Here is a 72,089-nt window from a genome sequence, read left to right as displayed (position 1 = left end):
AGATTATAAGTTAACTATTCTTCATCCTTTCAAACAGTTAGCCAGGTGTGGAACAGACACTAACAGAGGAAGAAGAAAGAGACTTTGAGTGAATGTGCTTTTTTATTTCTTGGCAGGTTTGTACATTTACAGTGGTTAAAAACATCAAAGGTTCCTTTAGAATCAGATGTACCAGGTGAAGGAATGAGGCATGGGAGGGTCAAATTCTATACCATTCTACGCATGCCAGATCGCCATGTACTCCTCTAGTGCCTCTAAATTTGCCAGCTGGGACATGAAGGCTGACTCTAAGATATATTTCAGCACCTGGGATATGTCTGTTAAGCCCTTGGTGTTTGACTCTACCCATTTCCAGTTTGGAACTTGTGTTCTGCAAGCCTGAGTAGGCAGAACCGAGTAGACAGTGTTTTTTTTTGTTTGTTTGTTTGTTTTTCATTTTTAATCCCCCTACCATGATGTTGAACTTTTAACAGCAAGGTTTTTTAAAACTTACATTGAACTCCTAAAACAGGGACTGTAGGAACCTATCTTCCCTTAATCAATATCTACATAAGGGTGCCTGAAATGGAACATGAAAATATCTTATTATTCTGACTCTCCATTAATTAATTTTCATTTTCTTCCACAGAATTAAAGATGTGCCTTAAGGAAAAGTGGTTGTGTACTTTAGTCCATATTTGTCAATGTCATCACTGTATTTTTCAGATTGAATTCAGATATTTCCCCTCCATAAGTATTTTTGAATAAATAAGCATCTGGGCTGGCTGGCTGGATGGATGACATAGTCTTTCCTATTCTATGATTCTTGTTGTCTGGATTCTATTTTGATACCTGAATTCACCTTTAGGTATCATAAGACATTTTCTTTCTCCTAGAAAATCCTTACTTTTCCTGATAGAAGTATTTTTCCATTAGCATATACATCTGCTGCTAATGACCAAATACACTCAACAACTCTGTTGCTTTTTCCATTCTAGGCTCAATCTTACCTGAGGGATGGGAGCAGGGGAAGGGTAATAGTAATAGAAGACACAGCTATTTTAATATTTTTGCAATATGTTATCTTACTTCATTAGTATTTTCAAATGATTTGCTAACAAAAGAATTCTCTTAAGGGCCCTTAACACCAAGTGTTAAAATATTTGCAAGCTAAATATATCTTTATGCTTCTAAAATAAGTCATTAGTAAAATAGAATTGTGCTATGAAATATAAGTCATATGATGTTCTATTTATTACTAAAAATACATTTTTTTTCAGGGATGTGTTTGACCTATGGAGAAAGCCGTTATAACACACAAGTTACAAACTACAATCCTGGAAGCAAAAGCACTGATTATGGGCTATTTCAGATCAACAGCAAGTGGTGGTGTAATGATGGCAAAACCCCAAGAGCAACTAACGGATGTGGCGTATCCTGCAGTGGTAAGACAAGATAATGTTGAGTGATGGCACAGGCCCCGTTTGGTGGTACCTATAAGGAGAGAGATTTAATACAAATGAAAAGGTCTTGAAGAGTTCATGAGGGACCCAGAAAAACTCCATCTTAACTTCTAAAAATGCTTTATTATCTACCTCATAATTCCTTAAGTAAGAAATTAAACAGCTGGTATCATAGAAGGTTGCTGTTTGCTAACATACAAAAATTTTTGGAATGATTTATCACTTTATGATAACGACTTGTTGATGCTTTGTAAAGAACAATGCTATTCTTCCTACTTACCTTGTTTGGGAAAGATTTAGGGATGATCAGGTTGTGTGTGTGTGTGTGTGTGTTTAATATACACTCCTTTATTGGAAAATGAAAGAATTAGTAGTTAGCCAAAGAGGAGAAATATGTGTGGTCTTTTTAAAAAACTTTTACTTTTGATTATGAAATATTTTAAACATGTGAACAATTTGAAACATTAGTATATCAACATAAATATGTACTTTGACAGTATAATATGCACTTTAGCAGTTGCTAATATTTGTCATGTTTACTTCTTTTATTTATATAGTATCCAGCTGGTGGTTTTTTGCTGGGTGATTTTAAAGTGAATTAGAAACATTATTACACTCCATTTCTAAATTCTTTACTTTGCATCTCTAAAAAAATACACTTCATATTTAATCACTGTCATTCTAACAATTTCATATATGGATTTATTTAATCGGAGTGAAACAAATATTCTATTGAGTTCCTTTTCAAATTGAGATAACATATGCAATATTTAGGGCTTGCCAGGTGGGGCTAGTAGTAAAGAACCTGCCTGCCAATGCAGGAGACATAAGGGTTTGATCCCTGGGTTGGTAAGATCCTCTGGAGGAGGGCAGGGCAACCCACTCCAGTATTCTTGCTTGGATAATCCCCACGGACAGAGGAGCCTGCGGGGCTACAGTCCATGGGGTCTCACAGAGTCGGACACAAGTGAAGCCACTTAGCAAATATGCATGCACATACAGTATTTATTGCATAAAATATTGAGAAGTATTGCAAACTTGATATTGTTTAATTTTTAATATTAAAATTCCTAATAAAGAAGATTAGTTTCTGGATATTCTTTTGTATTCAGTTAATTGTTAGGGTTTAAAAATTATTTTTTATTATATAATAATCTGTGAATAATCATTGAATAAAAATTCTTACTACCCAGAGATTTATGACCGCTGGTAACTTTTGGTATCCATGTCTTCTTTCAGAATATGTATCACTCATTTACATGAATGTAAAGCTGTATTATGCACATTTGTACCCACAAACGTGTAAGCAATGTGCTTCAACAAAAATGAAACGGAACTATATTTACCAGCTTACAATTTGCTCTTTACTGTAAAAAATCATTTTTTTCAAAAAATATTCATCTTTATTATTTTTTCTGGATGAATAGAATTCTACTATATAATTATTCTAAAATTTATCAATCCAACTCTAGTATTAACATATATATCTTGGGTACATATCTTATTATTTTTTTTTGGAATAAATTGTAGAACTGCTGAGCAAAAAACTGCTAGACCGGGTTCTGCTTATTTGTTTTTGTTTAAGTGTTTTTTGTTTTCACAGTGTCCAGTGAAAAGAGAACCTTCTATCATATTTGTTAATAGTTCCAGAGCTTTCAATGACTTTGGCAAAAAAGAAACAAAAAGCTTTATTTCATGTCAAGTGAGATGGAATGGAGAGAGTTTCTCCCAATATTCACAGATAAAGGGACTATTAAAAAATAATTTTAGTTGTACTTTCCTCAGCCTAAGAGAATAAAGCTGGCTGAACCTAAAATTTACATGAAATTTCTGTGAACATTGTCCTCATTTCTCACCACCTCTTTTTCAGCTATGCTGAAAGATGACATCACTCAGGCTGTAGCATGTGCAAAGACGATTCTCAATAGGCAAGGCATTACAGCATGGTATGTTATTTTTTTGTTTGTTTCTGTTTTCCGTTCAGTGTTGTTGAGATATAATTGACACACAGCACTTTGTAAGTTTAAGGTGTACAGCATAATGACTTACGTACATCCCAAAATGATTATCACAGTAAGTATAGTGAACATCCGTGATCTCAATGGAGCCCATTATACAGAGTGAAGTAAGCCAGAAAGATAAAGACCAATACAGTATACTAATGCATATATATGGAATTTAAAAAGATGGTAACAATAACCCTATATGCAAAACAGAAAAAGAGACACAGATGTACAGAACAGACTTTTAGACTCTGTGGGAGAAGGCGAGGGTGGGATGTTCAGAGAGAACAGCACTGAAACAAGTATACTATCAAGGGTGAAACAGGTCACCAGTCCAGGTTGGATGCATGAGACAAGTGCTCAGGGCTGGTGCACTGGAAGACCCAGAGGGATGGGGTGGGGAGGGAGGCGGGAGGCGGGATCGGGAAGGGGAACACATGTAAATCCATGGCTGATTCATGTCAATGTATGGCAAAAACCACTACAATAAAAAATAAAATAAAATAAAAATTAGAGAAACAGAAGAAAAAATTTTGTGTGGGTGATGAAAAGCTTAGGATTTACACTCTAATCTATTTTCATATATAAGATATAGCAGTGTTAATCATATTATCATGTTGTACATTACATCCCCAGTGTTTGTTTATCTTATACCTGGAAGTTTGCAGTACTTTCCACTGCTTTCCTCCAATTTCCTACCCCTCACCCCGCCCACAACACCCCCCTCTGGTAACCACAAATCTCACCTCTTTTTCTATGAGCTGGTTTGTGTTTGAAGTATAATGGACCTGCAACACTATGTAAGTTCCTTTCACAGAGCAAGGTATGCGTTAGGCATTAAAAGGGAGACCTGCGGTCTTCCCTAGTAGTTAAGAGTCTGTGATTTCAATTCAGGAGGTGGGGGTCTGGTACCTGGTTGGGGAACGAAGATACCAGAGGCCATGTGGTGCGGCCAAAAAAAAAGGGTTGGAGGGGGAGTTTTACTCTACTGTTTTACAGTAGTTTTTCCCTACTGTTAGGAGAGAAGTGAGGGAATATTCTCGAAGACCAAGGTATGCTACTGAGAACTGAAAATCTAAAAAATTAGATTTATGCTAAACAGTGTATCACATAGAAATAATCTACTTTAACTGATTCGGAATCGAATTCTTTTACTCCTCAATTTATTTTAAGGGCTTCTAGAATTTTTAAGTTTCTACACACTCTACCAATTCCTTGTCATATCTTGAAATTAATTTTGAAAGTAAGTAAATATGGAACACGCTTTGCAGTTGTGCTGTGGACTACACAAGACTCAACATTTGTGTTCGGCATTCTGTGCTCTAGTGAAGGCTTGGGGGAGATGTGAAGTCCTTGGTGTACGTGTCTCCAGTTAATAAATAGCAACACTTGGATTGGTCTGTAGCCTGTATTTCATGTATTGATAAACAATTTTGTTCTCCCAAAGGATCTGAAATATGTATAACACAATGAAGATATGTTTTAACCGTTTCATCTTTCTCTACAGGGTGGCGTGGAAAAACAAGTGTCGAAACCGAGATCTCACGAGTTTTGTTAAGGGTTGCGGAGTGTAGCTGTGGAGTTTTCTTTCTTCTGCTCATTTGTCTCTTTTTCATATCAAGAAGTAATAGCTGAGCAAAAGGTTATACTACCACTCTTTCAAACAAATAATGCTTTTATATAAGCAGGAGCATATGGTCTTTCTTCTAAGAGGCTTGATGTTTACCTCATGTGTTTATTGTTAATGTTACTACAAAAATGTTACTACAACATTTTTCAGGTCCTTAACAGAACTAATGCTGGTGAATATTTGTCTAAAACCTTAATTATCAAATGTATCTCTAGTACATTAAGTTCTTAATCAAAGAAATAACCCAGACTTAATTTTGAATGATACAAGTACTCCCCAATATTCAACACAAATATTACAAAAGAATATCTTTAAGCAAATTGATCTTGGGCAAAGTCCCACTGTGTAGGCATGTGAATTTTCATCTGTCCAGTCAAAAGGAGATGAATGTCAAATGGCTAAATATGAAAGCAATCTGAATTAAGAATTTTGTTTTCATACAGTGTGGCCTTTGGTTTAAATGTTTTAGTAGAAATGTTGCATTTATACAGCTTTAAAAATAAACTCACAATTTATACATCAACCTATTTTAGCCTTTGTAAAGAACTCACATATGCATCTTGCTGATTCTGGAACATAAAGAAGGATTAGATGAGCCAATGATTTTCCTTAATTTTATTAACTTAGATTCACACTTTATGACAAATTCAGAGGTAGATGAGTTTGCAAGCATTGAGTTAATTGCTATTAAATAGATGTGAAATTATGCAGGCTGTAAAAAAATACAAACATTTTCATTAAAAGCTTTGCAATTCATACCTTGTCTTTCTTTGTTAAGAGCCATGTAATGTGTCTGAAGAAATACATGTGTATATATTTGGGGAAAAAATGATCTGACACTTAGTATTTCCTACATCTTCACCTGTAATGAAACAGCTGAATGTTGCTGCGAGAAATCCATAAGCATGCTGACAGATCTCACTTAATATTTTAAATTAAAAAAATTTTTTTGGTGGTGCCACACAGCTTCTGGGACCTTAGTTCCCCAACCAGGGCTTGAATTCGCACCCTGAACAGTGAAAGCAAAAAGTCCTAATCATAAGGCCACCAAGGAATCCCCCTCACCCTAAATTCATAAACATAAATCTCAAATGGGCACTCAAATCAGCTTGGTCATCATAGTCACTTCTCTGCAGTTCTTCTGTATTGGTGTCCCCACTCTCTAAAATGACTGTCATTATTTGCTTCTCTCATTTCAAAGTCCTAGCATACACGCCCTACTGTTGCAGGAAGGGGGACCCCTTCCAGGGCCCGAAACTGGGCTCTTGTCTAACACTCGGAAATGACTTGTCCGAGGAGACACATGCTGACAAAGCAAGAGATTTTATTGGGAAAGGGCACCCGGGTGGAGAGCAGTAGGTAAGGGAACCCAGGAGAACTGCTCTGCCGCGTGGCTTGCAGTCTTGGGTTTTATGGTGATGGGATTAGTTTCCGGGTGGTCTTTGGCCAATCATTCTAATTCAGAGTCTTTCCTGGTGGCGCACGCATCGCTCAGCCAAGATGGATGCTAGCAAGAGGGATTCTGGGAAGTGGACGGACAGGTAGTGTCTCCTCTCGATCTTTCCCGAACTCTTCCGGCTGGTGGTGGCCTATTAGTTCCGTATTCCTTATCAGGATCTCCTGCCATAAAACAACTCATGCAAATGGTTACTATGGTGCCTGGCCAGGGTGGGCGGTTTCAATCAGTGTGCTTCCCCTAACACTACTACTGGGCTTCAACACACTCAGCTCTCAGTAGATGACCTGGCTTCATGTTACACTGACAGAAGAGAAGCAACTCATAGAAAATTCTCCCTTCATCCCCGCCATAATAGAGCTCACCTCTTTCCCTGGGCCCATCCCCGCGTCGTTCCCATTTACCGCTGGGATGAAGGGCTTCTGCTCCTCCCAGTGGCAACGTCTCAATATGCAGTCTTCATCACACTCTCCCTACTCCAGTCTAGGCTGACGGTTTCCTGCATCCTGAGCTTCTCACTCTTTGCTGGATCATCTCCATCACTGCACAAACTGCCCTGGTAACCTTGCTTCTTACAAAGAACTCTCCGTGAGCTCTACATAACCCTCCAACTACAACATTTTTTATTTTCTTTCACAGCAACACTTCTGGGATGAGTTATTTATATTCACCCACTCCACATCCTCACCTCCGCTTCTCTTTGTGACTCTTCTCAATCTGACTGCTGTCCTCGCTCAGCTGAAAATGTCTCTAACATGACTCCTTCCAGGATGCCTTGGGGCCAGTTTAGTGATCACCTGATTTCTGTTCATCCTCCTTGATCTCTCAGCAGCATTTGACACAATGAACCACTTCCTACTTTTGAAAACTTTTTCTTCCTCATCTTCCCCTCCTTACATCCTGCCACGTTGATGCTTCCTTCACAACCATTCTGGCTGTTTCTCTGCTGAATGATATTTAAGAGTTAGGGTGCCCTAGGGCTCAAGCCTGTAATCATTTGATAGACATACTTCATTTATTCATTTATTTGTCTCTTCTAGTTGAAGTATAACATTAAAAATGAACTTTTCCAACTTTTTGAAGACACTGAAATAATGTCAATTTTCCCCCAAATCTGCAAGTACAGTACAGTCTTTTATGTTTTCTGAACACTTTGAGAATATACAGCCAAAATGGTGCCCAGTGGTTCCGATCCTTCAGTATGTAACTCCTCAAAGCATCATCCAAATGAGGAGGTGCACACTGACAAATTAGGACCACTGAATCATCAGATCCTGTGCAATGTCATCAATTGTCCCCAAAGATTTTCTTAATTAAAAGAATCAAGTGTTTTATTTGGTTGTTATGTTTCTCAGTTTCCTTCAGTCTAGATTCCTTGTTCATCTTTTCCATGACTTTTATGACTTTAACCCTTTTGAAGACCTCAACCACCTATGGTGGAAAATGGCGTACGGCTTTTCCGATATTCTGTGGAGTACATTAGATTATGCACCTTTGGCAGGGATACCACAGAAGTGATTTTGGGTTCTTCCCATTGCATCCTTTCAGGTGACATGCAGTTTTGAAATGTTCTATTACTGATGATGTCCACATTGATCATTTGATTAAGGTGATACCTGCAAGTCACCTCCACTGTGAACTATTTGGGAGATGGTGAGGTACTTTGAGAAATTTTGTTCCTGATCAAAATTTCAATTTTTATATTCACTTATTATATCAGTATGGGTTTCCCCAGTGGCTCAATGGTAAAGAATTCGCCTGCCAATACAGGGGACACATGAGACATGGGTTTGATCTCTGGGTCAAGATGATCCCCTGGTAAAGGAAATGGCTACCCACTCCAGTATTCCTGCCAGTATAATCCCATGGACAGAGGAGCCTCGAGGGCTGCTGTCCATGGGGTCACAAAGAGTCAGACACAACTAAGCGCACATGCAGGCATGCCTACATTATATCAAGATGGACCCCCGGCTTCCCACTTTATTCCAATTATAATGAGTCATAATCCATTCAGTTCAGTTTAGTTCAGACGCTCTGTTAAGTCCGACTCTTAGCTACCCCATAAACCACAGCACGCCAGGCCTCCCTGTCCATCACAAACTCCCAGAGTCTACCCAAACTCATGTCCATCCAGTCGGTGATGCCATCCAGCCATCTCATCCTCTGTCGTCCCCTTCTCTTCCTGCCCCCAATCCCTCCCAGCATCAGGGTCTTTTCTGATGAGTCAGCTCTTTGCATTATGTGGCCAAAGTACTGGAGTTTCAGTTTCAGTATCAGTCCTTTCAATGAGCACCCAGGACTGATCTCCTTCAGGATGGACTGGTTGGATCTCCTTGCAGTCCAAGGGACTCTCAAGACTCTTCTCCAACACCACACTTCAAAAGCATCAGTTCTTCGGTGCTCAGCTTTCTTCACAGTCCAACTCTCACATCCATACACGACCACTGGAAAAACCATAGCCTTGACTAGACGGACCTTTATTGGCAAAGTAATGTCTCTGCCTTTTAATAGTCTATCTAGGTTGGTCATAACTTTCCTTCCAAGGAGTAAGCATCTTTTAATTTCATGGCTGCAGTCACCATCTGCAGTGATTTTGGAGCCCAGAAAAATAAAGTCTGACACTGTTTCCACTGTTTCCCCATCTATTTGCCATGAAGTGATGGGACCAGATGCCATGATCTTAGTTTTCTGAATGTTGAGTTTTAAGCCAACTTTTTCACTCTCCTTTTTTACTTTCATCAAGAGGCTCTTTAGTTCTTCTTCACTTTCTGACATAAGGGTGGTGTCATTTGCATATCTGAGGTTATTGATATTTCTCCCGGCAATCTTGATTCCAGCTTGTACTTCTTCCAGCCCAGCATTTCTCATGATGTACTCTGCACATAAGTTAAATAATCAAGGTGACAATATACAGCGCTGACATACTCCTTTTCCTATCTGGAACCAGTCTGTTGTTCCATGTCCAGTTCTAACTGTTGTTTCCTGACCTGCATACAGACTTCTCAAGAGGCAGGTCAGGTGTTCTGGCATTCCCATCTCTTTCAGAATTTTCCACAGTTTATTGTGATCCACACAGTCAAAGGCTTTGGCATAGTCAATAAAGCAGAATGAAATGTTTTTCTGGAACTCCCTTGCTTTTTCGATGATCCAGAGGATGTTAGAAATTTGATCTCTCGTTCGATGTCTTTTCTAAAACTAGTTTGAACATCTGGAAGTTCCTGGTTCACGTATTGCTGAAGCCTGGCTTGGAGAATTTTGAGCATTACTTTACTGGCATGTGAGACGAGTACAATTGTGTAGTAGTTTGAGCATTCTTTGGCATTGCCTTTCTTTGGGATTGGAATGAAAACTGACCATTTCCAGTCCCGTGGCCTCTGCTGAGTTTTCCAAATGTGCTGGCATATTGAGTGCAGCACTTTCACAGCATCATCTTTTAAGACTTGAAATAGTTCAACTGGAATTCCATCACCTCTACTAGCTTTGCTATAATCCATTGCTGTCATTTATTTTGATGTTCACATTGTTCCTGATTTGGCCAGGAGAGTCTCTGCAAGCTAACTTCTGTGTCATCGTCTGCCAAGGCAGGAAACATAGGGTTTGATCCCTGACCTAGAAAGGTTCCACTTGCTGCAACTAAGCCCATGCACCACAACTATTGAACCTGTGCTCTAGGGCCCGGGACCTGCAACTACTGAAGCCCATACACCCCAGAGCAAGTGCTCCACAACAAGAGAAGCCGCCACAGCAAGGAGCCTGAGCACAACAACTAGAGAGTAGCCCCTGATGTTGCAATTAGAGAAAAACCCTAATAGCAGCAAAGACTCAGCACAGCCCAAAATAAATATATAAAAATTTAAAATATATATATATATTAAAAGGCAAAGACAAAAATAAAATTGGAGACATGTAGAGATGGGCTCAATAAAGGACAGAAATAGTATGGACCTAACAGAAGCACAGGATATTAAGAAGAGGTGGCAAGAATCCACAGAAGCACTGTACAAAGAAGATCTTCACAACCTAGATAGTCACGACGTTGTGATCACTCACCTACAGCCAGACATCCTGGAACGTGAAGTCAAGTGGGCCTTGGGAAGCATCAGTATGAACAAAGCTAGTGGATCAGTAAATCCGTCTGCCACTTCCCTTAATTCCTTAGCTTCTTGGCAGGATTTGACACAGCTATCTATGCCTCCTTTTATAAAATATAGTCCCTTTTTTCTTCTATCTTTCTGGCAGCTGATTTCCAAAGAGTTCAGTCACACTGTCCTCTGTCTGTGATGCTTGCTGGATTGAAACACTTAAGTTATATACTAATTATTTGTGAACTCCATGAGGCCAATAATTGTATCTTATGCACCTTAATGTTGTTAAGCCCTAGTAAACATTTCCAGTAATCTATGTTTGTTGAATAGTGAATAAATGAAAATTGGAAAAGTTAAGAAGACTTGAGGCTCTTTTCCCAAAAGTGGTTGAAATCAGTGAGGTCTGTTAAAGTACTCTGTCATACTGAAATGGAGCAGGACCCAGGACAAGCTGCCACAATTCTGAGAACTGGCCTCAAGGAAATGGAAACAAATCAACCTTAGAACTGAAGATTCACTGTACCTAAAACAACATGACAGTGGTCAGACTAACACATGACCAATTTCAAGATGACTGTCAGAGCCGAGTATGCTGTTTCTGCATATAACCCCCTTCCTCAGCCTATAAAAGCTCTTGTCCACTGACTATGGGGTGTTTTGGGGGGAGTCTCTCTTTGAACAGGCATCCCCTCCCCCCGCCCCCCACCCCCACACCACTCCCACTCCTGTAGCCAGCATTCAAAATAAAGCAACTTTCTTTGACACCACCCTGGCCTCTTTATTGGCTTTTGTGTGGTGAGCAGCGGGATCCAACTTCCAGTTACAATACATTCTTCATACCACAATACAGGATTTTTTGTCCTCTGCACACTCTACTGGATTCTACCTTTCAGAATGTGGTCTCCCTGGTGGTCCAGTGGCTGAGACTAAAGATCCCAATGCAGGGTTCTCAGGTTCGATCCCTAGCCAGGAAACTGGACCCCACATGCTCCAACTAAAGACCCAGCATTCTGCAAGTAAGACCCGCCCTAGCCAAAAAAAATAATGTGATCTCTGGAGCAGAACTTTCCTCTTTGTAATTATTTCTCCAGCTTTCCTATTTCTGCTTCCCCCATTTCTCAAAAAAATTTTAATTCTTTGCTTAAGAGGTTACCCTAAGTAATTTTAAAGCAAAATAAGCTTTCATAAAATAAAATTAAGGACTTCCCTGGTAGTCTAATAGTTCAGAATCTGTGTTTCCACAGCAGGGGGCACAGGTTTGATTCCTGGTCTGGGAAGACAGACCACATGCCACCTAAACACTATGCCTGTCCCCACAGCTACTGAGCATGAGTGCTGCGACTACCGAAGCCCTCCAGACTGAAGCCCGCGCTCTGCAACAGAGAAGTCCCCATAATGGGAAATCCGCACACTGCAATGCACAGTAACCCCCGCTCACCACAACTGGAGAAAGCCTGCATTCGGCAAAGAAGACCAGTGCAAAAGTAAGATAAAGAAATAAATAATTAAAAATGAGAGATTTTCAGAAAGACATAAACCTGTTAGAACTGGAAGAATGAGAGAGAAGACAGGAAAAAAATCTTGAAACTTGGACTAGAAGAGGCAAGTGGTAGAGGGCAGTCCTGGGAGCTGAGCAGTCAAAGCCTAAGTTATCCAGTTCACCTCGCAAGAGCTCCCTGAATCTCAAGAATTTGCGGTTGTAGGGATCTCTGGAAGTAAGGGAAGGGAGGAGGAAGAGAGGAGCTAGAAAAAAAAGACGGGTGGAGATTCTGTTTAAAAACTATTCAGGTTCTACAGACGTAGGGAACAAACACATGGATACCAAGGAGGGACTGAGGTGGGATAAGCTTGGAGACTGGGGTTGGCATATACACTCCCATGCATAAAACAGATAATTATTGAGAGCACACTGTTCCCATAGCAGAAAAAAATAAAGAAAGAAAGAAGTTACAATCTGTTCGTAGGACATATATTTACCTAAAAATACATTCTAATATACACTGAAAGTGAAAATTACTCAGTTGTGTCCAACTCTGTGACCCCATTGGCTGTATAGTCCATGGAATTCTCCAGGCCAGAATACTGGAGGAGGTAACCTTTCACTTCTCCAGGGGATCTTCCCAACCCAGGAATCGAACCCAGGTCTCCCACATTGCAGGCAGATTCTTTACCCGCTGAGTCACAAGGGAATATATATCAGGTGCAGACAAATACTGTTTGATTCCATTTATTGGAGACACCTAGAATACTCAAACTCATAGAGTCAGAAAGTACACGGGTAGATGCCAGGGGCTGGGGGAGGGAGAATGGGGAGTTAGTGTTTAATGGGGACAGAGTTTCAGTCGGAAGGTGAACAGTTTGAGAAATGGATATAATGAGAGTTGCACAATAATATGAATGCACTAAGTGCCACTGAAATGTAGTTAAATGTGGTTACAATAGTGTGCTCTATATTATGTCACTTTACCACAAAAAGTCAGGTCCTTACAGCTGAACAATTACCCTTTATTTACCCGCACGGGATAGAACAGGGGTGAAGCAGAGCCTTTGCATTGAGGGTCACCAGACAGGATTGAGGGAGGAATACCCTACAGAAAATAGGTAGATTAGCCAAACACATGCCTGGTACTAAGACCTTCATCCCCCACTAAACTCTTGAAATACTGGCAACCAGGCCTTTTGATGTGTGTGTGAGCAGAGAGGATGGAGAGGCTGCCCTGGGGAATGTGAGCAGTCTAAGAGGAGAGATCTAAGGGCCTCAGTGAAACTGACTCAACCAACCAGGTCATCCTTCAGTGAAGGACACAGGGTCAAAGCCACATAGGCCCTTGGGACCTCAAATGACTTGTTTAGCTTCCCAATTCTAAATTTAAGTAGATAACCAAAGATTGCCAAATAACAGAGAAATGCCTCTAGTATGAAAAGATATAATTCAAAGTAAAAAAGCAAAATGCAGATAAGAGGAAACATAGAGAAGTCAACTAAAGCCAACAAACCCAAACTGTTATTACTATATCCAGATAAAATAAGAATAGCAAACATGACACAAAACAAGGAAGAAAAGAAAATTCATGGAATGAAAAAGAGCTGTTGGAATTAAAACTATGATAGCAGAAATGAAAAAACTTGGAGAAAGATAAGACTGATGAAATACTAGCTGCATCTAAAGACCTGAGTGGAAGTTTAAACAGGAGACGTAGATAGCAGTGGAGATTAAGAGGTGCAAACTACTATGTACAAAATAAATAAGCTGAGAATCCCTGGCAGTCCAGCAGATAGGATTTCATGCATCTACTGCAGGGAGCAAAGGTTTGGACCCTGGTTGGAAACTAAAATCTTGAAAGCCATGTAGCACAGACAAAATAAATAAATAAGCAAACTACACAACTATATTGGGCAATACAAGGAATATAGCCAATACTTTATAACTACAAATGGAATATAAATTTGTAAGAATTGTAAATTTCTATGTTGTACACTTAAAACTTATATAATATTGTATTTACATCAACTATACTTCAGTAAAGTATTGAAGCCACCTTGAAGTTGGGAGTTGAACTAATGATAGATACAAAGAAAGCGAAGCCAGTTTAAGATCATGCAGTTATTAGCTCTAGGGAAAATAAAATCTTGCATAAGAGAAGAAAATAATTTTATTTATGACTATGTAAAAACTGAGTATTGATCTAATAAAGTATATATAGTTACGTCGGAAGGATAGGTTTTAGGGAAAGTTGCCATGTGTGATGAAGATGCAGGAGGAGGAAATAGAACTTAATCCGTAACTTGCACCATGGGAATCAATATTGTAAAATGGAGAAATCAAGAAGAAGCAATACAAGCCTGATACATAAAAGCATGGGAGTATAAATAAAATTCTTTTTTTTTTTTTGGCCATGCCGCACAGCTTGTGTTATCTCAGTTCCTAGACCAGGGATTGAACCCGGGCCACAGCAGTGAAAGTGCAAAATGCTACTCACTAGGCCAACAGGGCACTATCTAAAGTTCCTAACATTAAGCTAAAAGAGTAGAAAATTCTTGCCTGTGAAGTGGGGGAAACGAGGAGTAACATCTTTCATAACAAACCTGTAGAAACATCTCATTCTGTAAACACTGAGAATTTACAACTTTGTAAAAAATTTTGAGTGGTCTACAATATAATTTGCTGCTTCCCCAGTAGACTTAGTGGTAAAAAATTCACCTGCCGATGAAGGAGACAGAAGTTCGATACCTGACCTGGGGGGATCCCATGTGCTGCGGAGCAGCTAAACCTGTGCACCACGACTACTGTGCTCTGGAGCCCGGGGGTTGCAACTGCTGAAGCCCCAGCCCCCTAGAGCGCCGCAACAAGAGAAGCCACCCCAAGGAGAGACCCATGCACTGCAATTAGAGACAGCCCCTTCTTGCCTCAGCTGCAGAAGAGCCCATACAATGAAGACCCAGCACAGCAAAAAATAAAATGAATAAATAAAATTATTTTTAAAATATAATTTGCATAATAGACATGTATATAACTGAAAAACATTATGTCTATGAATGACTTTAGTCACTCATGATATAACTTTTAAATTCCCTTTAGCAATTTCTATAAAATGTTTTTTAAGTAAGTCTGCTAAATACAAGTGCAAGAGACATGCTCAAGGCTTAGTTATAACTAGTGCTACAAGAAGAGCCCGGTAAAATCATCTGGAATAACACTCTGCATTTCAAATAATATCCTGAGGTGAAATTGAGCAACATCAGAACTGAATGTCTTTTAAACATGATGAAACTTTCACATTGATTTTTATTTCATTCTCAGAATAAGGGTGAAAATTTGGCTTGAGAACTTAATTGTATTAAAATAACAGGTGTAAGTAAAGGCATGACATTTATCAAACACACGAAGCAAAATCTTCAACAACCATTGCTTTCCCTGTTAGGCCAACTTTTGCTACTTGCTGGTTTTGTGTTTAGTCAGCCATTGTTATACGTCTGTCCTGGTGCTTCTTAGATATATCCCATCTGTGCATCTGAGCTGTCACTCTTCAAGCCTCACTCCTCTACCTTGACTCATTCTTCGTACATCTCTGGATATCTTGATATGAATAAACCCTTTATTCATAGCAAAATGGTCCCAAAATCTTGAAGTCAGAGGCTGTACTGTTGGGACCCTCTGCTGTCCTCCCATGGCTGGTCAAATAGATTTGAGATCTGACACTTGGAGCCCCAGAAGCTACTGTATGAGAATCATGTGAGATCAGATAGTAAGAAAACTCTTAGAATCCCCAGGGTGGGGGAATATACTAAATAATCAGAGATATTCATTCCAGCAACTGATTTTTATTGAGCATATATCATGTTATAGGCACTGTTCTAGGTGCTTGGAATACAGGTATAAACAAGAGTAAAACCTTTCTGCCCTCCTTCCTGTAAAAACAGTGGTCCAGCATGTTGTGTCAAAGATATAACACACCAAAGCAGCTGTCCAGATGTGGAAGAAGGGGTGACCCAATGAGAGGTATCAAAGCCTGAGTGCGCAGCATCAAATCCATGGTGTGGCAGTGTTGGGAGATTGGTTACAGTCAAGTTGATCAAATATATGCATGTGCTCACAATACATCTTAAGAATATTAAAGACAATGGGTGCCTAATTTCTCACTGTCATACAAGGGAGTTGGAGAAGGCAATGGCAACCCACTCCAGTACTCTTGCCTGGAAAATCCCATGGATGGAGGAGCCTGGTGGGCTGCAGTCCATGGGGTCGCTAAGAGTCGGACACGACTGAGTGACTTCACTCTCACTTTTCACTTTCATGCATTGGAGAAGGAAATGGCAACCCACTCCAGTGTTCTTGCCTGGAGAATCCCAGGGATGGCGGAGCCTGATGGGCTGCCGTCTATTGGGTCGCACAGAGTCGGACACGACTGAAGCGACTTAGCAGCAGCAGCATACAAGGGAGTTACCAACATGAAAAAGGAAAAAAACTAGAATTAACCTTGTGGTATGAGACTGGAACTGGAGGTATTAGATGAATTCAAGTTAAATGAAAATTATGTAAATTCATATATTCTATAGCTCTTATCATTGATGGGATAGGCAAACAATAACACTCAACTACACAGAGCTGGTTATTTTAAATAAGGGTTCTTGGGAGAAGTGGAAGATTCCCGACTGAAGGATGAAAAGAACAAGATGAGAATTAAAACACTTTACACCAGAAAACAAAAAAGTACCCAGAGAATGATGGGGATGCCGAAGCTAGTGTGTAGCAGCTCTCCTGGCCAAGTCAGGGACAATATGAACATCAAAATAAATGATGGCCATGGATTATGACACTTAATAATTGCAATAAGATAAGAAGCCAGGGGTTCATACTGATATAGTAACTACATGCAAAAATTGACATTTTGATGAGGAAGAAAATTTCTCAAAGTACCTCACCCTCTCCCAAATACCTCACAGTGAAGGTGACTTGCAGACATTACGTTAATCAAATAATCGATGCAAACATCATAAGTAATAGAATATTTCAAAACTGCATGTCACCTGAAAGATACAACAGAGAGAGCACAGTATTACATCTATGGTATCTCTGCCAAAGATGCATAACCTAATTTACTCTAGAGAATATCAGAAAAACCTTAGGCCATTTACACCATAGCTGGTCTGAGGTCTTCAAAAGGGTTAAAGTGATAAAAGTTAAGGAAAAAGTGAAGAAATGATCTTGATTGAAAGAAACTGAAAAACATAGCAACAAATTTAAACGCGTGATCCTGAATGAGACCTTTTAGTTAAGGAAAACTTATGTGACAATTGATAAAGTTGCGTAGATCAGATGATGAAGTGGTCCTAATTTGCCAGTGTTCACCTCCTGATTTGGATGATGTTCTGAGGTTCTGTGAGAGTTGTATATTGAAGGATTCGGAGCCACTGGACACCATATTGGCAGTATATTCTCAAACTGTTCAGAAAACTTAAAAGGCTTTACTGTACTTGCAAATTTTGGGAAAGATTGAGATTATTTTAATGCTTTTAAAGAGTGGGAAAGACTCTTTTCTTTTGAAAGTTATACTGCAGCAAGAAAAGAAAAATAAATGAATAAGTAAAACTGTTCTTTCAGATAGTTTTACAGGTTTGAGTCCTGGGGACTCCCAGAGTTAAAAATCAAAGAGCAGAGGAACAGCCAGCCATGAAGGGCTGAGAAGGAGCCATCAGTGAGGCAGGATGTAAAGGAAGAAAAATTTTTCTAGAAGTAGGAAGTGGTTCACCTGTCAAATGCTGCTGAGAGATCAAGTAGGATGAACAGAAATCAGGTGATCACTAGAACTGGCTTTGAGGCATCCTGGAAGGAGTCATGCTGTAGCAGTTTTCAGCTAAGTGAGGAGAGCAGTCAGATTAAGAAGAGATGAAAAGAGAAAGGGAGGTGAGGTCATGGAGTGGGTGAATATAGATATTTCATCCCGGAAATGCTGCTGTAAAAGGGAGCAAAGAATGATGTACTTGGAGGGTTATGGAGAGTCCATGGAGAGTTCTTTGCAAGATGAAACTTTACTGGGGCAGTCTGTACAGTGATGGGATGATCCAGCAATGAGGAAGAAACACAGGGTGCTGGAAAACCTTAGCTTAAATTGGAGTAGTAGAGGGCTATGTATGATGAAGACTGCATGTAGAAACACTGCCCATGGGAGGAGCAGAGGCCCTACATCCTAGTGATGAAGGGGAAAGAAGGGAAGGAGGGCTCAAGGAGAGATGTGAACACTGTTGTGGTGGCCAGGAGGGGAGAATTTTGTGTGACTTGCTTCTGTCCTGTCAGTGTGAAGTGAGCCCAGGTCGTCTATGGAGAGTAGAGTATGGAACGCTAGTAGCTGGTGGGCTTGCTGGGACTTTGGAAAGAGAGAAGTAAACAGTGACAGTCATTTTGGAGAGTGGGGATGTCAGCACAGAAAATTTGCAAAGAAGTGACCACCAGTCCGTCCTAAGGGCCCATTTGAGATTTGTGGTTATGATCTTAACCACACTGAAAGGAATGGCAGAATGGTGGCTAGGAATCCATGCTTTCACTGTTCAGGGTGGAGATTCAATACCTGGTTGGGGAACTAAGATCCCAAAGCTATGCAGTTCCACCAAAATTATTTTTAAAAATTGAGATCTGTGAATATGCCTATGGATTTTTCTCTAGCAATATCCTTCTGTTTGGCTACAGGTGAGAATGTTGGAAATACTAAGTGTTAGCTCGTTTTTTCCCAAGTGCATACATATGTATTTCTTCAGAGATACTAAATGGCTCTAAACAAAACAGACAAGGTATGAATTGCAAAGCTTTTAATGAAAATGTTTATATTTTTTACAGCATGCATAATTTCATATCTGTGGTTAATTAGTTATTTCAATACTTATCTGCCTCTGAATTTGGTCATAATGCATGAATCTATGCTAATAAAATTAAGGAAAAGAAACAGCTCATCTAATCCCTCTTTATATTCCTTCATGATCAGCAAGGTGCATAAATGATCTTGCTTTAATTAAGAACTGAGTGTACTGGAGACATATTTGATAATTCAGATTTTAGACAAACATTCACCAGTATTAGTTTCATTAGCAAACTGAAAAATGTTGTAGGCCTAATATCAAACAATTAACACATTAGATAAACATTAAGCTTCTTAGAAGAAAGACCACATGCTCCTGCTTCTGTAAAAACGTTATTTGTTTGAAACACTGGTGGTATAAACTTTCATTCAACTATCACTTCCTTAACATGAAAAAGAGACAAAATGAGCTGAAGAACGATCACTCCACAGTTACAGGGTGCAACCCTCAACATAACTGCTGACGTCATGGTCTCGACAATGACTTTTCCAGGCCACCCTGTGGAGAAAGATGAAACAAATGGTAATAAGACTAAAACACAGCTTCATTGTCATGTACATACTTTAAATCCTTTGGGAGAACAAAACTGTTCATCAATACATGAAATACAAGCTATAGACAAATCCAAGTATTGCTATTTGTTAACTGGAGCTATGTATACCAAGGACTTCACGTCTCCCCCAAGCCTTCACTAGAGCACAGAATGCTGGACACAAATGTCGAGTCCTGTGTTGTTCGCAACACAAATGCAGAGTGCATTCCATATTTACTTAACTCCAAAAATAATTTCAAGATATGACAAGGTAGAGTGTGTAGAATCTTAAAAACTCTAGCATCCCCTAAAATAAATTGACGAGTAAAAGAATAAGATTCTGAGTGAGTTAAACTGTTCCTGTGTAGTACATTGTTTAACATTAATTTAAAACTGCAATTTTTCAGTTCTCAGTAGCATACTTTGTTCTTTGGGAATATTCCTTCGCTTCTCTCATAAGAGTAGGGTAAAACACCTCTCACCTGGGACTTCCCTGGTGGTCCAGTTATTAAGACTTTGCCCCTCCAAATTTGTGGACAAGGTTCGATTCTTGGTGGGGGAGAGGGGAGCTAAAATTCCGGGTGCCCCGAGGTGCTACCAAAAAACCCCCAGTTCTCCTCACCGTCTCAGTTTTTTGGCCACACCTGATGGCATGTCGTTGGTTTCCTGTTCAACACCCCCTGCCTTAGAAGCACAAAGTCTTATCAACTGGACCACCAGGAAAACCCCCAGCTCTCCTTTCTAATGCTTAACACAAACCATAGTCTGTAATAGAAATTAACAGTGTTGTAGGTCCATTATACTTCAAACACAAATAAACATACACTCAAACTCATAGAAAAAGAAGTCAGATATGTGGTTATCAGAGGAGCAGGTTGTGGTTGAGGTGAGGGGTGGCAAAGAGGATAAAGGCAACTAAAGGTACTACACACTTTTAGGTATAAGATGAATACTAAAAATGTAATATACAATGTGATAAATACAATCAACACTGCTCTATGTATGAAATAAGAAATATATGAAAATTCATATAAATGAATTTAGTGAATTCATTTATATGAATATACATATTCATACATAAAATTCATATATATATATGAGAGTATATATATATTCATATATATAAGAGAGTATAGCCTAAGACTTCATCACACACACATTTTTTTTCCTTCTATTTCTTTGTTTTTGTAACCATATGACATAATGGTTGATCACTAAACTGACTGTGATAATAATTTCATTATGTATGTAAGTCAAACTCTCATACCGTACACCTTAGGCTTCTACAGTGCTATGTGTCAATTATATCTCAATAGAATTGGAAGCAGAAAAAAAAACAAAAACCAACATACCATGCTGTAATGCCTTGCTCGCGGACAATCTGCTTTGCACACGTCACAGCTTTATCGATGTTATTTTCCATTAATTCTGAAAAGCAGATGGTGAGAAATGAAAACAACATTCCTAGAGATTTCATTTTAAGTTTGGGTTCTGCAGGCTTTATTTTCTTAAGCTAAGGAAAGTACAACTAAAATTATTTTTTAAGAGTCCTTGTTGTGAATGTTGGGGAAAAATTTTTTCTTCATTCTATCCTATTTGGCATGCAATTAAAGCATTTTGTTTCTCATTTACCAAAGTCATTGGGAGCTCTGGAATTATTAATTAATGTGATAGAAGATTCTCTTTTTACTGTGCTGTGCTTAGTCGCTCATTCGTGTCCAACACTTTGTGACCCCAAGGACTGTAGTCCACCAGGCTCCTCTGTCCGTAGGGATTCTCCAGGCAAGGATACGGCAGTGGGCAGCCATGCCTTCCTCCAGGGGATCTTCCCAACCCAGGGATCGAACCCAGGTCACCTGCATTGTGGGCAGATTCTTTACCATCTGAGCCACCAGGGAAGGCCAAGAATACTGGAGTGAGTAGCCTATCCCTTCTTCAGGGGAACTTCTCGACCCAGGAATCAAACCAGGGTCTCCTGAATTGTAGGTGGATTCTTCACCAGCTGAGCTACCGAAACAAAATGAAAACAAGCAAGGGGAAACGGGTCCAGCATTTTTTGGCTCAGCAATTCTATTACTGGAAGTTTATTCTAAAGAAATAATAAGAGATGCACCCAAAGATGTGTATACAGATGTTTCATATCAATTAATAACAGGGGAAAATACAGTCTAAGTGCTTATCAATGTGATTTAGATTGACAAATTATAGAACATTTATTTAGTGGAATTTATTCATCTTGAAATAAAGATTGGTATTGGTTGATAAAATAATTTTGTGTAATAAACAGCATATTATAAAGCAGTAAGTTTAGTACAATTTCATTTTTGCTGACATACATTGCCTACATCTTTGTATGTGGGTACAAATATGCATAATATAGTTCTACACTCATGTACGTGCACCCCACTCCAGTACTCTTGCCTGGAGAATCCCAGGGACGGAGGAGCCTGGTGGGCTGCCGTCTATGGGGTCACACAGAGTCGGACACGACTGAAGCGACTTAGCAGCAGCAGCAGCATGTGAATGATGTATATTCTGAAAGATGTGGATACCAAGACTTACCACTTGTCATAAATCTCTGGATAGTGAGAATTTTTATTCAGTGACCCCAGATTATTATATAATGCAAAATACTTCTTAAAGTAAAGTAACTTGATACAAAAGAATATCCTTAGAATAATTTCTCTGTTAGGAATTTTAATATATAAAAAATTAACAATATAAATTTTGTATCAGTTCACCAATATTTTATGCACTAAACATTGCATGTAATCTCTATTTTAAAAGGAACTCAACAGAACGTTTATTTCAGCCCAGTTAAGCAAATCTGTAAATTAACTTGTCACAATGACAGTATTTAAATACGAACTGTATTTTTTGGAGTTGCAAGCTCAAGAACTTAGAGTTTCAAACTCACTTTAAATCACTCAGCCAAAACACACACACATACATACATATATACAGTTTATATACATAGAAGAAGTAAATGTGACAATTGTGAATAACTGGTAAAGTAAATAATGACAATATTGATGGGTGATATAGTCATTTTTCTAATTTTCCATATATTTAAAACATATCATCATAAAAAGTAAAAACAGTTTTTTAAAAGGAACCACAGGTATTCCTCTCCTTTGGTTAACTAGTAATCCTTTGTTTTCCAATAAAGGAGGGTATATTAAATAAAAACACACACACACAACCTAATTATCCCTAAACCTTCCCAAAGAAGATAAGAGGAATGGCATTCTTCTTTACAAAATATCAACAAGTTCAGTTATACTAAAGCACTAGGTCATTCAAGAAACTCTTGTATGTTAGCAAACAGCAAACTTTCATGATGAGTGAAAGTGTTAATTGCTGAGTTGTATCAGACTCTCTGAGACAACATGGACTGAAGCCAGCCAGGCTCGTCTGTCCATGGAATCCTCCCCGAACAGGGATCAATCCCAGGTCTCCCTCACTGTAAGCAGATTTTTTTACCATCTGAGACACCAGGGAAGCCTTCAAGACATGTTCATTTGCACTGAATCTCTGATTTTCCAGGTACAACCAGATGGGCCTGAGCCATCACTCAACATCTTGTCTTACCGCTGCAGGCCACATGGCAGCCGTCAACTGCGTTGGGGGTTTTGCCATCATCACACCACCATTTGCTGTTGATCTGAAATATCCCATAGTCAGTGCTTTCACTGCCAGGATTGTAGTTTGTAGCTTTTGTGTTATAACTGCTTTCCCATTTGGTCAAACACAACCCTGAAAAAAATTGTATTTTTAGTTGAAAAACAACATGACATGATTTACACTTCATAGCCCAATCAGTTCTATTTAATTCTACTTTACTAACAACTTACTTTATAAGTACAAAGATGTACTTACTTGTGAAATATTTTAACACTTTCGTGTTAAGAATTCCCTGAAGAGAATTCTTTTATTAGCAAGTCATTTGGTAATACTAACGAAACAAGAGAATACATTTTTTAAAATATTAAAATAAAAAATAAAAATAAGATAAATAAAATATTAAAATAGCTCTTGCCCTTCACACATCCCCAAGTTAATACTGAGCTTAGAATAGAAAAACCAACAGATTAATTGGGTGGGTTTGGTCATTAGCAGCAGATGCACACACTAAAGGAAAAATATGTTATTAGGAAAAATAAGGATTTTCTGGGAGACAGAAAATTTCTTATGATTCTAAAGGTGAATTTGGGTACCAAATTAGAATTCAGACAGTAAGAATCACAGAATAGGAAAGACTGTCATCCATCCATCCATCTAGCCATTTGCTCATTCACTCAAAAATAGTTATGGAGGGAAATGTCTGAATTTAGTATGAAAAATACAGTGATGACATTGACAGATATGAACTAAAATACAGAGGAACTTTTCCTAAGGCCATTTCTTGAGTTCTGTGGAACAAAATGAAAAATAATCAACTAGGGTGAGCACAATAAAATGTCATTTCCTGCTGCATTTCAGGGATCCTTATTATAGACATGAATTGAGGGAAATAGGTTCCTACTGTCCCTGTTTTGAGAGTTTAATGTAATTTTTAAAAAACCTGTTAAAAGCCCAGCATTGGTAGGAGAATTAAAAAAGAGAAAAATACTGCCTTACTCAGGTTAGAAGAACCCAACTTCCAAACCGAAAATAGCTAAAGTCAAACACCAAGGGCTTGACAGACATATCCGAGGTGCTGAAATACACTTCATCATCACCCTACATGTGCCAGCTGGCATGTTGAGTGGAATTAGAATGGCCCTCTCATGCCTCGGTCCTTCACCTGGTACATCTGATTCTAAAGGAACAAGTTGATGTTTAGAACTATTGTAGGTGTACAAAGCCTCCAACAAAAAAAAATCCCATTGACTCAAAGTCCTTTTTTTCTTCTTCTTCTTCTAATTACTATCTGTTCCACACCTGGCTACCTATCTGGAAGGATGAAGAAGAGTTAACTTACAGTTTGCCAGGCTGACTCCCTTATAGCCATCCAGTCCAAGTTCCTTCAGAGTTCTGGCAAGCTCACATCTCTCAAAGACCTTGCCTTGGACAGCGACAGAAAGGAGGAGAAGCCCCAGGATAATGACAGCCTTCATGTTGCCTGAGAAGTCAGACGTCCAGACTGACCAGGGTGAGCTGGGCTTGCTATTTAACATCTTTTCACTCCCCTCTTATCTCACTGGTTTGGTGGCTCCGCCCTCTGAAACATGTGGAAAACAGAAACAGTTTATTGGTCCGCTGACTTAAAAATTTGCCTTCTTAGGTTTGAAGAGAGATAGTCTGATACCCTAAAAATTAACCTGCAGAAAATAAGGAAGTGAGATTACTTAAAGACGTTGCTCAGAAAGAACAGGTTTTAGCACTATTGCCAAAAGAGGAAATTCCTCCTATTTTATTATGAAGCTGATCAAGTATTCAGGAAAAAAAACCTTAATGAACATTTTACTCAACTGAAAATGAGCTCCCATCTTTGATTAACATGCATTTACATTAAGTTGTTTTATGTGACGTCAGTATGTTGTCTTCATTTTTTTCACTTAAAATTATTTTATATACACTTTCCACAAAGAACATGACACACGGCCTGTTGTTCTGATTGGTATATAGCACAGACCATGTTGTTCAGCCAGATTCCCAAAGTCACTCTCTTCGTGTCTATTATAAATTCTTAATTTATAAATCAATGTCATAGTGTGATAAATAAACCTCCAGTGAACAACATTCCTAACTCCATTCTGACAATGCCTTACTTCATATTTCCACGTTAGAACATAGTGTCATTGTAAAGTGAAAAAACAGTATGGTAAAATCTATAGAAGAATAACTGAATATGCCATTCCAAAATCTTCCCCTTTGGCACAAGGATGATTTTGAGCTGAAGAAGCAGATCCTGGACAAGTTTTCTGCCCTCCCCCATCATCCTGAAAGCAGAACATAAATTTGCACAGATATTAATCACCAAAACCCCAGATACTTACCAGCCCCAAGACAGCACCAGAGGATTTTACAAAACAACCATTTTGACTAGCTACTATCGCCTATCAGTTTTTAATGTATTTATCATCCTAAAATTTTGCACCCTTGGAAGTCCAGTACTCTTTTCCTTTGTCAAGTTGCTCCTCTAAATATTTACTGTTCTTTGGTAAAGATGATCTGTTAAGTCCAAATTCCAGCCACTCTTTGATTTATTCATCCTGGCCTTTCTCCTAAGTATACACAAAATGTACAGGTTAATATACTTGTTTCCTTTTCTCTTGTTAAACTGTCTTTTGTTACACATGTTGTCTCCTGTACAGTTTCTAGTGATGAGGATGGGACAGTGAAAGGCCAGAACACTTTACTGTTCATAGAGACTATAGTTGAGATATGGTTTAATTGACAACAGACCAGTAGAAGGTAAGAATTCTTACCATGTCAGTCTCCTAGCTTTCTGTCTAGAGTGCACAGACAAAAAAGGAAGATAACAATTTCTCTTTGTCCCTTCCTTTCCAAATGCACACTGGCAGGAGAAAAAAAATATGAAAATAGATTTTTAATTGTGACTCTTGTGAATTTGGTTTTGGTAATCAACACCTATGTTTATTGATTCTTAGCCTCCCAAAAAGCATCATGGCTTCGTTTGTCTCTGCCATTTGTCATGAGCATGAAAAACCATAAGATGAGAATCTCCATTTGTTTTGTTTTCTATCCTGAGAACTTGGCTTTGTAACCAGTGAGAATATTCCCTCTGGTTTCTGCCACTTTAGGGGTGCAGGTTGTCTGTCAGGCTTGCATCAACAGCTAACCAGTCAGCTGGGAGCCTAAGACATGAAGTAACAGGCAACATTCTCTTTATTCAACCATGTGAACACTCAGGGGAGTTTGTTTTAATAGAGTCTCAGTTCATAAGGGGCCTCTGTGAACAGGCTCTACCTTTGTTGCCTGATTTGTGAAGGGAAAACTCTCATCCCAGTATCACCTTTCTGGTGTCAGAGGTGAGGAAATCAGTGACTTAAGGTGTCTCCCTTTGTGAGAGATGGAGGTTTCGTTGCCACCTGAGACATGGAAGGTGTTTGCTTCCTCAGGCTTTCTCTGGAGAGGCTCTGCGTCTTGAGAGGGCCACATTTCTTAGGGACGCCCCTTGTGTCCATGGGTGTGTTAGTCACTCAGTTATGTCCGACTCTTTGCGACCCCGTGGACTGTAGCCCACCTAGCTCCTCTGTCCATGGGGATTCTCCAGGCAAGAATACTGGAGTGGGTTGTCATGCCCTCCTCCAGGGGATCTTCCCAACCCAGGGATCAAACCCAGGTCTTCCCCATTGCTGGTGGATTCTTTATTGTCTGAGCCATAAGGGAAGCCCAAAAATACTGGAGTGACTAGTCTATCCCTTCTCCAGGGGAACTTGCTGACCCAGGGATCAACCCGGGGTCTCCTTCATTGGAGGCAGATTCTTTACCAACTGAGCTACGCAGGAAGCCCCCTTGTGTCCATAAGTAAGCCCTAATATTGGTTTTAAGCCATAAAAAGACTCACTGGTTTGGAGTCACAGTTGAAAGAGGTATATTGAAGACTTGAACTTTGACACCTTTAAAAGGGTTTTTGAGAGAGCTTGCATTTTGAACAAAGGTCCTATTGATACCTATGGGAAGATGAGATTGAAAAGAAAAAAAAGAAAGGAAGAAAAGATAGCTATAGAAGAATATCTTGGTTAGTGTAAGAAAAAAACAACACATTTTCTTAACAAGATTAGGAGGGTAAGTCCAGCAAATAAACATGAAGAGCTGCTGACATCTTTCAAGCAGTTGTGATGCTTACATAAATATTGATAGCCACAAATAGCTTTGACAAAGGTTCAGAAAATGCACAGGAAGTCTGGATTTATTGTCTATTACTCTATAAGCTAACCCCATCATCTCCAGATCTTCTGGTATTTTGGGGTTGCCCTATAAAAAACTGAAAAAATTTAGAATATCATTGAGCTATCCTATCCTACTGCTAATGGAAAGGAAAATGTTATAGTAATTATCTTTGATTTCTGATAATAAGCAAATATGCCCCTGAATTCCTTCTCTGATAAACCTTACAGTTCTTTCTCAGTACTTTGGAAATATTGACCTTACCATATCTTTAAAATGTAAGCATCCAAAGAGATAAGAGTTGCTTAAGGCAAACTTGGAACTGGAAAAAAAGATAACCAAGAGAGATTTCAAAAACAAACTTTATTTGATATTTCCATAAGCTCCCTTACTCCAGATTTTGCCAAAAGCCTCCATAAGATTATCTTTTAAAGACAAGTAAAAATCTAGAAGTCTTATCCACAAATATTAGTAAATACTTCAGCCATTTTAGTGGGTAAACTTAACTTGTTCCACCTGACAGAAACCCATTTACATCCAACTATTCTTTTACAGGGGCTTCCCAGATAGCACTAGTGGTAATGAACCTGCCTGCCAATATTAGGAGACATAAGAGATATGGGTTGGGTCCCTGGGTCAGGAAGATCCTCTGAGGAGGTTGTGGCCACTCAGTCCAGTATTCTTGCCTGGAGAATCTCGTAGGCAGAGGAGCCTTGAGGGCTACAGTCCGCAGGGTTGCAAAGAGTTGGACACAACTGAGCAACTGAGAATACATGCACTTGATATGTGACTATGATGTTTAAATGAAAGCTGTAAGATGTGTCTTTGCATTTATCTATATGTTTACATATATCTATGTATGTATGCTATGTGTGTGTGATGTTTTCCCCCCTCTGGATAGTTTTCCTACAAACTTGTGAAAGAGCTCTACTTAACTGGTTTAAAGAAAATAGAAGCAATTTTTAAATTAAGACCAGTCATTTGATTTCCCTGTTGGTTCAGTGGCTAAGATTCTGTGGTCCCCGTTCTGGGGTCCTGGGTTCAGTCCCTGGTCTGGGAACTAGATCCCACATGAACAAATAAAGATCCTGCATGCCACAACTAAGACCTGATGCAGCCAAATAAATAAATGTTTTAGAATAAAATAAATCAAGCCTTGTCAAATATATTTATGTTACCTCCACTAGATGCTTGAAATGATAACATTATAAATTCAGTCTAAGAACTAAGCTTACAATAAAAATTACTTCTTTAATGTATGTCAATATGGTAAGGATAAAAAACCATGTGTAAATTTTAAGGTTCTTTGCTTCTGTGACTTTTGCTACTTGCCTGATTTTTCAATAAGAAAAATAAACTGATGGTTAATTTTTAATATCTCATGAAATTTTCATGGCAACTCAAGCATAATTTTGAAGAACACATGAATTAAATGGATATAAGTGGGAGAAAAGTTTATAAATGAATGTTGCAACCATCATTATATTTTACAAAATATGTCTACTTAGAACGTTTCCAAAATCTTTTTTGTAACATTAACTTTAAGTTTTTGTAACATTATCTTTAAATGAGATACCTTCATTGAATATGTAAATCATTTCCAAAAAAGAGAAAATACTGAAACATTAATTGCTAAACGTGTTTAAGCTTATCTGCTTTTGACTTCTTAGAGAAACAAAGACTATTTGGATCTGTTAATAAAATGTTCCTTTGGTCCACTTGAAAAAAAATGTACTATAAAAAGGCATATGTCTCTAAAAATTACAAAATGATGTACTCCTGGGAATTCCTTGGCCGACTAGTGCTTAGGAATTTGTGCATTCACTGCCAGGGCCCAAGTTCAATCCCTAGTGAAAGAGGAGAGTGAAAAAGCTGGCTTAAAATTATACATTCAAAAAACTAAGATCATGGCATCCAGTGTCATCATTCATGGCCAGTAGGATGGGAAACAATGGAAGTAATAACAGGTTTTATTTTCTTGGGCTCCAAAATCACTGTGGACAGTGACTGCAGCCATGAAATTAAAAGACTGCTTGCTTGAAATCAAGAGATTAGCAACTTAAAACAAGCATGTATAAATATAGACTCCTAAACAAAATTCTCATGGTTGCCACAAAACAAAAATCTATAAAAGATACACATACAAAAAGGAACCTAAAAATGAAACTGAAGAGAGTCATCACATCACAAGAGAAGAGAAGAAAAGAAGAATAAGGAAAAAACATTACAAAACCAAATCCAAAACAATTAACAAAATGGCCATAAGACAGACATATCCATTTTTACCTTAAATGCAAATGGACTAAATGCCACAACCAAATGACAAAGACTGACGAAATGAATACAAAAATAAGACCCACTATTTGCTGCTTACAAGAGACTCACTTCAGATCAAGAGACTCATACAGTCTGAAAGTGAGGGGGTGGTAAAAGGTATTTCACACACATGGAAATCAAAAGAAAATCAGTTACAATACTTATATCAGACAAAATAAACTTTAAAATAAACACTGTTATAAGAGACAAAGATGGACACTAACTACATGATGATGAAAAACTCAACCCAAGAAGAAGAGGTAACAATTGTAATTATACATACATCCAACCTAGGAGCACATCAATATATAAGACATAATAGGATGTTGTTGTCAAGAGAAAAGAAAAAAAAAAAGATGCTTGTTCCCTGAAAGGAAGGCTATGACAAACCTAGACAGCATATTAAAAAGCAGAGACATCACTTTGCTGACAAAGGTCCATATAGTCAAAACTATGGTTTTTCCAGTAGACATGTAGAGATGTGAGTGTTGGACATAAAGAAGGTTGAGTGCTGAATAGTTGATGTTTTCAAATTGCGATGCTGGAGAAGTCACTTGAGAGTCCCTTGAACTGCAAGAAGTTCAAACCGGTCAATCATAAAGGAAATCAACCCTGATATTCATTTGAAGGACTGATGCTGAAGTTAAATCTCCAATACTTTGGCCACCTGATGCAAAGAACCAACTCATTGGAGAAGACCCTGATGCTGGGAAGGATTGAAGGCAAAAGGAGAAGGAGGTGGCGGAGGACAAGACAGTTAGATAGTATTACCACTGAATGGAATTAATCTGAGAAAACGCTGGGAAAGAGTGAAGGACAGAGGAGGCGGGCATGCTGTAGTCCATGGGGTCACAAAGAACTGGACACGACTTACTGACTGAACAACAACAATGACATAATTCATACAGGGGTCTTAAACATAAGTAATATGTCCATTTTACAAATTAAAAAATATGTATCCTGGAAAGAAAATTCATCTGCCCAAAGACATGTAGATAGGGAGTGGGAGAGCTGGGATTTAGATTCAGGTCAGTTCCCTGGCCTTTTCAGTTTACCACGTTACTTTGAAGTTGAAGGGTAAGGGAAGGAATTCTATCACAACACAATTCTCACCCCTCAACACACTGTAACTTCTTTATCTACCACGTGTCTGATTTTAGTTACTGATATAGTTGTGCAAAACCATTTTATGTATTTATTTTTGAAGTGTGATTTTTCTTTAAGAGATTGATCTAATGCCAGAAATGCCATGGAACAATTAGAGACTATTTAAACATTAGTACTTAATGCACAGCTGATAATTGTGGAAAGTTTTGGGTTTCTTTGTGTATACTTTCTTTGTACAATTATTTCTGTTATCTTTAAATTTCCATGGTCAATTCAATTAGAACTTTGGCTTGATCTCACTTCTTCTTTTCACATTATGAGCAAATATTTCCCTTCCCACATAAGTCAGATTAAAATATCCTTTCTTAATTTACGTAACAGTTGGGCATTCATCACTGAGAAATTATTTTTTAAACATACCATGAAGCATAATCTTGTTTAAAAAGTGATGGAAAATTTTCCATTTAGTTTTTTTTTCCAGAAGAGTATTCAGGTTCGTTTCTCTATTAAGCATGAAACTAAGCTGGCAAATCATGCAAAAATTAAAATGGACTTATTATACAACCCAGCAATCCACTCTTGGATATTTACCCCAGAGAAATGTCTTCTTTCCTCATGAGAAATTCTATGTAAGTATATTCACAGCAACTTTATTCTTAAATAACCAATAACTGTGAACTAACCAAATTTCCTTGAACAAGTGAATGGTTTAACAAACTGGTGTGTCCAAACCATGGTTGACTACCCAATGATAAAAAAGAAACAAACTATTAATACATGCAACATCTTGCAGAACATCAAGAAAATTATACTGAATAAAAAAACAGATTTCAGAAGGATACACACTGGAAGATTCCACTTATTTAACATTCATGAAATAACAATAAAAGAGATGGAGAATAGAGATGCAGTTATAGGGGTTAGGGATGGGAAGGAATAGAGAGTTATGACTATAAAGTAGTGGAAGAGAGGAGTCTAGGGCTGATGTGTATGATCAAGTCTCTTGATTGTAATTATCCAAGACTCCACATGTGATAAAGCACCATAAGGCCACACACACACACACACACACACACACACATACACACACATGCACACAAATAAGTATATGTATAAGTGATGAATTTAAATAAGCCTTCTAGATTATATCAATGTCAGTTTTTTACTTTGGTACTGTACTACAGTTGTGCAAAATGTTAACACTGGAGGAGGCTAGAGGGAAAGTGCATAGGATTCTTCTGCACATTTTTTGTAACTTCTATGAATTTATAGTTATTTCAAAATAAGAATGTTTTAAGGCAGCTATGAACATTTTAAGAATATGATTTACTTACAATTAATAATTTTGTCAGTTACACAGAAAAAAACTTTACCTTTGTTGAACTTTACTGAATCTAAAACTCCTATCTTCTCTTATCTTTCATTGAAAACCTTTGAATAGAATTATTTTGACACTTAGAAGCTGATATAACAAGAGAGACCAGTGACAAATATGTAATTGCAGATATTCACAAGTGATCTGGACACTCTGTCATTTTAGGAAAAAGAAAATAAGCTGGGCATGAAAGTATACCCTTTATCTTTAAATTTTTTCCTATATGTGTTGCCAGTTACTTGAACCTCAACATTGTTCTTCTTTTTATTTATTTATTTGTGTATTTTATTTCTATTTTTTGTGTGACTATAAAAAGAACACAGCTGTTGCAAGATTGTAAATAATATAAAAGTGTTTTTAAAAGATAGTGAATTCCCCTTCCTACAAATCAAAATACATACTAATAAAGCTATTGTTGTGTTGTTAGTTGTTCAGTCATATTTGACTCTCTGTGACCACATGACTGTTCACTGCCAGACTCCTCTATCCATGGACTTCTCCAGGCAAGAATACTGGAGTGGGTCGCCATTCCCATCTACAAGGGATCTTCCCAACTCAGGGATTGAATCTGGGTCTTCTACATTGCAGACAGATTCTTCACCATTTGAGCAATCAGGAAAGCCCCTCCTACTGAATGCCAAGAGGAATAGTTTTATTTTTTGGTGGTAAAAAACTGAAGCTGATTTTGATAAGATAAAGATGGTAAAAACTAGAGTAACTACTAAAAAACCCTAAAAATAGTGAAAAACCATTCAATTAAAGTGCTACATTAGAAAAATTTGTTTAATGAAAAAAATGCAATAAAGGAAGAATAGTGGAACAAAAAAACATGAGACATGTAAAAAAAAATAAAATTGCAGATGTAAATCTAACTATCAATAATAACATTAAATGTGAATGGATAAGAGAAGAATGAATACCAATTCTTCACAAACTTTACCAAAATCAGAATAAGAAACAGTACTCAATCCATTTTAGGAGGCAAATATTACCCTCATACCAAAATTAAAGAAAGACATCACAAAAACAGAGAACTACAGATCAGTATTTCTTATGAATATGGATGTAAAGCTCCTCAAAAAATAATAGCTAATTGAATGCAGCAACACATAAAATGAATTATGCACCATGATCTAGTGGATTTTATCCCAGAAATGCTAATTGGCTTAACACCTGAATACAATGCAATACATCCCACCACCAAGATAAAAAACAAAAATCACATGATCATCTCAGTAGATATAGAAAACAGCATTGAAAAAACTCCTGCACCATTTTCTGATGGAACTACTCAACAAAGTAAGAACAGAAGGGAACATTTTCAGTCTGATAAAGGATGTCTATTAAAAAACCTGTATAGTTAATTTTGATAAACTGGATACCTTCCCCCTAAGATCAGGAACAAAACATAGAAGCCCTTCTTTGTTCACTATTTCTATTCAACATTGTACTGAAGGCCCTAGCCAAACCAATTAATTACAAAAAGGATAAAAGTCATCCAGATTGGAAAGGAGAAGTAAAACCATCTTTATTCACAGTAGACATGATCTTGTATGTACTGGGTTGGCCAAAAATGTCATTTGGATTTTTCCATAAAATGTTATGGAAAAACCTGAATTTTTTGGCCAACCTGATAGAATATCCTAAAGAATCTGTTAAAAAAAAAAAAAACAACTAATAAACAAGTTCAGCAAGGTTGCAAGATATAGGATCAAGTTATAAAAGTTAATTGCATTTCTGTGCACTTTTAATGAACCATCCAAATATGAAATTAAGAAAATAATTCATTTTATAAATGGAATTATTGTTTATTCTTATTAAAAAATAAGATTATTTATTTTTTATTAAAAAAAAAGAATAAGATACTCAGGAATAACTTTAAACAAAAAAGTGCAAAATATACACACTGGAAATCACTAGCCATTGTTAAGAGAAGTTAAGATCTAAATAATTGGGAAAAATTACATGTTCAAGGACCAGGAGACTTACCATTGTTAGGACAGCAATATTCTCCAAAATGATCTATAGATTCAACAAAATCCTCATCAGAATCCCAGTAACTTCTTTGTAGAAACTGACAAGCTGATCCTAAAATTCATATGGAATTCAAGGGACCCAGAATAGCAAAAAAAAAAATCTTGAAAAAGAATAAAGTAGGATTCACACTCCCCAATTTCAAAACTTACTACAAAACAATGGTAATCAAGACAGTGTGGTACTGGCTAGGAGGGCTAGATTCATAAATACAGATAATAACATATATTGGTTAGGATGCAAGAAACTAGAAATCTCATACACTCCTGGCGGGAATGTAAATGGTGCAGTCATTTGGGAAATTGTTCAGCAGTTCTTCAAAGTGTTAAACACATAGTTACCTTATGATCCAGCACTTCAACTCCTAGGTTTCATTTCAAAAGAAACAAAAACACATGTTCATGCAGATCTTGTAAACAAATGTTCACAGCAGCATTATTCATAACAGCTAAAAATGAAAACAATTCAAATGCCCATCAACTAATAAGCATATAAATAAAATGTGGTACATACATTTAACACGATACATACAACTGAATATTATTTCTCTATAAAAAGAAATGAAGTACTGATACATGTTCTGACATGGATAAATTTGGAAAACATGATGCTAAGTGAAAAATGACAATATAGAAGACCACACACTATATGCATGAGTTGTCTAGTTAGGCAGTCCTGTAGAGACAGAAAGGAGATTAGTGGCTGGCTAGTGCTATGAGCACTGGGGAGAAATGGGAAGTGACTACTAATGGGTGATGAAAATAATTTTATCTCAATTAAGCTGTTTCTGTTTTTTAAGAAACAAAGACTAGTTACATATAGAGAAACAAAGAGTGAGATCAGAATTCTTGTCAGAAACAATAAAAACAATGAAGTCTTTGGAGTAACATCTTTAAAGTACTGAAAGGCAAAAACAGTCAACCTAGTATTTTATACACAGAAAAAATCTTTTAAAAATAAAGGTGAAGCATCACACTTCTAAATAACACTGGGTCAAAAAAAAAGTCTCAAGAGAAATGAAAAATCTGTTTATACTAAATGAAAATAAAAATAAGCTCATCCAAATGCATGGGATGAAGTAAAAACAGTGCTTACAGAGAAATGTATAGCATTAAAGACATATATTAGTAGAGAATAAACTGAAATAAAAAAAAAAAAACACCTGAGCTTCTAACTTAGAACCTAAAAGAAGAACAATTCAAGCCTAAAGCAGAGGAAAAGAAACAATACAAATTGGAGCAGCAATCAGTGAAATTGAAAACAGAAAAACAATAGAGAAATCCACAGAACAAAAATCTGGCTCTTTGAAAAATTCAGTAGAGGTTTGATAAACCTAGCTAAGTAGAGGCTGGAAGAAGCTGCTGCTGCAGACATCTCAGCTTTTTACTAGACCAGATGACCTCCAGAAACTGGAAAAGACAAGAAAATGGATTGTCCCTGAGCCTTTAGAATGGAATACAGGCCTGTCAGTGCTTTGATTATCGCCTAAGACCAGTGATGGGCTTTTGACCTCCTGAACAATTTTCAGAATGAATGGAGAGGAGCAGAGCAGAGAATGACTCAGAAATACAGCAGCTTTGAAATCCTGAGCAGAAGCCAGTCTGACACGGATGAAAAGATTTCCTCCTACGGAGGCAGGGGTTGGAAGTGGCCTGCCATGGGGACAAGAGTACAGGCAGCGGCAGTCCTGGGAGGCGTGTGTTTGTGGAGGCAGCCAGCAGCCCTGCTCAGATGTGCAGATGACGCCACTGCCATTACCACTTCTAAAGGTAGAAAGCAAAGAGGAACTAAAGAGCCTCTTGATGAAGGTGAAAGAGGGGAGTGAAAAAGCTGGCTTAAAACTCAACATTCCAAAAACTAAGATCATGGCATCTGGTCCCATCACTTCATGGCAAAAAGAATAGGAAAAATCTTGAAGCAGTGAGAGATTTTATTTTCTTGGGCTCCAAAATCATTGTGGATATTGAGTGTAGCCTTGAAATTAAAAGATGCTTGCTCCTTGGAAGGAAAGCTATGAGCAGCCTAGACAACATATTAAAAAACAGAGACGTGACTTTGCTGACAAAGTTCCGTATAGTCAAAACAATGGTTTTCCTAGTAATGGTGTATGGCTGTGAGAGTTGGACCATAAAGAAGGCTGAACATCAAAGAATTGATGTTTTCCAACCGTGGTGCTGGAGAATCCTCTTGAGAGTCCCTTGAACAGCAAGGAGATCAAATCAGTAAATCCTAACGGAAATCAACCCTGAATATTCATTGGAAGGACTGATGCTGCAGTTGAAGCTCTAATAACTTTGGCTACTTGATACAAAGAGCTGGTTCACTGGAAAAGACCCCGATGCTGGGAAAGATTGAGAGCAGGAAGAGAAGCGGTAAGAGAATGCAATGGTTGGATGGCGTCTCTGACTCAATGGACATGCCTGAGTTTGAGCAAACTCCAGGGGCTAGTGGAAGACAGAGGAGCCTGCGGTGCTGCGGTCCTTGGGGTCACAAAAAGTTGGAGATGACTTAGCTACTGAACAGCAACAGTAGCCCCACCATAGAGCTTGTACACCCCAGGACTGAGTTGCCTCAGTTCAGTTCAGTTCAGTCACTCAGTCGTGTCTGACTCTTTGTGACCCCATGGACTACAGCATGCCAGGCCTCCCTGTCCATCACCAACTCCCAAGGCTTACTCAACTCATGTCCATAGAGTCGGTGTTGCCATCCAACCATTTCATCCTCTGTCGTCCCCTTCTCCTCCTGCCTTCAATCTTTCCCAGCATCAGGGTCTTTCCCATTGAGTCAGCTCTTCCCATCAGGTGGCCAAAGAGTTACCTCCGGCCAAACAACTAATGGGGAGTGAGCACAGACCCACCCATCAGCAGACCATTGGATTAAAGATTTACTAAGCATGGCCCTGCCCACCAAAAGTGTTAGTCACCCAGTTGTATCTGACTCCTTGTGACCCCAAGGACTGTAGGCCACCAGTCTCCTCCGTCCATGGGATTTTCCAGGCAAGAATACTGGAGTGGGTAACTATTCCCTTCTCCAGGGATTGAACCCAGATCTCCTGCATCACAGGTAGATCCTTTACTGTCTGAGCCCACTGAAGCAAGATCCAGTTTTCCCCACAGCCAGTAACTCCCATCAGGAAGCTTGCACAAGCCTCTTATCCTCATCCATCGGAGGGTAGACAGAAGTAAGAAGCATAATTTCACATCCTCCAGAACTAAAACCACACTCACAGAAGCTAAACAAATGATCACAAGGATCACAATCTTATGTGACTCAATAAAGATATGAGTCATGCTTTGCAGGACCACCCAAGAAGGATGGATCATGGTGGAGAGTTCTGACAAAACATGGTCCCCTGGAAAAGGGAATGGCAAACCACTGCAGTATTCTTGCCTCAAGAACCCCATGAACAGTATAAAAGGCAAAAAGATATGAGACAAGAAGATGAGTCCCCCAGGTCGGTAGGTGTCTAGTATGCTACTGGGGAAGAGCAGAGAAATAGTTCCAGGAAGAATGAAGTGGCTGGGCCAAAGAGGAAAAAAATAGTCAGTTGTGGATGTGCCTAGTGGTGAAAGTAAACTCTAATGCTGTAAAGAACATCATTGCATAGGAACCTGGAATGTTAGGTCCATGAATCAAGATAAAGTCAACGTGGTCAGGCAGAGGATGGCAAGAGAAAACATTGACATTTCAGGAATCAGTGAACTAAAATGGACAAGATTGGGTGAATTTAATTCAGATGACCATTATATCTAATACTGGAAAAAAGTCTTGAGAGTTCCTTGGACTGCAAGGAGATCAAACCAGTCATTTCTAAAGGAAATCGATCCTGAATATTCATTGGAAAGGCTATTGAAGTTCCAATATTTTGGCCACCTGGTATAAAGAATGACTCATTGAGAAGACCATCATGCTGGAAAGCAAAAGGAGATGGAGAAGGCAGTGGATGAGATGGTTGGATGGCATCACCGACTCAATGGACATGAGTTTGAGCAAATTCCAGGAGTTGGTAAGTGGGGCCTGGTGTGCTGCAGTCCATGGGGTCCCAAAGAGTTGGATATGACTTAGTGACTAAACAACAGCAACAACAAAATCTTAAGTGATTTTTTAAAAAATGCTCATATAGTCAAAGCTATGGTTTTTCCAGTAGTCATGTATGGCTGTGAGAGTTGGACCATAAAGAAGGCTGAGCATCAAATAATTCGTGTTTTCAAACTGCAGTGCTGGAGAATCCTCTTGAAAGTCCCTTGGACAGCAAGGAGATCAAACCAGTCAATCCTAAAGGATATTAACCCTGAATATTCCTTGGAAGGACTGATGCTGAAGCTGAAGCTCCAATACTTTGGCCACCTGATATGAAGAGCCATTGGAAAAGACCCTGATTGTGGGAAAAACCAAATGAAAAGCCATTGGAAAAGATCTTGATGCTGGGAAAGATTGAGGGCAGGAGGAGAAGGGGGAGACAGAAGACAAGATGTTGGATGGCATCACTGACTCATTGGAAATGAGATTAAGCAAACTCCAGGAGCTAGTGGAGGACAGAGAAGCCTGATGTGCTGCCATCCATGGGGTTGCAAAGAGTCAGACACAATTGAGCGACGGAACAACAAGTCATTTAAAGTAACTATAATCAAATTTCATGGAAAAAAGTGGGTTAAGAGCAAATAGCAGGAAAAGAGTGCAAGTATTGAAAATCAAAAGAAAAAGCGCTTAGGATGGCTTGATACTGAAGTGAGAAGTCAGACTGGATAAAAAAGCAAAATCCAACTATATTTCATTAAAAAAAAAAAACCTCACTTTTGGGGACTTTCCTGGAGGTCCATTGGCTAAGATTCCACTGCAAAGATGCATAACCTAACCTAATCCAGAGAATATATTAAAAAAAAACTTAGGCCATTTTACACCACAGCTGCTTGAGATCTTCAAAAGGGTTAAAGTCATACCTGTCAGGGAAAATGTGAGATGATCTAAATTTAAAAACTGGGAAACATAACAACTAAATATAACACAATTCTGCATTAGACTTTTTAATTAAGAAGGACTTATGGGACAATTGATGAAATGCATAGAATCTGATGATTAGGTGGTCCTAATTTGTCAGTGTTTACCTCCTGATTTGGATGATGTTTTGAGCTTCTGTAGGAATTACACATGGATGGATTCCAGAGCAACTGGGCACTGTATTGGCAGTGTATTCTCAAACTGTTCAGAAAACTTAAAAGGCTGTCCTGTGCTTGCAAATTTTGGGAAAGGTTGAGATATTTCAGTCTCCTGAAAAAGCGGGAAACACTCTATTCTTTTGAAAGTTACACTTGCACAAGAAGAAACAAATAAATGAATAAGTAAAACAGGTCTATCAGATGCTGTTATAGGCTTGAGTCCTGGGGCACAGCCACAGTTAAAAATCAAACAGCAGAGATCAGCCAGCCATGAAGAGTTGAGAAGGAGCCATCACTGAGTCAGGATGTTAAGGAGGAGAAGCCGAGGAAGAAAAAACTTTTCTGGAAGTAGCAAGTGGTTCACTCTGTCAAATGCTGCTGAGAGATCAAGTAGGATGAACAGAAAACAGCTGATCACTAGAACTGGCCCCAAGACATCATGAATGTAGTCAGGTTGGAGCAGATTTCTGCTAAGTGAGGTAGCAGTCATGTTAAGAAGAGTTGAAAGGCAAAAGGAGGTGAGGACATGAAGTGGATGATTACAGACATCTCATCCCAGAAGTGTTGCTGTTAAAGGGAGCAGAGAATAATATTTTACTTTGAGGATTATGTGGAGTACACCAAGAGCTCTAGAATGTTACCAGGGCAGTTAATACAGTGATTGGGATGATCCAGTGAAGAGGAAAAACTCAGAATGCAGGAAAAACTTAGCCTAAACTGGGGTAGTGAGAGGGCTGTGATGAATACCACCTGTTGAGACACTGCAGTTGGCAAAAGCATAGGCTGTTTATCCCAGTGATAAAGGAGAAAGAAGGGAGGATGGACCCAGAGAAAGACATGAGCTCGGTTATGGTGGCGAGGAGGGGAGAATTTGTATGAGGTACTTCTGTTCTGCCAGGGTAATGTGAGGCCAGGTCATCTACTGAGATCTGAGAGCGTGGAAGACCAGTGGTTGGCGTGTGTGCTGGGACTTTGAAATGAGAGAAGTAAATAATGACAGGCATTTTGAAGAGTTGTGACTAAGAAGTGACTAAGATGACCAGGTAGTCTTGAGGGCCCATTTGAGATTGGTGGTTATGAATTTAAACTGAGGGGAATTCCCTGGTAGTCTGGTAGTTAGGACTCCCTGCTTTCACTGTTGAGGGCGAGGGTTCAGTCCCTAGTTGGAGAACTAAGGTCTTACAAGCTGTGCAGCTTAGCCAAAAAATTTAAAAAGTGAAGTAAGATCTTTCACCATGCTTATGGTTTTCATCCAGCATATCTGTCTGGGTATAGGTGAGGATGTTGGAAATGCTCAGTGTCATTTTTTTCAAAATATATACATAGATATTTCTTCAGAGACACTAAAAGACTCTAAACAAACAAAGACAAGGTTTGAATTGCAAAGTTTTTAATGAAAATGTTTGTATTTTTACAGTATGTGTCATTTCATATCTGTGGTTAACTAGCAGTTTTTCCAATAGTTGCAGACTCATCTGTCTCTGAATTTGTCATAATGCTAATGAAATTAAGAAAAAACAACAGTTCATCTAATCCCTCTTTATATTCCTTCATGATCAGCAAGATGTATAAATGATCTTGCTTTAATTAAGAACTGAATGTACTGGAGATATATTTGATAATTAAGAGTTTAGACAAATATTCACCAGCATTAGTTTTATTAGCAAACTGAAAAATATTATAGGCCTAATATCAAACAATTAACACATTAGATAAACATTAAGCCTCTTAGAAGACCATATGCTCCTGCTTCTGCAAAACCATTGTTTGCTTGAAGGAATGGTGATATAAGCTTTCATTCAACTATTACTTCCTTAACATAAAAAAGAGACAAAATGAGCTGAAGAACGATCACTCCACAGTTACAGGGAGCAACCCTCAACATAACTGCTAACGTCATGGTCTCGACAATGACTTTTCCAGGCCACCCTGTAGAGAAAGATGAAACAAATGGTAATAGGGCTAAAACATAGCTTCATTGTCACGTAGATACTTCAAATCCTTTGGGAGAACAAAATAGTTCATCAATACATGAAATACAAGCTATAGGCAAATCCAAGAATTGCCATCTGTTAACTGGAACTATGTATACCAAGGACTTCACGTCTCCCCCAAACCTTCACTAGAGCACAGAGTGCTGGACACAAATGTCGAGTCCTGTGTTGTTCGCAACACAAATGCAGAGTGCATTCCATATTTACTTAACTCCAAAAATAATTTCAAGATATGACAAGGTAGAGTGTGTAGAATCTTAAAAACTCTAGAATCCCCTAAAATAAATTGACGAGTAAAAGAATAAGATTCTGAGTGAGTTAAACTGTTCCTGTGTAGTACATTGTTTAGCATTAATTTAAAACTGCAATTTTTCAGTTCTCAGTAGCATACTTTGTTCTTTGGAAATATTCCTTCGCTTCTCTCATAAGAGTAGGGTAGAGCACCTCTCACCTGGGACTTCCCTGGTGGTCCAGTTGTTAAGACTTTGCCCCTCCAAATTTGTGGACAAGGTTCGATTCTTGGTGGGGGAGAGGGGAGCTAAAATTCCGGGTGCCCCGAGGTGCTACCAAAAAACCCCCAGTTCTCCTCACCGTCTCAGTTTTTTGGCCACACCTGATGGCATGTCGTTGGTTTCCTGTCCAACACCCCCTGCCTTAGAAGCACAAAGTCTTATCAACTGGACCACCAGGAAAACCCCCAGCTCTCCTTTCTAATGCTTAACACAAACCATAGTCTGTAATAGAAATTAACAGTGTTGTAGGTACATTACACTTCAAACACAAATAAACATACACTCAAACTCATAGAAAAAGAAGTCAGATATGTGGTTACCAGAGGAGCAGGTTGTGGTTGAGGTGAGGGGTGGCAAAGCGGATAAAGGCAACTAAAGGTACTACACACTTTTAGGTATAAGATGAATACTAAAAATGTAATGTACAATGTGATAAATACAATCAACACTGCTCTATGTATGGAATAAGAAATATATGAAAATTCATATAAATGAATTTAGTGAATTCATTTATATGAATATACATATTCATACATAAAATTCATATATATATATGAGAGTATACATATATTCATATATATAAGAGAGTATAGCCTAAGACTTCATCACACACACATTTTTTTTCCTTCTATTTCTTTGTTTTTGTAACCATATGACATAATGGTTGATCACTAAACTGACTGTGATAATAATTTCATTATGTATGTAAGTCAAACTCTTATACCGTACACCGTAGGCTTCTACAGTGCTAGGCATCAATTATATCTCAATAGAATTGGAAGCAGAAAAAAAAAACAAAAACCAACATACCATGCTGTAATGCCTTGCTCGCGGACAATCTGCTTTGCACACGTCACAGCTTTATCGATGTTATTTTCCATTAATTCTGAAAAGCAGATGGTGAGAAATGAAAACAACATTCCTAGAGATTTCATTTTAAGTTTGGGTTCTGCAGGCTTTATTTTCTTAAGCTAAGGAAAGTACAACTAAAATTATTTTTTAAGAGTCCTTGTTGTGAATGTTGGGGGAAAATTTTTTCTTCATTCTATCCTATTTGGCATGAAATTAAAGCATTTTGTTTCTCATTTACCAAAGTCATTGGGAGCTCTGGAATTATTAATTAATGTGATAGAAGATTCTCTTTTTACTGTGCTGTGCTTAGTCGCTAATTCGTGTCCAACACTTTGTGACCCCAAGGACTGTAGCCCACCAGGCTCCTCTGTCCATGGGGATTCTCCAGGCAAGGATACGGCAGTGGGCTGCCATGCCTTCCTCCAGGGGATCTTCCCAACCCAGGGATCGAACCCAGGTCACCTGCATTGTGGGCAGATTCTTTACCATCTGAGCCACCAGGGAAGGCCAAGAATACTGGAGTGAGTAGCCTATCCCTTCTCCAGGGGAACTTCTCGACCCAGGAATCAAACCAGGGTCTCCTGAAGTGTAGGTGGATTCTTCACCAGCTGAGCTACCGAAACAAAATGAAAACAAGCAAGGGGAAACGGGTCCAGCATTTTTTGGCTCAGCAATTCTATTACTGGAAGTTTATTCTAAAGAAAGAATAAGAGATGCACCCAAAGATGTGTATACAGATGTTTCATATCAATTAATAACAGGGGAAAATACAGCCTAAGTGCTTATCAATGTGATTTAGATTGACAAATTATAGAACATTTATTTAGTGGAATTTATTCATCTTGAAATATAATAAAGATTGGTATTTGTTGATAAAATAATTTTGTGTAATAAACAGCATATTATAAAGCAGTAAGTTTAGTATAATTTCATTTTTGCTGACATACATTGCCTACATCTTTGTATGTGGGTACAAATATGCATAATATAGTTCTACACTCATGTACATGCACCCCACTCCAGTACGCCTGCCTGGAAAATCCCATGGACGGAGGAGCCTGGTGGGCTGCCGTCTATGGGGTCGCTAGGAGTCGGACAGGACTGAGCGACTTCACTTTCACTTTTCACTTTCATGCATTGGAGAAGGAAATGACAACCCACTCCAGTATTCTTGCCTGGAGAATCCCAGGGATGGGGGAGCCTGGTGGGCTGCCGTCTGTGGCGTCGCACAGAGTCGGACACGACTGAAGCGACTTAGCAGCAGCAGCAGCATGTGAATGATGTATATTCTGAAAGATGTGGATACCAAGACTTACCACTTGTCATAAATCTCTGGATAGTGAGAATTTTTATTCAGTGACCCCAGATTATTATATAATGCAAAATACTTCTTAAAGTAAAGTAACTTGATACAAAAGAATATCCTTAGAATAATTTCTCTGTTAGGAATTTTAATATATAAAAAATTAACAATATAAATTTTGTATCAGTTCACCAATATTTTATACACTAAACATTGCATGTAATCTCTACTTTAAAAGGAACTCAACAGAACATTTATTTCAGCCCAGTTAAGCAAATCTGTAAATTAACTTGTCACAATGACAGTATTTAAATACGAACTGTATTTTTTGGAGTTGCAAGCTCAAGAACTTAGAGTTTCAAACTCACTTTAAATCACTCAGCCAAAACACACACACATACATACATATATACAGTTTATATACATAGAAGAAGTAAATGTGACAATTGTGAATAACTGGTAAAGTAAATAATGACAATATTGATGGGTGATATAGTCATTTTTCTAATTTTCCATATATTTAAAACATATCATCATAAAAAGTAAAAACAGTTTTTTGAAAGGAACCACAGGTATTCCTCTCCTTTGGTTAACTAGTAATCCTTTGTTTTCCAATAAAGGAGGGTATATTAAATAAAAACACACACACACAACCTAATTATCCCTAAACCTTCCCAAAGAAGATAAGAGGAATGGCATTCTTCTTTACAAAATATCAACAAGTTCAGTTATACTAAAGCGCTAGGTCATTCAAGAAACTCTTGTATGTTAGCAAAAGCAAACTTTCATGATGAGTGAAAGTGTTAATTGCTGAGTCGTATCAGACTCTCTGAGACAACATGGACTGAAGCCAGCCAGGCTCCTCTGTCCATGGAATTCTCCCCGAACAGGGATCAAACCCAGGTCTCCCTCACTGTAAGCAGATTTTTTTACCATCTGAGACACCAGGGAAGCCTTAAGACATGTTCATTTGCACTGAATCTCTGATCTTACAGGTACAACCAGATGGGCCCTGAGCCATCACTCAACATCATCTTGTCTTACCGCTGCAGGCCACATGGCAGCCATCAACTGCGTTGGGGGTTTTGCCATCATCACACCACCATTTGCTGTTGATCTGAAATATCCCATAGTCAGTGCTTTCACTGCCAGGATTGTAGTTTGTAGCTTTTGTGTTATAACTGCTTTCCCATTTGGTCAAACACAACCCTGAAAAAAATGTGTTTTTAGTTGAAAAACAACAGAACATGACTTATACTTCATAGACAAATCAGTTCTTTTAAATAACAATATTTTACTAATGACTTTTATAAGTATTAACATAAAGAAATATTTTCCTTGCAAAATATTTTAACACTTTCATGTTAAAGGGTCCTTAAGAGATTTCTTCTATTAGCAAATCATTTGGTAATACTAACAAAACAAGATAACGAATTTTAAAAAATATTAAAATAGCTCTTCCCCTGCTCCCATCCCTCAGGTAAGATTGACCATAGAACAGAAAAATCCACAGGTTTGTTGAATGGGTTTGGTCTTTATCAGTAGATGTATATACTATTGGAATAATGCTTTTTATTAGGAAAAATATGTTTCTGGGAGAAAGAAAATATTTTAGCATATCTAAAGGTGGATTTGGGTATCAAATTAGAATCTGGACAACAAGAATCATAAAATAGGAAAGACTATATCATGCATCTATCCATCTAGCCATTTGCTAATTCTTTCAAAAATAGTTATAGAGGGGAAATGTCTGAGTTCAATTTGAAAAATACAGTGGTGACCTTGACAAAAATGGACTAAAATACAGAGTAATTTTTACTTAATGCACATCTTGAATTCTGAGGAGGAAAATGAAAAATAATCAACTTGAGTGAAAATAATAAAATGTCATTTCTTGCTGCATTTCAGGGATCCTTATATGGATATTGACTGAAGGGAAATAGGTTCCTACTGTCCTTGTTCTTGTTTTGTGAATTCAATGTAATTTTTTGAAAAAGCATTGTTGTTAAAAGCCCAGCATCTTGGTAGAGGTATAAAAATGAGAAAAATACTGCCTTACTCAGGCTTGCAGACTGGAAATGGCTAGAGTCAGACACCAAGGGCTTGAAAGAGATATCCCAGGTGTTGAAACAGTTTATCATCAGCCTACAAGGGCCAGCTGGCAAATTTAGCAGCACTGGAGGAGTACAGGGGGATCTGGTGTGTTTCGAATGTTATAGAATTTTACCCTCCCATTCTTCAATCCTTCACCTGGTACATCTGATTCTAAAGGAGCAAGTTGATGTTTTTAACCATGGTAAGTGTACTAACCCTCCAACAAAGAAAAAGCCCATTCACTCAAAGTCCCTTGCTTATTATTCATACTGTTAGTTCCACACCTGGTTAACTGTTTGGAAGGAGAAAGAAGAGTTAACTTACAGTTTGCCAGGCTGACTCCCTTATAGCCATCCAGTCCAAGTTCCTTCAGTGTTCTGGCAAGCTCACATCTCTCAAAGACCTTGCCGTGGACAGTGACAGAAAGGAAGAGAAGCCCCAGAGTAATAAGAGTCTTCATGTTGACTGAGAAGCCAGACGTCCAGACTGACCAGGGTGAGCTGGGCTTGCTATTTAACATCTTTTCACTCCCCTCTTATCTCACTGGTTTGGTGGCTCCGCCCTCTGAGACATGTGGAAAACAGAAGGAGTTCATTGGTCCACATACTTGTAAAGCTTTCCTTCTTATCCTTGAAGAGATATATTCTGATATTGTACGAATTAATCTGCAGAAAATAATGAAATGACATTGCTTAAAGACATTTCTCAGGAAGAGCTGGAGTTAGCATTATTGCCAAAAGAGGAACTTCCTCTTATTTTATTATGGAGTTGAACAAGTATAAAGGAAAAAAACCTGAATGAACATTTTACTCAACTGAAAATGAGCTCCCATTCATTTACATTGAGGTGTTTTGCATATTGTCTTTATCTTTTTCACTTAAAATTATTTTATATACACTTTTCACAAAGAACATGACTCACTGCCTGTTGTTCTGATTGGTATAGATCACCATGCTGATCACAGATTCCTATACTCACTCTTTTGGTGTCTATTGTAAATTCTTAATTTATAAATCAGTGTTTTACTATGATTAGTAAGCCTCATGTGAACAACGTTCCTAACTCCTTTCTAACAAAGCCTTACGTCACATTTCCATATTAGAGCATAAAGGGTCATTGTAAAGCAAGGGAACTTTATAGTAAAACCTACAGAAGATTAACAGAATATGTCACTCCAAAATCTTCCACTTTGACACAAATATTATTTTGAGCTGAAGGCAATGGAGAAAGAGCAGATCAAAGACAAGTTCTCTGTCCTCCCCTTATTTTCCAGAAAGCAGGACGTAAATTTGTGCATAAATTAGTCACCAACAACCCTGAACACTTATCAGCCCCAATACAGCCCCAGAGGACTCTACAGAACAAACATTAGTACTAGTTACTATCTGCCATTAGTTTCGAATGTATTTATCACCCCAAAATTTGATACACTTGGAAGGCTACTACTCTCTTCCTATCTGTAGTCGCTCCTCTAATTATATACTGTTCTTGGTTAAGATGGTCTATAAGTCCAAATTCCAGCCACCTCTTTGAGTTGTTTATCCCCGCCATTTCTCATAAGTATACATGAGATGTACATGTTAGTATCCTTGTTTCCTTTTCTCTTGTTAATCTGTATTTTATTACAGAGCTCCAGCCAAAAACCGAAAAGAGTAAAACGAAACACGTATTTCCTCCTGTACAGTTTCTAGTATTGTAGATGGGACAGTGAAAACCCAGAGCACTCCACTCTCCCTGGAGACTGCAGTTGAGATACGGGATAGCTGACAACAGCCCAGCAGAAGGTAAGAATTCTCACCAAGTCGGTCTCCCAGCTCTCTGCCTGTAGTGCACAGTCAACAGAGGAGGATAAATATTTCTCCTTGTTCCTCCCTTTCCAAACTCACAGTGGCAGGAGAAAAACGTTTGTGAAAATAGATCTTGAATTGTGACTCTTGTGAACATGGTTTTGGTAATCAACACCTATGGTTATTGATCCTTAGCTTCCCAGAAGGAGTCATGTTTTCCTTTGTCCCTTTCATTTGTCATAATGATGAAAAATCATCAGATGAGAATCTCCAATTGTTTTGCTTTATATATCCTGAGACTTTGGTTTTGTAACCAGTGAGAATATTCCCTCTGTTTTCTGCTGCTTGGGAACACAGGTTGTCTGTCAGGCTTGCATCAGCAGCTAGCCAGCCAGCTAGGAGCTGAAGACATGAAGTGACAGGCAACATTCACTTTGTCCAAACATGCTGGCTCTCAGGGGAGTTTGTCTTAATAAAGGATCGCAGTTCATAAGGGGACTTTTTTTTTTTTACCCATTTATTTTTATTAGTTGGAGGCTAATTACTTTACAACATTTCAGTGGGTTTTGTCATACATTGATATGAATCAGCCATGGATTTACATGTGTTCCCCATCCTGATCCCCCCTCCCACCTCCCTCTCTACCCGATCCCTCTGGGTCTTCCCAGTGCACCAGGCCCGAGCACTTGTCTCATGCATCCCACCTGGGCTGGTGATCTGTTTCACCAAAGATAATATACATGCTGTTCTTTTGAAACATCCCACCCTCACCTTCTCCCACAGAGTTCAAAAGTCTGTTCTGTAGTTCTGTGTCTCTTTTTCTGTTTTGCATATAGGGTTATCGTTACCATCTTTCTAAATTCCATATATATGTGTTAGTATGCTGTAATGTTCTTTATCTTTTTGGCTTACTTCACTCTGTATAATGGGCTCCAGTTTCATCCATCTCATTAGAACTGATTCAAATGAATTCTTTTCAACGGCTGAGTAATATTCCATGGTGTATATGTACCACAGCTTCCTTATCCATTCGTCTGCTGATGGGCATCTAGGTTGCTTCCATGTCCTGGCTATTGTAAACAGTGCTGTGATGAACATTGGGGTGCACGTGTCTCTTTCAGATCTGATTTCCTCGGTGTGTATGCCCAGAAGTGGGATTACTGGGTCATATGGCAGTTCTATAAGGGGACTTTATAGCCTCTACTTTCATTGTCTGGTTTGGGAAGGAAAAACTTTCATCCCAGTATCACTTCCTGGTAGCATAGGTTAGGAAGTCAGTTATTTAAGGTGTCCCACTTTGTCGAAGATAGAGCTTTCTTTGTCACCTGAGACAAGGAAGGTCTTTGTTTCTTAGTCTTTCTCTGGAGAGGTTCTGCATCTTGAGAGGGCTACATTTCTTAGAGGACACCTTTCATGTCCATAGTGAAGTCATTCAGTTGTGTCCAATTCTTTGCAACCCCATGGACTGTAGCCCAAAAGGCTCCTTCATCCATGGAATTTTCCAGGCAAGAGTACTGGAGTGGGTTGCCATTTCCTTCTCCAGGGGATCTTCCCAACCCAGGGATCGAACCCGGGTCTCCTATATTGCAGACGCTTTACCATATCTGAGCCACCCTAATATTGGTTTTAAGCCACAAAAAGACTCACTGGTTTGGAGTCACAGTTGAAAGAGGTATATTGAAGATCTGAACTTTTATATCTAAAAAAGATTTTAAGAGAGCTTGCATTTTAAACAAAGGTCCTATTTTTACCTATGGTAAGATCCTATTGAAAAGAAAAGAAAAAGAAAGACAAAGATAGCTATAGAAAAATACCTTGATTACTTGAGAAAACAAAGCAAAACAAAACACTTTGTTAACAAGATTAAAAGAAGAAGATCAGAGAATAAATGTCAAAACCTGCAGACATCACTCAAGGAGGTTTAAAATTTACATAAATATTGATAGCCAGGAAACAGTTTTGACAAAGTTTCAGAAAATGCACAGGAAGTCTTGATGTATTGTCTGTTACTCTGTAGCAGGATCCCACCATGTCCAGACTGTCCTACAGTCTGGATTGCACTACCAAAAAAATAAAAAGAAACTTAAAATATCATTGAACTATCCTATTATAAAAGAAAAGAAAAATGTTATAGGAATAGGCTTAGATTTCTGATAATAGGCAAATATGCCCCTGAGTTCCTTCTTAGATTAAACCCTACAATTCTTTCTCAGTACTTTGGAAATACTGACCTTACCATATCTTTGAAATGTAAACATGCAAAGAGAAAATTGTTGCCTGAAGCAAGCATGAGACTGGAAAAAGAGAGATTTGAAAAACAGTTATTTCATATTTTCATAAGCTCCCTTGATCCAGATTTTGTTGATAGCCTCCGTAAGATTATCTTTTAAAGACAAGTGAAAATCTTAATAGTTTTTTCCACAAATCTTGGTAAAAGACGTCAGCCATCTGAGTGGAAAACTTGTTCCATCTGCCAGAAACACCATTTAGATCCAACTGTTCTTTTATAAGCTATTGAGTTTTGTACTACTATACCTGAAATGTGACTAAAATGTTGAAATGAAAGCTATGTTTGCATCTATCTATATGTCTATGTATATCTATGTTTGTATGTTATATATATGTGATATTTCTCTCCCTCTGGATAATATTCCTAAAAACTTGTGCTCTATTTAATTGGCTTAAAAAAAATAGAAGCAGTTGTATAAGTTAAGACTAGTTTGAGATTTTCCTAATGGTCCCGTGGCTAAAATTCTAAGCTCCAATGCCAGGTGCCCAAGTTCAGTCCCTGATCTAGGAACTAGATTCCACATACAGCAAATAGAGATCCTGCATGCCACAACTAAGACCTATAACTAAGCCAAATAACAAAGTAAATAACTAAGCAGCCAAATAACTAAGTAAATATTTTTTAAAAAATAAAATGAATCAACTTTGTCAAATAAATTTATGTTATCTCTCCTAGATGCTTGAGATGATAAAATTATAAATTCAATCTAAGAACTGAGTTTGCAATAAAAATGATTTTCTTGATATATGTCAATCTGATAGAGAAAAAAGCCATGTGTAAATTTTAAGTTTCTTTTCTTCTGTGATTTTTGCTACTTGCCTGGTTTTTCAGTAAGAAAAGTAACTCAAAATGATGGTTAAGTTTTAATATGTCATGAAAGTTTCATGGCAACTCAAGCATAGTTGTTAAGAACACATGAATTAAATGGATATAAGTGGGCAAAAGGGTCTTCCCTGGTGGCTCAGACGGTAAAGAATCTGCGTGCAATGCAGGTTTGATCCCTGGGTTGGGCAGATCCCCTGAAGAAGGAAATGGAAACCCACTCCATTATTCTTGCCTGGAGAATCCCATGGACAGAGGAGCCTGGTGGACTACAGTTCATGGGGTTGCAAAGAGTTGGACACGACTGAGTGACTAACCACTACTATTACTACTACTACTAAGTGGGAAAAAGGTTTATAAATGAATTTTGCAACCATCATTATATTTTATAAAATATATCTACTTTAAAATAGCTTTCAAAATCTTTTTGTAACCTTAAATTTAAGATGAATATTCATTGGATATGTAGATCTTTTCCAGAAAAGAGAAAATACTGAGCATTATTGCCAAACATTCATTTAAGATTATCTGCTTTTAACTTCATATTAAAGAAATAAAGATATCTGGGCCTGTTAATAACATGCTCTTTTTGCCACTTTAAAAAGATGTACATTAAAAAGGCATATGGCTCTAGAAATTCCAAAATGATGTATTCCTGGGAATTTTCTGGTCATCTATTTGTTAGGAATTGGTGCTTTCACTGCCAGGGCCCAAATTCAATCCTTGGTTGGAGAACTAAGATCCTGCAAGTCACCCTGCTCGGCCATGAAATGAACACATAAAAAGTAAAAAGAGCAATAAGTTATAATATGGGGGTTCTATGCACAGGGTTCTAATACAGGAGAGATAAGAAGGTAAATTATTGAGATGAAGGGAGAAAAGTCCCTGTGAATTCCCTTGGGAAAAACTTAAAGATGGCCTGGAATGTGTGAACCAGTTGAAAGGTGTTTGACAATTCTGGCTAAGACTTTGGGTAATGAATTAATACACAAATTACTGACCAGTTCAAAATTGGGAAAGGAGTACAAGGCTGTATATTGTCACCCTGCTTATTTAAATTTTATGCAGAGTACATCATGAGAAATGCTGGGCTGGATGAAGCAGAAGCTAGAATAAAGATTGCCGGGAGAAATATCAATAATCTCAGATAGGCACATGACACCACCCTAATGGCAGAAAGCAAAGAGGAACTAAAGAGCCTCTTGATGAAGGTGAGAGAGGAGAGTGAAAAAGCTGATTTAAAACTCAACATTTAAAGAACTAAGATCATGGCATCTGATCCCATTCATGGCAAATAGAAGAAGGAAAAGTGGAAAGAGTGAGATATTTTATTTTCTTGGGCTCCAAAATCACTGTGGACGGAGAGTGCAGCCATGAAATTAAAAGACGCTTGCTCCTTGGAAGGAAAGCTGTGACAAACCTAGACAGTGTATTCAAAAGCAGAGACATTACTTTGCTGACAGAGATCTGTCTAGTCAAAGCTATGGTTTTTCCAGCAGTCATGTACGGATGTGAAAATCAGATCATAACGAAGACTGAGCGCTGAAGAACAGAAGCTTTTTAATTATGGTGTTGGAGAAGACTCTTTGAGAGTCCCTTGGACTGAAAGAAGATCAAACCAGTCAATTCTAAAGGAAATCAAACCTGAATATTCATTGGAAGGACTGATGCTGCAGTTGAAGCTCCAATACTTTGGCTACTTGATACAAAGAGCTGATTCACTGGGAAAGACCCTGATGCTGGGAAAGATTGAAGGCAAAAGGAGAAAGGGGTGGTGGAGGATGAGATGGTTAGATAGTATTACCACTGAATGGAATTAATCTGAAAAAACTCTGGGATATAGTGGAGGACAGAGGAGCCTAGTGTCCCATAGTCCTAGGGGCCACAGAGAATACAAGACTTATTGAATGAAGAACAACATAATTCATATAAGCGTCTTAAATGTAAGTATTATGTCCATTTTACAAATTAAAATATATGTGTCCCAGAGAAGAAAAGTCACCTGCCCAAAGACATAGATAGTGGTAGAGCTGCGATTTAGATTCAGATCATCTCAATGTCTTTTCAGTTTACCACATTACTTTGAAGTTGAAGTGAAAGGGAAGGAATTCTATCGCTATGCAATTCTCACCCCCTAACATACTGTAACTTCTTTATCTACCATGTTTAGTTCATGATACAGTTGTGCAAACTCATTTTATGTATTTATTTTTAAAGTGTGATTTTTCTTTAAGAGATTGATCCCACACCAGGAATGCCACAGAACAATTAGAGACTGTTTAAATAGCAAAATTCTTAAAGTGTGCACAACTGATAAACTGAGGAAAGCTTGATCTCTTTGTGCATACTATCTTTGTACTATTATTTCTGTTATCTTTAAAGGTTCATGGTCAATACAATTAGAACTTAGGCTGGATCTCACTTCTCCTTTTCACATTATGAGCAAATATTTCCCTTCCGATACAGGTCAGGTTCTTTCTCAATTTACATAACAATTGGGCATTCATCACTGAAAAATTGTTTTTCAAACAAGTGATAAAGCATAATCTTGTTTACATAGAGAACGAAATGTTCCCATTTTAATTTCCTCTTTCCAGAAGAGAATTCTGATTTTATTTCTCTGTTAAGCATTACTTTTTAATTTAAGATTAGGTTTGATCTTTTTATTTGTGCAGCTGCATAGTCATTCAATTTCTTTCTTGAGCTAGAAAGCTATGGCTTCAATCTGTAATTTAGCTCTAGTAACATCACAAAATGTTGGGGTAGGAGAGAAGAAATGGTTGCAAATAAGGTCATGTACTTGGATTGTATTTTTTCCCTCTCTCGACAAACAAACCTTTTATTGCTACCCTTCAGTTCAGTTCAGTTTAGTTCAGTTCAGTTCAGTCGCTCAGTCATGTCCGACTCTGCAACCCCATGAATCGCAGCATACCAGGCCTCCCTGTCCATCACCAACTCCTGAAGTTTACTCAAACTCATGTCCATCGAGTCGGTGATGCCATCCAGCCATCCCACCCTCTGTCGTCCCCTTCTCCTCCTACCCCCAATCCCTCCCAGCATCAGGGTCTTTTCCAATGAGTCAGTTCTTCACATCAGGTGGCCAAAGTATTAGAGTTTCAGCTCCAGCATCAGTCCTTCCAATGAATATTCAGGATTGATTTCTTTTAAGATTGACTGGTTGGATCTCCTTGCAGTCCAAGGGACTCTCAAGAGTCTTCTCCAACACCACAGTTCAAAAGCATCAATTCTTCGGTGCTCAGCTTTCTTTATAGCCCAACTCTCACATCCATACATGACTACTGGAAAAACCATAGTTTTACAATGGTAGCAATCCTACCTCAACTTATTAACAACAATTTATCTGTACACATTGAATTGAAGATGAAACACTCCAAGTTGTTTAAGATTTTTTTAAAATTCATTTTCTCACTCCAACCCCTCAACTCAAGCCAATATCATACCTCTGTGAGGTAGCTGGTTGCTGGCATAGGAGTGGTCTGTTTCCAACTCAGTCAAATAGAAGATGAACTTGCAAACATGGCACCATTTTCACAGAGTCTAACATGATTTGGCCCCAAAGCTGGTGAGGGCTAGTATCAGTGCCTTGCAGATTTATTTTGGAAAGTAGTTTCCTTGACTACTGATTCAATAAGATTTTCTATTTTAAGATTTATTTTTAATTGGATGATAATTGCTTAACAATATTGTATTGGTTTCTGCTGTATAACAATGTAAATCAGCTATAAGTTTAAATACATCCCCTCCCTCTTGAGCTTCCCTCCCACCCCAAAAGGATTTTCGGTTAAGGAGCAATTTAGTAAATCAGAAATATCATGTGAATATAAAATGGTAAATTTAAACCTGCTTAAAAAAAAATGAGTGGATGTTTCAACATCTAGGAAGTTAAAGTGCTTTTATGTTTCCTCATAAGTATACTATCTTCTAATAGGAAAGTTTACACAAACTCACTTATACATACATGCATTACTACTAATTTCTCTGAAAAATAATGGGAATAAAATAAGCCTAAATATAGAAATCTAGAGAAGGAAATGGCAACCCACTCGAGTATTCTTGCCTGGAGAATTCCATGGACAGACAAGCCTGAAGGGCTGCAAACCATGGGGTCACAAAAAGTTCGACACGGCCGAGTGAATGCACTTAAAATATCTTCTTCATGTAAAAGTTCAGTCCACTGCAAGTCAAATATCCTCTGCGTAGTCAGCATTTCAAATCTGGTTAGGATCTGAATTTCATGACGGGACCACTGACTTGGCTTTCTAAGCAGTCTTCTTCCCTCCAGTTTCTCTTCCCTCCAACCCACTCTTCATCCAGAGCATGCCAACTTTGAACTCAGAGAATTCAGCCTTTGTAACACACGTATGTCAATCACATGTCACCTATGACTTTATTGTCCATCCTGAGGTTTGCTGTCATGTCCTTATATTCATCATGATGAGCTACTTGAGGTTTTATGCTCCTTTAAGGCTTCTCCTCTGCTTTCTCAGAAAGAAGGACACTCATATGTATAGTGTAGATATTCAAAAAATTGGTAAATTCCCTGTATATAAATATGCTCCACCTACAATTAAGGTGTTACACTCCTCTCTTGACCACCTGTGTTAAAATAGTGTTTTGATATTACAAATGATGGAGGGCAGTAATGCAAGCTTACAAATAAATATCAGCCACAAACTACAGCCACGGCTTCCACAGCTTCCCTAGTGGCTCAGATGGTAAAGAATCTGCCTGCAAAGTGGGAGACCTTGGTTCGATCCCTGGGTTGGGAAGATCCCCCTGGAGGAGGGCATGGCAACCCAATCCAGTATTCTGGCTTGGAGAATCCCTTGGACAGAGGAGTCTGGCAGGCTATAGTTCACAGGGTCGCAAAGAGTCAGACATGATTGAGTGACTCAGCATGCACATAGCACATAAACTACAGAAGGATGTGCTTCTCCAACATGAGAAAGCAATTACAAAAGATAACCTAGAATTTCAAAGACAGAATCACTTTTTAGATAAAGTTAACTCAGATTTCTGAAAGAAATTAGGAATAAGACCATTTACTTTGGGGTCTTCTCAGATGGTGCTATTGGTAAAGGATCTGCCTGTTAATGCAAGAGACCTTGGGTTCAATCCCTGGGTCTGGTAGATCTCTTGGACGAGGAAAATGGCAACCCACTCTGATATTCTTGCTGAAAAATTCCATGGACGAGAAGAGCCTGGTGGGCTACAGTCCATGGGATTGCAAAGAGTCAGACATGACCAAGCAATTAAGCGCACCAACAAACCTAAAATTTTCAAGACAGAATCATTTTTAAAATAAAGAGTTAACTCAGGTCTCTGAAATAAATTAGAAAGAAGACCATATGTTTGAGATACAGGATTACTCAGGCTAATATATGTAAAATCTTTGAAGGTATGATTCAACGTTAAAGTTAGTAAAGGAAAACAATTTTATACTTCAATTGTCAAGAAGTTATGCATGAATAATTTTATTAGGGAAAAAGTTCCTATGTAACGTTTGATTATGAATTTAGGATTTCCTCCAGTTATTAATTTGATAAATAATAGAAGTTGATTGAATATTTTCTAGGTAAGAGGTACTGTATTAAAGCTGAGGATACCAAGGTGAAAAGGCATAATTGTTTTTCTCTGCAAACCAACAATTACAATGGTAACCCACGCCAGTATTCTTACTGGGATAATCCCATGGACTGTGGAGTCTGGTGGGCTACAGACCATGGGGTTGCAAAGACTCAGACACGATTGGGCGACTAACACTCAGTCACTCACTCACAATAGTTGTTTACTGCTGGTCTGTTCAAAGGACTGATGGAGCAAGGAGGGGGATCTGAAATCTGTGCGGAAGAGCAGTGAAGGCTTCACAGCATTTAAGATGAATGAGAACTGGAGGAAGAATAGGATTTTGTTAGGTGGATAGTTGGGGTAGCAGATTTGTGGTAGGAACCTTCCAGGTCTGGTTCTCTCTCCTTCCAGGCACAGGGGAGGATTATACTTCCCTATTCCCTTGAATTTAGGGAGAACTATGTAATTCTGGCCAATGAGCTATAGGTAGAAATGATACAGGTCACTTCTGAAGTGAGAACATTTAATTGCTAGTGAAAACACTCCAGTGCTCTCTACCGACCTTGGCAACTGATGAAGTTGTATGTGTCAGAAGGTATAGTTACCTGTCGGTAAAACGTCTTGTCAGCTTGAGTGCCTGAGTGACTGTGTGGAGCAGAGCCACATGTGGAACCACGATGGACATCGTGACATCAACAAGAAGTAAACTGTGTCTTTAGTCATAGAAATTTGGGGAGTGTTTTGTTATTTCATCATTTTGATGGAGGTAAAACAATTTTAAAAACAAAGGGAAAGGAGAACGGACAAATCTCCCATGCAAAAGTATTCCAAGAAACGTACAAGGATACTCTGCCCTCAAGGAGAAGTAGAGTCCAACTCCCCACTCTTTAGTATGGGCTGTGCATAGTGAATTCCTTCCCAAGGATACAATATGGAAAGCAGGATAAAGGAGTAATTTTACAGCAGAGAAACCTGACAAATACTACTTCAGCAGTGGATCCAAGTTAATATCAACAGTAATAAGTTATTTTGATAGGCGGTATCCTAGATACCATGTGATGAAAATGACATCTGTGATCTTCCTTCTCCAAGCACACAATCCTTGACTAATCATGAGAAAAAAACATCAGACAAATCCCAGGTAAGCATCGTTTGACAAAATATCTGATCAGTGTCCCTCAAAACTGTCATGGTCATCAAAAAACAAGGGAAGTCTGAGAGACTGTTAGAGCTAAGAGGAGCCAGAAGAACACAGCAACTAAATGTAATGTGGCGATCTGGAGAGGATCTTGGAAAAGGTAGTTTCATAAAACCTAAGGAAATCTGAAAAAAGTATGAACTTTATTTAGTAATAACATTCTGATATTGGTTCATTGGGGCTGCCCTGGTGGCTCAGTCAGTAAAGAATCTGCCTGCAATGCAAGAGATTGCCTGCAGGAGACCAGGGTTCAGTCCCTGGCTCAGGAATATCCCCTGGAGAAGGAAATGGCAATCCACTCCAGTATTCTTTCTTGGGAAATCTCAGGGATAAAGGAACCTGGTGGGCTACAGACCATGGGGTCACAAGGGTCAGACATAACTTAGCGACTAAACCACCACATTTTTTCATTAATTGTAACAAATGTACTATACTGATGTAAAATGTTAATAATAGGAGAGAGTGGGTTTGGTGCATACAGAAACAATATACACTATCATAGCAACTTTAATGTAAATCTCAAACTATTCTAAAATTAAAAGTTTATTTTAAAAAAGAGGTATAAGCGAGAATATAATATGTTCTGAAAATTCCTTTTGAAGTGGGGAGAGGAAGTTAAGAGTTTGGTTAGGTAGGCAAAAGATCTTTTATACTATTCAAAGGAGACTCAATTTGCAAATTGTATAGGCTGGGTGAGGGATTCCTAGAAGATCTGTGGATGGGCTTCAGGGGTCTTGTAAAACCTCTTGAGTTGTATAAGATTATATTGTGTGTATGTGTATATGTACATTTTCCTCTGAAGAAAGTTAGAAACTTTAATTTTTTTCACTTATTCTTAAAGGGAAAAGCATATGAAATATGCTAATAATCATTGTTGAAGGTAATGTTGAAACTGAAATATTCTGAGCAAGAGATATGAAACAATTCTATTTTGTGTGCAGAAAAGATCTCTTCTTGGTTGTCCAGAGTGAAGTGTGTGTATGTGTTTGGAGAAGGAAGGCAGAAGTTAAAGCCAAGATGGTAATAAAGACCATGATCTTCAGACTCTTTGATTGTAGTCTACTTTTCAGGGGGAAGAAATGACCCCATAAGATATTTCACCCTACTGCTGCTGCTTTCCTGAGAAAAAAATTACTGAGTCATAGGATGAAATGTCATTTTGTGTAAACCAAGGCTTAATAGGATTATATATACATTTACTCTATCATTAGGGCTGTGAATGGCTAGTATTTGAATAAAAATGCATATATGTCTTTAAGGGTATCTATAAACCTAAAGCACTATGATGAAAGCTACATTTATGGGAAATTATAGTTAAAAAGCAAAAAAGCAGGGACTTAAAACCATGACACTGATATGAAGGCTTCTATTCTGAAAATAAGGGTAATTTCAACTATTGATGTATAATAACATTATATTTAGCCAGACTTCTTTGTGGGATATATTTTAATCAGTAAATCCTATTAATGTGCTAATTTTATTTTATTAATACAAAATATTGGCAATCTTTAATAACTCACTTAATTGGTTATTGATAACTAATCCTTTGTTTTACATACAAATGAAAATATATAGAATTGTGCATCATCAGTCATAAAGTGGGCAAAAAATCTTTAGTATTTTGTTCAATTCATGGTCTCTTAGGAGGACTGTGGGCTGCAAATAATTCTTTGAGAAACTGCTGTTACAATCTACAAGAGAAATAATGAAAGACCAAGATAGAAGCAGGCAGGATGTACAGAGAAAAGAGGACAGATAAGACAGATATCAAAGAATCAGAACCAGGAGAATTTTTTGATTGCTTGGATGGAGAAGTACAACATAGAGGGGGGAAAGCAAGCTTGATTTGGGAGTTGCTGCAGGCAGTTACGGGGAATACTGGACAGTGAATAAACTTAGAGGAGGCTAGCATGGATATGATAAGTCCAAATTTTTAATATGTTGTGCTTGAAATCCCAAGTCCATATGTCTGGTGGAAAGCTGCATCCTGTGAACTTTCATCTTAAAAAAAAGCATCTGGACTGGAGCTATAAGGTCCTAACTTAGAAAAGTGAAGCTTCATATCACAGTGTGACTTCTCTAAAATTTACAACAATATAGAGAAATTCCAATTTTTAAAGATTCCATTCTATTTCTAGAAATAGATATAGGGAGGGGGAAAGGCAGCATTAAGGATTCCTGAGAAACAACATGAGTAACTATGGTATATGATTAGAAATTCTTGGTGTGGGAATTGTCTGGCAGCCCAGTGATTGGGACTTCGTGCTTCCACTGCTCTGGGTCCCTGGTCAGGTAACTAAGATCTGACAAGCAACGAAGCATTGCCAAAAAAAAGAAAAATTCTTAGTGAATGAAGCTTCCAGTGCCTCGTTTCTTTTTTTTTTTTTTAATTTAATTGTATATTTAAATGGAGAATAATTACTTTACAATATTCTGATGGTGTCTGCCATACATCAGCTATTTCTCTCCTAACCAACCTCTCCCCTCTGTAAATACTGGATTCAGGTGTCTGTTTGTTACTGTTGTTGCTGCTGTTTTATTTCAAAACTCATATTTTTATTTAATATAATATAATACTTATATTATATTTATAAAATTGGGTTAGCTTCAGTCCGTGGAGTCACAAAGAGTTAGATATGACTTAGTGACTAAAAAACAACACTTTTTAAAAAATGATTTAAGATATAATTTGCATAATAGACATGCATATGACTAAAAACTGTATCTGTGAATGACATTAATTACTCATGATTATAACTTTTCATAATTCCCTTTAGCAACTTCTCAGAAAATATTTTTAAAATAAGTTTGCTAACTATAAGTGCAAGAGATGTACTCAGGGCTCAGTTATAATTAGTGCTACTGGAAGAGCTCAGTTACCATCTGGAATATCACTCTGCATTTCAAATCCTATCCTGAGGTGAAACTAAGCAACATTGGAAATGAGTTTCTTTTAAATGCTGGATCATCGAAAAAGCAAGAGAATACCAGAAAAACATCGATTTCTGCTTTATTGACTATGCCAAAGCCTTTGACTGTGTGGATCACAATAAACTGTGAAAAATTCTGAAAGAGATGGGAATACCAGACCACCTGACCTGCCTCTTGAGAAATCTGTATGCAGGTCAGGAAGCAACAGTTAGAACTGGACGTGGAACAACAGACTGGTTCCAGATAGGAAAAGGAGCATGTCAAGGCTGTATATTGTCACCCTGCTTATTTAACTTATATGCAGAGTACATCATGAGAAACACTGGGTTGGAGGAAGCACAGGCTGGAATCAAGGTTGCCAGGAGAAATATCAATAACCTCAGATATGCAGATGACACCACCCTTATGGCAGAAAGTGAAGAACTAAAGAGCCTTTTGATGAAGGTGAAAGAGGAGAGTGAAAAAGTTGGCTTGAAGTTCAACATTCAGGAAACTAAGATCATGGCATCCAGTTCCATAACTTCATGGCAAATAGATGGGGAAACAGTGGCTGACTTTATTTTTCTGGGCTTCAAAATCACTGCAGATGGTGATTGCAGCCATGAAATTAAAAGGCACTTACTCCTTGGAAGGAAAGTTATGACCAAACTAGACAGCATATTGAAAAGCAGAGACATTACTTTACCAACAAAGGTCTGTCTAGTCAAGGCTATGGTTTTTCCAGTGGTCATGTATGGATGTGAGAGTTGGACTGTGAAGAAAGCTGAACGCCGAAGAATTGATGCTTTTGAACTGCGGTGTTGGAGAAGACTCTTGAGAGTCCCTTGGACTGCAAGGACATCCAACCAGTCCATCCTAAAGGAAATCAGTCATGAATATTCATTGGAAGAACTGATGCTGAAGCTGAAACTCCAACACTTTGGCCACCTGATGTGAAGAGCTGACGCATTGGAAAAGACCCTGACGCTGGGAGGGATTGGGGGCAGGAGGAGAAGGGGAGGACAGAGGATGAGATGGTTGGATGGCAACACCAACTCAGTGGACATGGGTTTGGGTGAACTCTGTGAGTTGGTGATGGACAGGGAGGTCTGGTGTGCTGTGGTTCATGGGGTTGCAAAGAGTCAGACACGACTGAATGACTGAACTGAACTGAACTAGAAATGAGGAAACCTTGATATTGATTGTTACTTCATTCTCAGAATAAGGGTCAATTTTTGGTTTGGGAACCTGATTATATTAAAATAGCAGTTATAAGTAAGATATGACATAAAAAAAAACAAGGAAGATCGGCCGTAAGCATTGCTTTCCCTCTTAGGCCAACTGGTGCTATTCTCTGGTTGCTCCCTCAGGCAGCCATTGTTACGGGTCAGTCCTGGTGCTTCTTAGACATATCCTGTCTCTGCATCTGAGCTGTCACTCTTCAAGTCTCTCTCCCCGACCTTGACTCATTCTCCATACACCTTTGGATATCCTTATATGAATAAACCCATATTCTTTCCTGTTGATTCACATCAAAATGGTCCCAGAATCTTGGACCCCTCCAAGCTGTCCTCCCAAGGCTGGTCACATAGACTTGAAACCTGGCCCTTGAAACTCCAGAAGCTGCTGTGCTGGAATCATGTGGGACTGTAAAGTAAGAAAACTCTCAGAATTCCCTGGGTGGGGGAATATGCCAAATAATTTCAGAGATTCTTTAAATCAACCGATATTTATTGTTCATCATGTTATAGGCACAGTGCCAGGTAGTTGGGATATGGGTGTAAACACGGGTAAAGGGGTTCTGCCCTATTTCCTGCAAGGACAGCAGCCCAGATGGTGTGTCAGAGATGTAACAGTGTGAAAAGGTGTCCGGATGTGGAAGGAGGGGTGACACAGTGAAGGGTATCAAAGCCTAAGCGGACAGCATCAACTCCACGGTGCACCAGTGTTGGGAGAATGGTTACAAACAGGCAAATAGATAAAATATGTGCATGTGCTCACAGTGCACCTTAAGGATATTAAGGACCACGTGTGCCCAGTTTCTCTCTGTCATACAAGGGAGTTACCAACCTGCAAAAGGAAAAACTTAGAATTGACCTTGTGGTGTGAGATTGATATTGGAGATACTATATGAATTCAATTTAAATAGATAAAAATAATGTAAATACCTATATCCTCTAGCTCTGACCATTGATGGAGCCTGGGAACAGTGACTACACTGCCTATAGCTGTTTTTTAAAATATGGGTTCATGAGAGAAATCACTGATTCCAGGCTGAAATAGGAAAAGAAGAAGGTGAGCATTAGAACATCTTACATCAGGAAACAAAAAAGTACCCAAAGAATGATGGGGACAAGTCAAAGTGACATAGAAGCGATCTTACAGAGGCTCTCATGGCCAAATCAGGGACAATGTGAACCTCAAAATAAATGATAGCCATGGATTATGATACTTAATAATTGGAGTAATGTAGGAAGCTGGGAGTCCATACTGATATAATAAGTAAAAATGTAAATTGACATTTTGATAAGGAAAAAAAATTCTCAAAGTACCTCACCCTCTCCCAAATACCTCACAACAGAGGTGACTTGCAGGCATCGCCTTAATCAAATGACTAATGAGAACATCATCAGTAATAGAACATTTCAAAACTGAATGTCACCTGAAAGGGTGCAGCAAGATGCGCACAGCATTACTTCTATGGTATCCCTGCCAAAGATGCATAACTAATCCAACCCAGAGAATATCAGGAAAATCTTAAGACTATTTTACACCACAGTTGGTTGAAGTCTTCAAAAGGGTTAAAGCCATAAAAGTCAAGGAAGAGGTGAAGAGTGATCTAGATTGCTGGAAACTGAAAAACAGGACAAACAAATATCACACGTGAATCAGAATTAGACATTTTAATTAAGAAGGACTAATGGGACAGTTGATGAAATTGCATAGGATCTGATGATTAGGTGGTCCTAACTTGTCAGTGTTCACTTCCTGGTTTGGATGATGTTTTGGGGTTATGTAGGAATTATACACTGATGAATTCAGAGCCACTGCACATCATGTTGGCAGTATATTCTCAAACTGTTCAGAAAACATAAAAGGCTATACAGTACTTGCAAATTTGGGGGGAAATTGAGATTATTTCAATGTCTAGAAAAAGGGGAAGGACTCTATTCTTTTGAAAGTTATATTTCCGCAAGAAGAGACAGATCAATGAATAAAACACGTCTATCAAATGGTTACAGGCTTGAGTCTTGGGGCACTCCCACAGTTAAAAGTAAACAGCAGAGAAACAGGCAGTCAAGAAGAGCTAAGAAGAAACTATCAATGACACAGGATGTAAAGGAGGAGAAGCTGAGGAAGAAAAAATTTTCTAGATGTAGGAAGTGGTTCACCCTGTCAAATGCTGCTGAGAGATCAAGTAGGATAGAATGAACAGAAATCAGGTGATCACTAGAATCAGCCCCAGGGCATCCTGGAAGGAGTCAGGTTGGAGCCATTTTCAGTTAAGTAAGGACAGCTGTCAGATTAAGATTAGATGAAAACTGAAAGGGAGGTGAGGAGGTGGAGTGGGTGAATATAGACATGTCATCCCAGAAGTGTTGCCGTAAACAAGGGAGTCAAAAATGATGTTGCAGTTGGAGGGTTATATAGAGTCCATGGAGAGTTCTTTCTAAGATGGAAGATACCAGAGCCATTCATACAGTGATGGGGGTGATCCAGCAAAGAGGGAGAAACTCAGGATCAGGAAACACTCAGCCTAAACTGGAGTGGTGAGAGGGCTGTGATGAAGACTGCATGTGGAGACACTGCCATTTGTGGGAACAGAGGTCCTTCATCCCAGTGATAAAGGGGAAGAGAGGGAGGGTGGGCCCAGGGAGAGACGTGAGCTCTGATATGGTGGTGAGGAAGGGAGAATTTTGTCTGAGTTGCTTCTGTTCTGTCAGTGTAATGTGAGAAGCCAGGTCATCTACTGAAAGCAGAGTGTGGAAGGCTAGTAATTGGCGTGTGTGCTGGGAATTTGAAAAGAGACAAGTAAATAGTGACAGTCATTTTGGAGAGTGCCAACATCAACACAGGATTGCAGAGAAGTGACTAAGAACACCAGACAGTCTTGAGTGCCCATTTGAGGTTTATGTTTATAAATTAAAACTGAAGGGAATTCCCTGGCAATCTTGTGATTAGGACTTTGATCTTTCACTGTTGAAGGTGTGGATTCAATCCCTGGTTGGGGAACTAAGATCCCACAAGCTGATCAGCTCAGCCAAAAAAAATTATAAGAACTGTCAGCATGCTCATAGATTTTTCTCCAGCAATATCCATCCATCTGTTTGGGTATAGATAAAGATGTTGCAAATATTAAATATCATTTTTTCCCAAATATATATGTATGCATTCTTCAGAGATACTAAATAGCTCTAAACAAAGACAGACAAGGTATGAATTGCAAGGCTTTTAATGAAAATGTCTCTATTTTTTACAGATGCATCATTTCATATCTATGGTTAATTAGCAATTATTTCAAAACTGGCTATCTCATCTGAATTTAGTCATAATGCATGAATCTATGGTAATATAATTAAGGAAAAGAAACAGGTCATCTAATCCTTCTTTATATTCCTTCATGATCAGCAAGATGTATAAGTGATCTTTTTTTGATTAAGAACTGAATGTACTGGAGATATATTTGATAATTAAGAGTTTAGACAAATATTTTCCAACATTAGTTCTGTTAGCATACTGAATAATATTGTAGGCCTATTAACAAACAGTTAACACACCAGGTAAACATTAAGCCTCTTAGAAGAGGGACCATATGCTCCTGCTTTTATAAAAATATTATTTGTCTGAAGGAATGGTGGTATAACCTTTCACTCAACTATTACTTCCTTAATGTGAAAAAGAGACAAAATGAGCTGAAGAATGATAACCGCACAGTTACAGGGTGCAACCCTCAACATAACTGCTGATGTCATGGTCTCAACAGTGACTTTTCCATGCCACCCTGTAAAGAAAGATGAAACATATGGTAATAAGACTTAAACATAGTGATACGGTAATACACATATTCAGATTCTTTGGCAGAACAAAATAGCTTATCAATACATGAAATAGAGACTATAGACAGTTCCAAGTATCACTGTTTGTTAACTGGAGCTATGTATACCAAGGACTTCACGTCTCCCCCAAGCCTTCACTAGAGCACAGAATGCTGAACACAAATGTTGAGTCCTGTGTTGTCCACAACACAGCTATAGAGTGCATTCCACATTTATTTAATTCCAAAATAATTTCAAGATATGACAAGGAATTGATAGAAGAGAGAGAATTTTAAAACCCCTAGAAATCCCTTAAAATAAACAGAGGAATAACAGAATAAGATTTTGATTCAGTTAAAATAGACTGTTTCTATATAATACATTGTTCAGCATAAATCTAAAGATAATGCTGTTAAAGTGTGGTACTCAATATGTCAGCAAATTTGGAAAACTCAGCAGTGGCCACAGGACTCAAAAAGATCAGTTTTCACTCCAATTCCAAAGTAGGACAGTGCCAAAGAATGTTCAAAATATCATACAATTGTGCTCCTTCCACATTTTACATAGCACATTTCCCATGCTGGTAAGGTTATGCTCAGAGTCCTTCAAGCTAGGCTTCGGCACTACATGAAATGAAATTTCCAGATGTACAAGTTGGGCTTAGAAAAGGCAGAGGAACCAGAGATCAAATTGCCAACATCTGTTGGATCATAGAAAAAGCAAGGGAATTTATTAGAAAACATCTACTTCTGCTTCATAGACTACGCTTAAGCCCTGTATGGATATACAAGCAAACCGTGGTATGGATCACAGAAAACGGTAGAAAATTCTTAAAGAGATGGGAATACCAGATCACCTTGCCTGTCTGCTGAAAAACATGTATATGGGTCAAGAAACAAAAGTCAGAAACTTACATGGAACAACTCATTGGTTCAAAATTGGGAAATGAGTATGACAAGGCTATATATTGTCATCCTGTTGTTTAACTTACATGCAGCGTATATTATGCAAAATGCTGGGCTGGATGAATCACAGGTTGGAATCAACATTGCCAAGAGAAATATCAACAACCTCAGATATGCAGATGATACCACTCTAATGGCAGAAAGTGAAGAGGAACTAAAGAGCCTCTTGATGAGTGTAAAAGAAGAGAGTGGAAAAACTGGTTAAAACTTAGCATTCAAAAACTAAGATCATGACATCTGGTCCCATCACTTCATGGCAAATAGAAGGGGAAAAAAGTGGAAGCAGTGACAGATTTTATTTTCTTGTGCTCCAAAATCACTGTGGTTGGTGACTTCAGCCATGAAATTAAAAGACACTTGCTCTTTGCAAGGAAAGCTGTGGCAAGCCTAGATAGTGTATTTAAAACCAAAGACATCACTTTGATGACAAACGTTCCCATAGTCAAAGCTATGGTTTTTCCAGTAGTCATGTACAGATGTGACAGTTGGACCATAAAGAAGCTGAGTGCCTGAGAACTGATGCTTTTGAATAGTGGTGCTGGAGAAGACTCTCGACAGTCCCTTGGATAGCAAGGAAATCAAACAATCAATCCTAAAGGAAATCAGTCCTGAATATTCATTGGAATGACTGATGCTGAAGCTGAAGTTCCAATACTTTGACCAGGTGTCCTGAAGAGCCGACTCATTGGAAAAGACCCTGATGCTGGGAAAGATTGAAGGCAGAAGAAGGAGGATATGGCAGAGGATGAGATGCTTGGATAGCTTCACCAACTCAACGGACATGAATTTGAGCATACTCCAGGAGATAATGAAGGACAGGGAAGCCTGTGTGCTATAGTCCATGGGGTCGCAAAGAGTCAGATATGACTTACTGACTGAACACACAAACATGGCTGCAATTTTCAGTCCTCAGTAGCATATTTTGGTCTTTGGGAATACATTCCCTTGCTTCTCTCATAACAGTAGGGTAAAGCAGCTCTCACCTGGGACTTCCCTGGAGGTCCAGTGCTTAAGACTCCACCCCTCCAATACTGGGGAAGATTCCTGGTAGTTAGGTAGGAAGCTAAAATCCTGGGTGCCCAGAGGCACTACCAAAAACCCCAGTAACTAGCCTCCAACTAATAAAAATAAATGGGAAAAAAAAACAAAACCCACTTCTCCATCCTCCCCTGATCTTTTCGGCCGCATCGAATGGCATGTGGTTCCCTGTCCAGCACCGCTTGCATTAGAAGCACAAAGTCTTATCAACTGGTCTCCGGGCAAGTCCCCAGATCTCCTCTTTCATGCTTAACACACACCATGCTCTGAAACAGGAACTTACATAGCGTTAAGTCCATTATACTTCAAACACAAACATCCAAACAAAATCACAGGAAAATAGGTCAGTGTGTGGTTATCATAGGTAGCGGTAGTGGGAGGGGGTGAGGGTGGGGAATTAGATGAAGTCAGTCAAAGGTCTTTCAAACTTCTAGGTATAAGATAGTGAATACTGGGGATGTAATGTATGTGGTGACAAATACAATTAACACTGATATACATTGTATATGAAGATCGTTAAGAGAGTAAAGCCTAAGACTTTTCATCACACACACAAAGTTTTTCTTCTATTTCTTTGTTTGTATCTATATGACACGATAGATGTTCACTAAACTTATTGTGACAATAATTTCATGGTGTATGTAAGTCAAGTCATTTTGCTGTACACTTTAAACTTCCACAGTGCTGTATGCCAATTACATCTCAGTAGAACTGGAATAGGGGAGAAAAAAAACCCAAAAAACAGAAACAACATACCATGCTGTAATGCCTTGTTCATTGACAATCTGCTTTGCACATGCTACAGCTTTGGCGATGTCATTTTCCATTAATTCTGAAAAGGAGATGGTAAGAAATGAAGACAACATTCATAGAAATTTCATTATAAGTTTAAGTTCGATCAGCTTTGTTTTCTTAGGCTGAGGAAAGAACAACCAAAATCTTGTTTTTTATGAGTCCATGTATCTGTGAATGTTGGGGGAGAACTCTTTCTTTTTCCATCCTATTTGGCATGAAATAAAGCATTCTGTTTCTCATTTACCAAAGTCATTGGAAGCTCTGGAACTATTAACTAATGTGATGGAAGGTCCTCTTTTACTAGGGACCAGAAAATCAAAACAAAACTAAAACAAACAAGCAGAAACTGGTCTAGCAATTTTTTTGCTCAGCAATTCTGTAATTGGAGAAGGAAATGGCAATCCACTCTAATACTCTTGCCTGGAGAATCCCATGGATGGAGGAGCCTGGTAGAATACAGGTCATGGGGTTGCAAAGAGTCAGACACGACTGAGTGACTTCACTTTCACTTTCTGTTAATATTAGTGGAAGTTTACCTTAAAGAAATAATAAAAGATGTCCCCAAAGATGTGTGTACAAAATGATTCATAGGGGAAAATAAAAGGGGAATACAGTCTAAGTGCATTAACAGTGTGCATTGGATTGATAAATTATAGAATATATATTTAGTGGAATTTATTCATCTTGATATATAATAAAGATTGGTGTTTGCTAATTATATAATTTTGGGCAATAAAGAGCATATTATAAGGCAGAAAATTTAGTACAATTTCATTTTTGTTGAACCACATTGCTTACATGTTTGTATGTGTGTACAAATGTGCATAATATAGTTTTATATTCATGCACATGAGTGATGTATATTCTGAAAGAAGCTTAATTCCAAAAATTACCAGTGTTCATAAATCTCGGGGTAGAGACAATTTTTACTCAATGACTAAAGATTACTATATAAAAAATATTTTCTATGTAAATTAACTGCATACAAAAGAGTATTCTTAGACTAATCTTTTCTATTAGGAATTTTAGTATGTAAAAATTTAACAATTTTTGCATTAGTTCTCCAATATTTTATGCACTAAAGATTCCATATGTCTATTTTAAAAGGAACTCAGTAGTATATTTATTTCACCGTAGTTCAACAGATCTATAAATTGACTTGTCAGAATGACAACGTTTATACAAGAACTGTACATTTTGGAGATGCAAGCTAAAGAATTTAGAAATAAAAGGTCATAATTTTCTATTCACCGTGAATAATTCACTTTAAATCACTCAGCCAAAAAACCCATATATATATATATAGTTTATATACATAGGACAAATAAATATGACAAAATGTTAATAACTGTTACAGTACATGAACATATCGAAGGCTATAATATTAATGTTTCTAATTTTCCATATATTTAAAACATTTAATCATAAAAGGTAAAAACAAATTTTTTAAAAGGACCACACAAAATCCTCCTCTTTGGTTAGTTAGTAATCCTTTGTTTTCCAATAAAGCAGGGCAGATTAGAAAAGTACCATATTAATCGAATTACCCTCTCCTCCTCAAACCAGGTAAGTAAGAGGAACGGCATTGTTCTTTACAAGCATCAACAAGTCCAGTTATGATAATATGACAGGTCATTCCAGAAAATCTTGTTGGTTAGCAAACAGCAACATTTTATGATACCAGCTTGTTAATTTTTTACTTAAGAAATTATGAGGAGGATAATAGAGAGGTTCTAGAAGTTCAGGTGGAATTTTTCTAGGTCCCTGATGAACTCCTTAAGACATTTTCATTTGTACTGAATCTCTGATCTTATAGGTATAACCAGATGGGGCCTGAGCCATCTCTCAACATCATCTTGTCTTACCGCTGCAGAATACACGACAGGCGTCAACTGCTTTGGGGGTTTTGCCATCATCACACCACCATTTGCTGTTGATCTGAAATATCCCATAGTCAGTGTTTTCACTGCTAGGATTGTAGTTTGTAGCTTTTGTGTTATAACTGCTTTACCATTTGGTCAAACACAACCCTGAAAATAAATGTATTTTTTAATTATAAACAGCAATATAATATGACTTACACTTCATAGCCCTATCAGTTCTATTTAACTAATTCTATTTTAGTAACAACTTAATTTATAAGTTTAGTGCTCACCTTCATGTTAAAAATTCCCTTAAGAGAATGCTTTTATTAGCAAATCATTTGGTAATACAAATGAAACAAGACAACATATTTTTAAAAACATTAAAATAGCTATTTCTTCCTTTCCTGTTACTCTTCCCCTATTCCCATCCCTCAGGTAAGATGCAGCCAAGAATAGAAAAATCAACAGAGCTGTTGAATGAGTTTGTTCATTATCAGCAGATGTATAAACTAATGGAAAAATACTTTTATTTTTAAAAATATTTATTAGGAAAAATAAGGAATTTCTTGGAGAAAGAAAATTTCTTATGATACCTAAAGGTAAACTTGGGTATCAAATTAGAATCCAGACCAAAGGAATCATAAAATAGAAAAGAGTATGTCATCCATCCATCTATCTAGCCTTTGGCTCATTCATTCAAAAATAATTATGGAGGGGAAATGTCTGAATTCAATCTGAAAACTACAGTGATGACATTGACAAATATGGACTAAAATACACAGTAACTTTTCTTTAGTGTGCACTTTGAATTCTGTGGAAGAAAATGAAAATTAATTAATGGACTAGAGTCAGAGCAGGATGCTGAAGCTGAAACTCCAATACCTTGGCCACCTGATGCAAAGAGTTGACTCATTGGAAAAAAACCCTGATGCTGGGAGGGATCGGGGGCAGGAGAAGGGGATGACAGAAGATGAGATGGCTGGACGGCATCACCGACTTGATGGACATGAGTTTGAGTAAACTCCGGGAGTTGGTGATAGATTGGGAGGCCTGGCGTGCTGTGATTCATGGGGTCGCAAAGAGTCGGACATGACTGAGCAACTGAACTGAACTGAACTGAGAGTCAGAATAGTAAAATATCATTTCATGGTGCATTTCAGGGATCCTTATGTAGATATTAATTGAGAGGAAATAGGTTCCCACTGTCCCTGTTTTGAGAGTTCAGAGTAATTTTTTAAAACTTTGCTGTTAAAAACTCAACATCATGGTAAGGGGGTTAAAAGTGAGAAAAATACTACCTTACTCATGCTTGCAGAACCCAAGTTCCAAAGTGAAATTGGCTAGAGTCGAACACCTGATAAACACTTGACAAATACATCACAGGTGCCGAGATATTTTTATTGTCAGCCTACTTGTACCACCTGGCAAATTTAGTGGCATTAGACAAGTACAGTTGCACCTAACATGCTTAAAATGATACAGATTTGCACCTCCTATGCCTCAATCCTTCCCCTGGTGCATTGGATTCTAAAGAAACAAGTTGCTGTTTTTAACCACTGTAAATGTACAAACCCTCCAAGAAAGAAACAAGCCATTCACTCAAAGTCCCTTTCCTATTATTTATGCTCTATTAGTATCTGTTCCACACATGGATAACTATTTGTAAGGAGGAAGAAGAGTTAACTTACAGTTTGCCAGACTGACTCCCTTAT

At 38.2% G+C, this 72,089-nt stretch overlaps 3 protein-coding genes and 1 pseudogene across 4 annotated transcripts in view; 1 reads left to right on the top strand and 3 right to left on the bottom strand.

Moving 5' to 3' along the window:
* Window positions 1-5,831, top strand: part of LOC122427514 (lysozyme C, intestinal isozyme) — a 6,002-nt gene extending 171 nt beyond the window's left edge. The window contains exons 1-4 of the mRNA XM_043447057.1: window positions 1-5; window positions 1,260-1,424; window positions 3,313-3,388; window positions 4,953-5,831. The exon at window positions 1-5 is cut by the window's left edge and continues 171 nt beyond it. Coding sequence (XP_043302992.1) covers window positions 1-5; window positions 1,260-1,424; window positions 3,313-3,388; window positions 4,953-5,019 — 313 coding nt within the window. The 3' untranslated portion in view covers window positions 5,020-5,831. The remainder of the gene's footprint in view (window positions 6-1,259; window positions 1,425-3,312; window positions 3,389-4,952) is intronic.
* Window positions 5,832-18,905: 13,074 nt separating this feature from the next.
* LOC122427527 (lysozyme C-1/C-2-like) lies at window positions 18,906-24,703 on the bottom strand. Its single transcript, XM_043447074.1, has 4 exons — window positions 24,464-24,703; window positions 23,092-23,256; window positions 20,853-20,928; window positions 18,906-19,466 (listed from the first exon to the last, which is right to left on the bottom strand). The coding sequence occupies exons 1-4, from the start codon at window positions 24,657-24,659 to the stop codon at window positions 19,400-19,402; spliced, it is 504 nt and encodes a 167-aa protein (XP_043303009.1). The 5' UTR covers window positions 24,660-24,703; the 3' UTR covers window positions 18,906-19,399.
* Window positions 24,704-40,700: 15,997 nt separating this feature from the next.
* LOC122427576 (lysozyme C-1/C-2) lies at window positions 40,701-46,571 on the bottom strand. The gene is made up of 4 exons (XM_043447146.1): window positions 46,407-46,571; window positions 45,033-45,197; window positions 42,644-42,719; window positions 40,701-41,256 (listed from the first exon to the last, which is right to left on the bottom strand). Exons 1-4 carry the CDS (start codon window positions 46,540-46,542, stop codon window positions 41,190-41,192), a joined length of 444 nt encoding a protein of 147 aa, XP_043303081.1. The 5' UTR covers window positions 46,543-46,571; the 3' UTR covers window positions 40,701-41,189.
* An 18,544-nt stretch (window positions 46,572-65,115) lies between these two features.
* The window catches only part of LOC122427577, a 7,086-nt pseudogene continuing 112 nt past the window's right edge, over window positions 65,116-72,089 (bottom strand). The window contains exons 1-4 of the transcript XR_006265446.1: window positions 72,066-72,089; window positions 70,378-70,542; window positions 68,474-68,549; window positions 65,116-65,680 (exon numbers count right to left, since the gene is read on the bottom strand). The exon at window positions 72,066-72,089 is cut by the window's right edge and continues 112 nt beyond it. The product of XR_006265446.1 is annotated as a lysozyme C-1-like (transcript). The remainder of the gene's footprint in view (window positions 65,681-68,473; window positions 68,550-70,377; window positions 70,543-72,065) is intronic.

Source organism: Cervus canadensis, chromosome 25, assembly GCF_019320065.1.
Source record: "Cervus canadensis isolate Bull #8, Minnesota chromosome 25, ASM1932006v1, whole genome shotgun sequence".
Classification (NCBI taxonomy): Eukaryota; Metazoa; Chordata; class Mammalia; order Artiodactyla; family Cervidae; genus Cervus; species Cervus canadensis.
Note: the sequence above shows the minus strand (reverse complement) of the source record. Positions and strands in the feature narration are given on the sequence as shown.

Bases quoted from the DNA above. Each gene is read 5' to 3' on its own strand.
- LOC122427527 (XM_043447074.1), bottom strand. From the start codon at position 24,659: ATGTTAAATAGCAAGCCCAGCTCACCCTGGTCAGTCTGGACGTCTGAC. The intron at 23,257-24,463 runs GTAAGTTAACTC...AATTTTTTTCAG, and splicing joins GGGAGTCAGCCTGGCAAACT to GGTTGTGTTTGACCAAATGG. The intron at 19,467-20,852 runs GTATGTTGGTTT...CTTTCTCCACAG, and splicing joins GAGCAAGGCATTACAGCATG to GGTGGCCTGGAAAAGTCATT.
- LOC122427576 (XM_043447146.1), bottom strand. From the start codon at position 46,542: ATGAAGACTCTTATTACTCTGGGGCTTCTCTTCCTTTCTGTCACTGTC. The intron at 42,720-45,032 runs GTAAGACAAGAT...TCTGCTTTTCAG, and splicing joins CTGCCATGTGGCCTGCAGCG to AATTAATGGAAAATAACATC. The intron at 41,257-42,643 runs GTATGTTGGTTT...CTTTCTCTACAG, and splicing joins GAGCAAGGCATTACAGCATG to GGTGGCCTGGAAAAGTCATT.